Source organism: Protomyctophum bolini (assembly GCF_963924005.1).
Source record: "Protomyctophum bolini genome assembly, chromosome: 23".
NCBI classification, from domain to species: domain Eukaryota; kingdom Metazoa; phylum Chordata; class Actinopteri; order Myctophiformes; family Myctophidae; genus Protomyctophum; species Protomyctophum bolini.
Window position 1 is genome coordinate 19860712 of NC_137884.1, and position 72089 is coordinate 19932800.

A 72089-nucleotide genomic window follows, 5' to 3' on the forward strand; every position below is an offset into this window, starting at 1 on the left:
AGTGACACCAAACTCTATTTTCGTGCTCTGACGGACGGACCCAGCCAGCCAGCCAGGGACACACACAGCTCCGCAGCGAATGGATGATACACAACATAGCCAAGGCTTGTTTTCATTGTGTTCTAAACATTCCCGCAGGAATGCCATCAGTGGACACAAACAGTCCGGACATACCTGGACTATGCAGGCGACATCAGCCTGCTCTACAACCAGGTAGATTAGAACAAGCAAGGTATACTGCTCTGATGGAAGTTAAGGACTTAAAATACTATACCTGGGCTCATGGGTCAACTCAACTGAGCAAGATCTGAAAGTGAGGAAGGCACTTGCATGGAGGGCCCTGAGCGGCATGGCCAGTGTATGGACCTCCAACCTCCCCCAGCAAATCAAACTCGTCTTCTTCTATGCAACAGTAGAGTCTGTTTTCCTACAGCGAATGCTGGACCCTGAAGCCAACCCTGCAGAAGTCTCAAGACGGGTGCTCCACCAGAATGCTGCATACATACTTAACATCAGCAAGAGTGAACATGTTATTATTACCAACAAGAATATGTATGAGAGAATACCAAAGGTGAGCGAGCAGCCAGGAGAATGACACTATAGCGGGACACTGCCAATGACACCAAGAACGGCCAGCCAAGAAAATTGGTGCTGTGGGAACCAACGCACGGGCGCTGGTGTAGCACACTCCTGAACAGTGTTTCTGCCAACTTCGGTAAGGATTGGAGCATTGCAAGTCTGGATGTCACGTTTGTGATGTCCACCAGTCCGCTCACCATTGACTCACCCTGTCTATTTTAATAACGGATACTGAAGCATATTTTAACAACAAGCCTTGTTGCTGCCCTGAAGGCAATTCAAAGTTCTTTACACCAAGCATTAAGCATTAAGACATTAAAACATAGAAAAAACACTAAATGTCAACCAAAAAAGCCACTAAATGTCAGCCTTTATCTTTGATTTAAAAGAACATGCATGCAGGCCCGTAGCAGCTGACCTGCAATTTTCTCAGATTTTGTAGCAGATAATATTGTGTATAAAAACTGGATGCTTTAGCTACTGATAGCGAGTGCTTCCAAACTCTGACACTTGGAAAAATAATCATCTGCAAGGAATTTCTTGACAGGAAGTTGCTCGACATAACGGTAATGTACAAGTTTCTCAAAATCGGCCTCAGGTCTGAATGGGTTAAGTTGCTATTTTTGCTTTCAGACTAACAGTAGCCCTGTTGCCATCAGTACTAGTTTGTTTGTACAGTATTCTTGTTGTATGCTGCTCAAAACAAAGTGTCCCTAGTGAGATAAATAAAGTTGGTTTAATTGAGTTGAAAGAATTGAATTAGTACGGTATACCATCTGGCAGGTTTACGAAATGGGTTATGCATTGAATTTGAATATAGGAATACCTTTCCTTCTTCGGCAAAATATTTGCCACCTTGATATAATAGGCTATGCATTATACTGCACAAAATGGTCAAAAAGGTATTTGTAGTGCTATTAAATCAAAGAATGTTGGAGGACAGAATGTGATCAACTGGAAGCCACTTGAAAGCGTTTGAAAGGTTAGGTAAGGTACGGTAATTTGAAAGTCATAGTTCCGTCACTTCCATAAAAAAATAAACATTTCCAAATTCCATTGCATTATTCAAGTAGTAATTTAAAAGCAATTTCAAGCAGTAAATGTTCAGCATCACCAAAAAAACATGGAAAGCGAATGGCAGAAGAATGATGGGTCTCAGCTGACGGGGGTGGGCTTGACGGGAGACAGCGGATGGGGGACTTGGCGCGGAGCGGGACAGGAAATAATGCCTAAAATGACGCGCGTGTGCGTGCGTGAGAGACATGGAAGAGTACACCCTCTAATTCATTGGTGTGTTTTGGCCTTGCCGTAACAGCCCACCATCACCACCAACACCACCACCACCACCATTATTATTTGTGTCTTCTCCCTTACTCCATCCTAACCTTTAAATCCATGTGTTCCCCCTCCCTTCTGGATGAATGGATGCTGCCCTAAAGGTTAATAGATTTCCCACCCCATTGTGCAGTATATACACTCTGAGCAGATCTGATGAGGATGTGAACTAGATGCACTTATTGCCTAGCATTCATTCACACCTGCACTACAAGACAGACAGTGAGGTGTTGATCGTTTGTGTGCAGTGGCTGCATTTTGATAACACCTTTCTCCAAGGATGTTGAAGTTTCATGACAATAGAATCACTTCAGAGGAGATGGTAGTCTACTGTATAGGTGAAAAAATATAAAAAAGTATGAACGTTTCCACACAGGAACTTTTTTTTTTACATTTTGTGGGCTCTGGACATTTCCTGAATGGAGCCATATTGCGAAAACACCTTGTGGCGGCCCTTTCACTTCATGCCATAAACACATTATGTATTTTGGAAGATGTCTCCTGAAACAAACATGATAACACAAACTAGTGATGTTGTATACTGGCCAAAATGGGCAATGATACCATTATGCAACATGATAAAGTGTTCAGGAGAGAGATTTGGGCCATATTTTAGAGAAATATATATATATGGCCGGCCGGGTCTTTTGGATTTCGCCCTTGCTGGAAATGTGTCTGACAAAAGCACCACCTTCCGTAATTATTTACATTATGTATAATTATGAAATTGACAGTGACCGGTTCAGTACAATGAGTCACTAGAGGGGAAACCAGACTACCAGAAGGAAAATGCATTGGCTGGAAAACCAATTGACTGATAATTGTTGTGAGGCTTGCTTGATGGTGGAGAAAGTATTCAACCCCAGTAGCCTACTTGAGTCAAAGTAGAGATACTCCTGGTCCAATGTTACTCAACTACAAGTGAAAGTTGCCTTGTAGTGAAAGTTGTCTTTGTAATTGACTCAGCGTCATGTGGCATTGAAGGAGTTTAAGGTACAAAGGTACAAATTGGTACAACTTAAAAAGCAAATTTTTCTTTTCACACTTCTGGATTGGCTAATTTCACTATTTGAAATATGGCTCAAGACAAATGGTTGATTCATAATGTACTTCTCTCCTTCCTAAAAATGTTATGGAATGGACTACGATTTTTCTGATCGAGAGCCATTATGCCATTTTTAATTAGATCTTGTTTAATGTCATAAAAAAACGGGTTGCACTGAGCAAAGACACACGCAGACAGACACGATTGCGCACTCCCATGCACACACAGACACATTAACACCTCGGATTTATTCCACCTGACCTGTGCTTTGCCAAATCACCCCATTAACAGCTGGCAGTGTGCAGTAGTAGAGTAGTTGATGCACGCACGTCACAGACACACAGCCATGCGCACACAGCCATGCGCACGCACGCACGCACGCACACACACAATGTTTGTCGCTGGGGTGGTGTTGCACTCTGAAAATAGCCCGTCTACATGTTGTTGTGTTACGGTTGTTCATGTAATTTGTTCATGTGTTCATTTCATGTGAATTCTCTTTTTCTTCTAATTTCTTTTATCACACGATTTTGTAACCCATTTCTCACCCCTGTGTCAATTATCTAATGTGATCCTGGGCTTTACACACCCTCCGCCAACCTAGTCCCCATATATGGGGGACATGGGGAGAGCAACGGACTTGAACTCATGCTTCCTTCATGCCTGAGTGTCCAAGTTGCTCCTTTACACCTGTAACAAATACAAATACAGGAAGTGGGCTTCAGTTTTGTCATGTGACACACTCATGCGACTTTCTTTCAAGAAGTGCACTATAGTTTTCATTGCAAAGTCTTCTCCAAGTCGTAGCACCGTTGTTTTTCACTTCTGACTGTCAATAAACCTGATGACCGCGGGGGGGAAAAGAAATGGATGAAATGTTTGCCTATGAGGACATGCCCAAAATAGGGACGCCAGATTATGTGGTTCCCATGGTGATGGTGTAGAAAATATATATTCTATAAAAATGTCTGTCTGTAGGAGACAATAAACCCGATGACCAAAGGGAGAATGGTCTCCACAGAGTACTGATGGAAGCAAGGTGTTTATACTGCCAATCCACATTACACTTACACAACGGATATTTTCTGCATGTAACCGCAAGTGTAAAATCAGGGATCAGGAGATTCAGAAGAACACATCTTGGCCCATGCACTCACGCTGATGTGCAACGTGTGCTGCATGCTGTAAAGCATGCGTCCCGTGGTTTTTTCATTGTCACATCGCGAGTGACAAAACAGATTTACGGGACAAAACAGATGCAACGATTCAGGCTGGAACCCACGGCCAAGCTTAAGTGTGCTTGCTGCTGTGTGAGGCTATGGTCGTTGAAGTGGAGAGGCTATACACAAAGGAACACCATGTTCACATTGCACTGTGATGATGGTGATGCACTGCACGCTCCTCACATCAAATGCTTGCTATAACAATGAATCATTGTACTTTCAGATCTCAGCCTTCTGTACGACGTCGGAAACATCTTGAGGCCTCGAGGACACTCGAGGACACTATCTGGATTGGAACACAGGTAAGTGCGAGAATATGGTGTAATTGCTGTGTGTACTGTACTGTACAAGCGGCCTTGTACAAGTGTACGTGCGTGCGTGCACTACTGAATACTTGAATACTGTACCTAAGTACATCTTTTGAAAATGTGTGCCTTTAGGGAGCTTGTCAATACCAGTGGTTCCCAAAGTGGGGTCCGGGGACCCCTAGGGGTTCCAGGGGGTACCTATAGCTCAATTAGAGATACTTAGGAACCAAATGGACCCTTATATGGGTCTGTAACTCTGAGAGTGTACAAATGGAACCAAGTGGGTCCACGCAGACTGCTTATGCCAGTGGCCGACCCCCTTGGCTGTATGCCAAACACACAGAGGATACAGCAGAGAATCACTGGGCCGTAATATATTGTAGACACAGCAGGAGGCTATGCGGTTATCTCAGGACATAGTCCCCATGTGCTTCATTTACAGTGTGTTGACTCTGTGGACATGTTTTGAAATATTTCGGCAATTAAGCTGTCCACCCACAGTTCTGTATGTGGTCTACTGGTCACTGTGGTCAGTATCATTACTGCCGTTCACTCCGTAGTCTGTCTGTACAAGGACACCCATTAGAGCTGATATCGTGCATAGAGCCTCATTCACAATAATGCAAGCTCACTAAGCCCTATTTCTTTTTTTTTCTCAATTTTTTTTTTATCCGACGATTTTGTAACCCATTTTTCACCCCTGTGTCAAATAATGTAATAATGTAATAACATTAGTCTTCTATAGACTGAATTATCGAGAATAAGAATGAAAACTAAATCTCATCAGATTTGTCATACACTCTATCTGACCTTGAAATATCCAATTCTGACCGTTCTCATGGCACCATCTCTACCATTTATAGTCGGAACAATAGATCTAGTTTGGTGTTTAAAGCCTGCACACCGACATGATTCGTTTAAGTGTTGAATTTTTTTTAAATGCTGTCATGTCCCCAGGAAATGCCAATGGCTCCTGTCATGGCAAACACTGTGTCGCTTTACCTTTCAACAGAGCAGCTCTTGTCTGTGTCTGCTCCTGATGGCATCATAGATTTAATCGCAAACAAACTGAAAACGTCGGACTACCTTTTACACAGTCAGCCAGCCAGTCAGTCATTCAGTCAGCCAGCCAGCCAGCCAGCCACCAGCCAGTCAGCCACCCAGCCAGTCAGAATAGAAGTAGGTTACCTATTGCAGGTGAGATTTATACAAAATTCAATGGATCTGAGCGTGTTAGAGAATAGGTTATACTAGATGAGACTGTCTGCTCCATTGTGTCTTGACAATGGAGCAGCCAGTCTCATCTGTATGCTGCTTCCTATGCATTGTGTTTGAAATTACAGCTATTTCCACACGGACAGGGTCCTTTCATGTGTTTTTTTTATGTTTTATGTATGGTTGTTGCAAAATGTATTTACGTCCTTTCAGAAATGCCATCTACCATGCTGAACATGAGTGCTATTTTGTAGAATTGGGATGGATTTTGATTGAAACGGGAGGACACAGGTGACGTGCTGCTGGTAAAAACATTGCCTTATATTTCCGCATGTCCAAGAGACCTCTGTGATATTTTGACATGGCGCAGCTAGTGTCTAAAAATGACAACCGCGTCATCAGTAGGAAGATAACAATGGCAATTGTGCATGATATGGTTGATATGGTTTAGTATGTAAATATCGGATGCTGACCCTTGTATGTTAGAGAATAAACTAAACTAAACTAATCAATGATAGCTATTCCCAAAACAGGGACCGTCAGCCAGGTTGAAAGTAGTTAATTGTGCCCCCATATAGTTACTGAGAGCTGGGAGGTCTTATTTTTCTGAGATTTAAGGTTCAGCTGGTTCTGGCCCCTGGAAGTATATCACTGACCTTTTCATACCCTATCGGAGCCAGAACTCGGCCTAGGAAGGGCTTGTTTGGTTGTTCCAAACGAGTTATTTGAATACAGAAGGATATTGGGCATTTTCCATCATGGCCCGAGGGTTTTGGAGCAACCAGCCTTGGGAGAATAGGCTGGCAAAACGGTGAGATCGTGTAATCATTTTCCACATCATCACACTCATAGTTATTAAAACGGGTTGTCATTTTTGATTAAAATATCAATCGTTAGTAGAGGGTTCATACTGCCCGGCTAATGCCAAATCAATTTGTATTTGTTCTCATCTCTTTCCTCCTTGGGAGAACTGTTTTTCTGAATTCCTGTCACACTCCTGTCACACTGTTCTTCTTCAGATCTGGCATGGGTATTCTCATTGATATCTCAGCAATTATCAAATCAAATGGAACTTTGTATAGCACATTTCCAACAATCAAGGTCGAACCAAAGTGCTTCACAGAGCATAATAACAATACAGACAGGCCAAAAAAAGGAGAAAGAGAATTAAGAGAAAAAAGAGAAACCCTGAAAATAAATCATATAAATTATATGCAGCACGTCAAAGTTAGGCCATGAGGGCCAGGGTGAACCAATTATCATGCTAATGAAGCTGTCTGTGTGCTGGGATTCAGTGGTGCAAAGTAACCCTACAGTATATACATTTCGGCCATTTGAAAATAGCAGATTTACAAGCTCACAATGCACCACGATGCAACATTCCCATAATGCTTTGGTCCACTGCTCCTCCTTGTGGATAGGGGGAGGGCTGTCTTACTGAGACAACATGTAGTCCAGGAAATAAGTGAGTCCATGACATCATTGGAGCCCATGGACACTTAATACTGAAATATCTAAAAACACAAATTACCCAAATAAAAACCCCAGGAAAGTGTTTCTTGTCTCCCAAACATCATTAAAATAAGATCTGGTTGCAAAAGGGGTGACGTGGCCTGTTGTGAGTGCTTCTTCCATTACTGGCATCACTCTGAATGTGGCCGTGAACAGAAATAATAAGCCAAATCCGAGAGAGGTAGAGGTGACATTGTGACAGACAGAAAGACATGTATAGATTGGCACACAGAGTGTTATTTGGTTGTTACGTTTTTAAGATTATTAGATAGTATAGAGTGTAGCCTCGACGACCTTGCAATCATATGCAAAGGCTAAAATATGTAATTTAGATAGCATGTCATGTAGACAGGTCATTATTGAACTGGCATCCTATAGTGTTTATACTCTCAACTTACGAATATTCTACTGTCAGTTAGACGGATAGGTTCTTAGTTTACTTATGATCTTGGATGACTATTTCTATGCATTTGATGTATTACCTTGTTCTTGCTTATTTGAAAATCGCTCTCGATTAAGAGCGTCTGCTAAATACCTAAATTGTAAATTGTAGTAAGTAGAGAGACAGGAAAGCGAGTTCAGGGCGTATGGGAGACATGCCAGACGGAAGATGGTTTCAAACTGTGGTCCTATCTCGACTCACAAGGAACATAGTGGTGCATGCACTATGGCTGAGCCGCCAGGCTTAGTTGATGCAGTTTGCCTTCTGTGCATGAGTGTTGTTTGAGATTACTAGTTAGCTGTGAAAGCCCTGTAAATGATTGTTGTGGTCAAGGGTTAATTAGTACATGCACAGCTATGGCACAATCCTATTAACCGACCCGAGGCCTGCATATGCGTGTGGACACATCTGAGATTATAGGTACGGACAAGTCGGACATGTTTATCTTCTGGATTTTAACGCATGCAAGCATAAGCCACTGCAAATGAATACGGTATGAACAACACAATTATACAGTATAAACACACTTGGCAGAGTGACTGTATGAGTGAGTGACTGTAACAAGTGCCTGTCCCTGGAAGAACCAGGGATTAGATTGACCAGAGGGGGGAACTGAATCCAGCATTTGATAAGACTGAATACATTGATAATTATGAATAAAATATTATCGGCGGTGGATCAGGGGGTAGAGTGGCTGGATGGTAACCGCAAGGTTGCCAGTTTGAACCCGGGCTCCGCCAGAGTTAGTGTCGAAGTGTCCTTGAGCATTTATGAGCAAGACTCTGAACCCCTAATTGCTTATACCTTGCATGGTTTCTGCCGCCATCGGTGTATGAATGTGTGTGTGAAACTGTGAATGGGTGAATGTAATGAACAATCTATGTAAAGCGCCTTGGATACAGGCGCTATATACAGTAAATGCACCATCTTATCTTTAGCATCCCAGTAGAGTCACCCCAGGATGATCAGACCATTTGCACTCAGTTGCGCCTGCATGGGGGGGCCAAGTGGAAATCGTGGTGTGGCACACTTGGACCACTTGAAACCCTATAGTGTCCCTGTTCTGGTCATGCCATAATAGGAGAGCATTCAGTGAAAATAGCAGATCTATACAAGCTCACAGCAGCACATATAGCAATGTGAGGTGTACAGGTACAATAGCCAGCAATGTCATATAGGTGCAGGTTTCTTGTGTTTTCATGCGTGTGTGTGTTTGTGTGTGACGTGCGTACGTACGTGTGCGTGTGTATATGTGCGTGCGTCACTGGATATTCTTTGTAGTATATTGACTTTAGCTAAGGGGATAAGTCAGACGGGGAGGGTATTGAATGATATGGGAGCTGAACTTCAAATGTGTCCACAGGGTGTCCATGCAATCAACGTGCAGGACACTGCTTATCATTCAAGACTTTCTCATTCGACATAGACAATATGAGAGAGGGGGCTCAGCTGGCTCTTCGGAAAGGGTGGTATATGCGCACAGGTAGATTTGAGCGAATCAAACAAAGGAAATGACAGACACATAACAACCTCAGGAGTCAATTATGTGTTGTGTTGTGTCACCTATAGATGTATCGACCAATTATTTATTTATTGATGTTTGTATTGATGTTTTTAATTAGTACTGTGTTGCCTAGATATATTCACCAACATGTGCATCATTTATTTATAGATTTTTGTATTGATGTTTTGCGATTGTTGCGATTGTAAGTGTGTGAGTGATACAAGGGTGAGAGCTCAGCTGTATGGACTCTCTGTGAAGTATTTAACTAATAGAGAGTTCAGTCTCTGCTAATAGGACACGTTGACACTGAGCCAGGAGGAGCGGAGGAAAACTAGGAACTTTAGGTGTTCCAAATGGCCTTCTACAGCTGCCATAGTTTAAAAAATATATTATATAAAAAAAGAACGTTGGATATCATATAACCTTATTTCCAGCCTTCCTCACGAGCAAGGCGCGCTGTTCCCGTGTTAATAAGGTGGGAGTATCTGGCATACAGTAGCCTACTCTGATTGGTCTGTCAAGTTATCGGTCAAAAATTGTCAACAGGAAGTGGGGAATGTGAACACAAGAGCATGAGGAGGAAACGGAAAACCATTAACGCCACCAAAACTGTTCTTAAATTAGTTCCATTTATCCAAGCAAATCAAGGACCTCGGTCAAGCCTACTTCCTACAATTATATCAACTTTGTTTTTAACCAATCACATAGAAAGAGCAGCTCTTTTACGGTCAGAGATTATATTAGTTGTGTGTGTGTCCAAATGACCATTTACATAATTTATTTATTTATGTAATGTTATACTGAAGACGGCGTGTTTACTTTACTTGAATCCCTCGTCTCATTCAGACATGCTTTACATAATCTGCAGCATGTGTTCATGAAAGCATTACTAATGCTAACATTTAGGCCGCCCACACACAGGTTTATTTTGCCTAGTACCTCAGAGGACTCAATCAATGACTCAATCAATGAATCATATAATTAAGCATGCATGCACACACACACACATGCACTGTACTGTCACACCCGAAATCATCATATATATAGTTATGTGTGTGTGCGTTAGGCTGCGCAACAGTGATACTTGTTTGTGAAAACCAACCAAACGCTATTTTTGTGCTCAGACCCTGCAGCCAGGGACGGACACAGCCAGCCAGCCAGCCAGTCACCCACAGACACACAAAGCTGCATAAGGAAGTGGTTGCACCACTTAAAAAGACAAGAAAAACGCAATAAGTGCTACAAAGTAAATACAGGTCAATACCATGACATCAAATAGGAGGAGATTAGATTTTGTGTGTATTGTTCTCTTTGATTGTCTGCACTTGTTATGGATGCCTGAAGGGGTGAAGGAATGACTTCCTCCTGTGTTGAAAAGATGCACAATCAAGTAGTGATTCATACCATAAGACTTGTCTTGTTTCACGTTGGACACACAAAGTAAACACACACACACACACACACACACACACACACACACACACACACACACACACACACACACACACACACACACACACACACACACACACACACGTGTCATACACTCACCCTCAGATTTAAGCCTATTTAGTTTGAAGGAGAACAAACCTTGCCAAATGAAGGAGTAATGCGATCCCCTATCATCTGGCAGGATAGTGGAGGCTCCATATATACATAATTGCATTTATGATAGAAACACGCCGCAACTCGTCCGTTGGCGGAGAGGACAGAGTGGGTCTGATCCATTTTGTTTGTCTAGAGAGTAGAGTAAGGCTATCACATCACCCACTAATATCATTTAGGCTACAGCTAATTGGATGAAATCAAGAAGGCTCAAACCACACACTCTATTCCATATCTACCTACTCGAATACTCATTCATAATTAATGAAATACCTCTCACATTTGAGCTGTTTGATATTAAATGTTTTGTTCCCTTTGGACAGATTTTCACATCTCCGATCTCTTGGTATTCATTTTCTGTGGACAGTTGTGGGGGTTACATTTCAGTAGACTTGGAGGATTCCAAAATATCTGCCCCTTGTGCAGCTTCTAATTATGTTTCATTAATTAAATGTAATCCTAAATCAGAAACTTCTATATACGACCTGTTGTGTCTTTAGACTGAGGATTAATGACATTGCGGCAGAGACGTAGAGTTCTTATAATTGTCAAGGGGCACGTTGCACCAGAGTACATTTCCAAAGTAAACTCATATTGATTCATCGGCCACTTGCAATTATGTTATTTTCATCTGACAAATAACATTTAATAATATTCACTAAATCCCTTCGCCAATATCCATCTATTTTTCATCCCCACTGGGGGAGCTGGGAGAGAGAGAGAGAGAGAGGTCATATGATCAGTCTGACCAACACATTTGTCCAGAGTAGGACAGGCCTATCTTTAAAGCTACAGACTGGCCGTATTGTCATAGAGTTTGGGCACTGTTTTTCTGGCAAATCTAAGCTAGCAAATTTAAGACGATCTCTTCAAAATAGGAGTACCCTCTAGAGTATTGAAAAAAATATTAATTTGCACATTAAAACTATAAATTGAGCATTTAAACGATGCTATAAGACACACATTATGTAAAAATAAGTAATAAGTAATGTTTCTGTGAAAAGGATAAGTAATTAAAACGTTATCTAAATGGATAAATGCTATTCACTGGAGTGCATGGACTTTATAAAGCGGACGCTGGACAAAAATCCCTGCTATGTTTCGACTAGTGTGACATACGCACGCGTCCAGGGAGACCTCCTCTACAACACCACACCCTCCGCTAACTAGCAGAGGTGTAAAAAAGAAATTGGCACCAGGTCAGAGGTCAAAGAACATCACATTTCCTAGAGTTTTCTAGAGTTTGCAGTGCACCTTCATGCTCCCCAGAGGATTAACTCTTAACCCTGAGGCCAAAAGGCACTTTATGATACTCTACACTCTACACTTTAAGCCTCCTTTAAATGCGTGACTCTGTCCATCCACGTGTGTGTCTGTAGTAGTTCACATGTTACCAGAACTGTCTGGTTCGGTCGATTTCAAACTCGCTGTGTGCATCGTTGAGTGCCGAAAGAATGCATGAGTGCCAAGCACAAGTCGTTCAAAGCACTTGGATCCATAGTTGAAGGCCCTTTTAGTCTTTGGATTATTTTCTGAATCTGAGTTGTTTTGTTTTTACTGATCAATAACTGACCATACTGCACTGAGATTCATCACAAACCGTCCCATGCCCTCCATGTTTGTAACTGTCGCCTCTTGGCCCTGTTCTTTCTCGCAAAAGAGATCGACTGGAAATCTGGTATTGCGCTCTGTCAGCAAGGAATTATATGGAAAACTGTTATGCTTTGAACGGTAGACAAAATAATTGCATTTTTGGTTTTACGGCATAAAGGACACAGATTATCAGTATTAGTTGACAATAGCATGTACGCCAACAGATTCAAACACAAAGCCATGCGGCTTTCCACACATTTTCCCATGTGCTGTTTGTTCAAACATGCATCCACCCACGCTCTGTCATAGAGAATTAGTTCAATATAGGACATTGTCATATATATATTGCCACATATTTTAGCATGTTTCCAAAATGTGATTTATCAAGTGTTTATCATTCGTTGAAAAAGAAAGAAAGAATATAGAATAACGCGTGCGTGTGTGCGTGCGGATATGTGGTTCCAGAATAGGACTTTGTTGACCACTGCCACACTCATCACAGCATAAGGAAGCTCTGACCGTCATCTTCGACATTTATGCACTGCCAGAAGAAGAAGTGTGTGTGCGTGCGTGCGTGCGTGCGTGTGTGCGCGTGCGTGCGTGTGTGTGTGCGTGCGTTTGTACGAGCAGGCATGCGTGCACCTCAGCAATCTGGTGTGCAATGCAAGGGCTCTCTCTGGAACAGCCTGTTGCTAGGTGTCTTTGCGCGGTAGCTACCTCACTGAACATAATTCAAGCGGATGCTTCCCTGCTGCAAGTAACTGGCACACGATATTCATAATGGATCGAATTGAAACTGGCTGGGGGCACCGACCAATACTCGGGAACGATGCAAGTTGGGAATCACTGTATCTGTCTGTCTTTGTCCACCGCATGGTTTCACTGTGTATAGGCCAGTAAATAAAATAAGTAAATAATAGCACTAAATTGTTCGTATCACACATTTCATGCATTGCATGCAGATGATAGAGCCTAGTCCTATAGAGCTATACCCTCTGGAAGGGAAACAAAAATGAGACAGAACTGTGGCTTTAATGTGTCCACGTGTCCCCAGGATGCGCTGCTTCTCCCTAGACTGGCTCCCTGCTGCGTGGTCACCGTCCAGTCCAGTTTATTACCAGTCCTCTGACAATGAAAGAATAATTACGGGATGTCAGGAGGCCTTCTTCCATGCGTGGCTGAGGGACACTTATACACACAAGCACGCGCACACACACACACGCACACACACGCACACGCACAACAAAGTGTAAAATCAGGCATTACGACGCCCATCATAAAATATGACTAAAACTAAATTTAATTTAATTTAAAAGACTATGACTAAAACTAAATGTAATTTCCTGTCCAAAATCAACACTGACACACACACACACACACACACACACACACACACACACACATATAGCCTACACACACACACACACACAAAGGCGTTGTGAGATCAGATGGGCTATTTTCTGCACGCGCCCACCGTCGTACGACAGAGCATATATTAGACCATGACTGCCACCAGCACACACAGTCAGGAATAATAGAAAGCGGGCGGGGGGAGATGAGCTATAAACGCCTGGCTGTAGCCAGCGGCGACAGTTGCTTGTGTCTTGTCACAGTATGTAAATCAGTTGTCACCGTACATTACAATCCCCCACATGGGAAGATTGCATGACCCTGCAGTGTACACTGGGTATGTTGTGTAATATGAATTGATAAATCCTCATAGAAGACAAAAGTGGAAGATTCAACCACTACAGAGGGAGAGATTCATGCCTGTGAGGAGGATTGAAGCCCCCTCCCCCCCCCCAGGATCCCTGCCATCTCGGCTCTCGTGATTAATTATGACCCTGTCAGGTGTGTTACATAAGAAATAAAGAAATAACAAAGGAAAATGATCACTCTGACGGTCTGACCAGCTGGGGAGCTGAATGACTAAATGAAACCGGTGGCAGTTCTCCAATCGGATCAGTGTCGATTTTGTCAACTCAAACCATGACGAAGAATGTTGGTTTACTTGATTGATTGATTGAAGTAACAGATTGGAGAATTACAGTAGGCCTACATTTCAAGCACAACTCAATACAAAACTGTTAAAACTGTGGACGACACCATAAAGCATTACACTAGGGTCCCGTTTACAATAGGGTCCACCATGTTCAATTCATCATAATAACATTTAACATATAACATTTAAAGACGTACAAATATTCTATAGCCAAAAACAGGAAATCATCAGGAGGTAAAAATGGGGCCAGTTTTGAATTGCAGCCGTCCGTAGGTGCCCTTTGAGAGCGGTTTTGAAGGAGTCAAGGGATTTGCATGTCTTAATGACTGTTGGTAGGGCGTTCCACATCTTGGTGGTGTATCGAATCTTGTGTTCCGTTCACCTCCACCATCTGTTCTCTCCCCTCCAGGTAGGATTGCATCCAGCTCACTGATGTGCTATCAAAACCAATTGCTTTTAGCCTGTTAACCAGTATGGAGTGGTTCACGGTGTCAAAAGCCTTTTGGAGGTCCAGCATGACCATGCCGTAGTATTTGCCAGCATCCACCTCGTGTTTGATGTGGTCACTCAAATAGAGGAGGCATGTGTCAGTGGAGTGGGATGTTCTGAAGCCGGATTTCCATCACTTTCGAGATCGAGCTAAGAATAGAAATAGGGCGGTAGTAGCCGGGGTCTAATTTGCTCCCTTTCTTGTGCAGGGGGATTACTTTGGCCAGTTTTAAATCTTGGGGGACCTGTCTCTGTTTGATGCAGAGGTTTATTATGTGGGTGATGATTGAAGCTATAATGATGGCCGAGTCTCTAAGGAATTTGGATGGAATACTGTCATGGCCAGTGGCCTTGTGGGGTTGAAGGGCACTCCGTTTTTAAGTACCTCCTCAGTTGTTACCATTGCCAGTTTAAAATCATCTTTACAAACACCTATAGTTTTTGTATAAGGCTTTACTATACCGGAAACTAAATGAAAACTAAATAAAAAACGAAGCTATAATGACTAAATATATTGACAATTTCGTCAACAAATAAAAACTAGACTAAAATGATAGGGACTAGTGGAGAACTGGTGGTCCCTGGGCCAGATCCGGCACCTGGGAAGCTTTCTTGTCACCCCATTCCATTCTAGACTCCAATGTAAATATTTTCGTATTATTTTAGCACTCGCAAGAGGGCACCATGCAAGCTATACAGAACGTACAAATTAGCAATACCCCAGAGTTTCCACAGAGGAGGGGAGGAGAGAGACTCGTTAGGACAGATTCAACGGCAACGACAGTGACACAGATGCAGAGAAGGCAAAAAAAGGAAAAAAGTGTGGACAAGAACGGATGCATGCACACCGCACAGACTTATAGTCTGGTGACAGTGCACGTAGGTGGACCCTAGGCAGGACGCAAACCACAGTCCTAGAGACCTCTAAGTGCCTGCAATCCCCCAAGAACCATAGAGAAAGGACAATGGCTGGAATCCTGGATGAGAGGGCCAGTGATTTGGCCAATTACTGCTGACCCGCCAGCTGGAGAGTGTTGTGGTTAACGGTCGAAACACTCTTAAGAACGTTGGGGACCACCTGATGACCTCCAGGCCAAGGCTTTATCCATTATAGATGGATTATAATCGCATCTTTGACGTATTTAGAAACTAAACGTACTGTAGTACTTTTTTGGTGCAACAATATACTGTCCAGCCGCCATGTAACCAAGTTGCAACAACTATACTTCATGATTTCTGCCCAAATTTGCCTTACACGTTAAACACTGAAGCACAATTGAATGCCACACTTGGGTAAAAGTGCAGATACAGTATCTCACAGATATATTTTCACGCCAGTAAAAGTTAATTCAAGTATCAAAAGTAAATGTACAGTATAAAGACCTTTTAATTGTACAAAGAACATCCAGAAATGCTGTTTACTTCTACTACTTTGGTCAAGAGGTGCACGCACATCCACACATTTCAACGGGTGCAGGATCCAAAAGAATAACTAAGAAAGGAAAGAGGAGATGTGCACACCGTTTTAAAAACTCCCAAAACAATTTACTGTAGTGACAACAGAGCGGAAAACAATACAAAACGTTTCGGCCTTCGGCAGGTACCTGACGAAGGCCCCTGAGGCGGAAACGTTGTATATACTACTTCACTTCAATACGTTTTTTTGTATTTAATTTGTAAAATATAATATAAGTATTTCAATTAAATATGCTTTAGGGACCGTGGCCTTTATAGCCTAACCATGTACAGTACTATGTACCCATGCACATATGTACTGCTTATTGTTTTTTTACATTTTGATTTAATGCTATTCCTTCCTTTTTGCATTTATCTATCTTCTTATCCTCTTTTTTTGCCTCTATGTACAGTATGTTTGCCTGTGATGTGAAGCACTTTGGTCCGTTCGACTTCGACCTCGGGCGTTAAAAATGTGCTCTACAAATACAGTTTGTTTTGATTTGATTTGCTTTCATCATAAACAGCGTCCATGGGCTGAAAGACGGTAGAGCTCTCAAGAGCCTGCAGCTTTTATCAGCCAGTAGAGACCTTGTAGATCTCCAGTTTTCAAAAGATGTTTGAACACTTGAAATGGGACATTCTGCACAATGAGTACTTTCTACTTTTGGTACCTAAAGTACATTTTGATACCAATACTTGTATTACCAATAATGTATTTTACTCAAGTCCATTTTTTATTCCAGACTTTTACTTGTACCATAGTAGTTCTACATGAATGCAGTATTTTTCCACCACCACTTAAGTAATGGACCACACACAGTTTTCAGCACCGCTTTTCAGACGGCTGAAGTGGTCCTTCGATCAGTTGCTGTTATTAAAAGTGTCAGATGTGCTGACTGAGGACTTCATGTTTCAGACTGCTGAGTGCCTCACACACAGCTATTCAGTTAAGATGCTCTGACCTCTGATGCTGTTTTTCTGGTGTGGAAGAACAAATCTCAACTCTTGACAAAGAAGAGTGTTACTTTTCGGCGAGGCCGACGAATGGGCCCAAATGTATAATTGGCCCGACTCCACATCGCCTGAGTAATCTGGAAATTATCCAGAATTACTTGGCATACAGTAAATGTAAATGGCATTTTCTAGTTCAATGGTTCTCAAAGTGGGGTCTGAGGACCCCCAGTGGTCCTTGAAGGGGTTCCCCAGCAAAATTAGTTAACAGTATCACACTTCAACCGTGTTTTATATTTTGGCTTATCAAAAATACGGCTCTACAAGCTTACGTTGCACTGTAAGCTTGAAGATTTATGAAAAGAACAGACAGACAAAGAACAAAAAAACCCACTAATTTTCTATCCAATCAATATCAATTTGGGGTTCCTTGACATGAAAATGTTAAAACCACTGCAGTATAGACAGTGCATTACAGATCAGCCAGAAACGTACAGTAACTATTTTAAGAACTCCAGCTCCACCTGCTGGTGGACCTGTTATGAATGTAAGTTCCTCTGTTTTATGTAAAAGGCCCCTTAACGAAAATGAAAGCCTGGATACAGAGGCTAAATAATTAAGGGACCTCGACATGTTATGGTTTAAAGGCCTCATGCAGTCATTCTTGTCTGTGTAACGTGTATTCTTTTGGGCACATTGCCACTAATCCACTGCTATTACTTCTAGGGAAACACATTTATCTGTCTGCCAAACTGTTTTAAATGTTTACCCCTGAAACTAATAGGATTTGGTGGTGCTAGTTTAGTTATTACACACAAATTAAGTGAATAAAATACATATATTTTCAAATTGTTAGTCTTGTATATCTGAGAATGCAGTTTAATAATTCACAACTTTTTCATAGGCTACCACTTCATACACACCAGACTATTGTAGGAAACGAAATTGGTATTGTATGCAGCACTATATACATTAAATACCCAGTAGAGGTCTCCAAACATTTCATAATAGAATTATGTATTTGTTTCCATTCTTATTAATAGCTTCAGAGAATAGTGCAACAGTCCCAGGAGAAGATGGAACGGAGACTGCAGATGTATCTGTATTGATTATGGGAACCAACCATGAAGTGCCTGAATTTAATTGAATTTTGCTCAAATAAGCTATATCTGAGACTTTGTCCTATAGATCCCTTCGTTCAAATAAACTGAGTAAGTGGAATACCAGTAAGACGGTGAGAAGCGACCTGTAATGAATTATCTACTGGCCATATATGGAGCGTGTCTTGAGTGTACAGGGTTTGATGAGGTTAGATCAACTCAATATATGGAATGAGATCTAAGGGTTTACGGTCAGATGCTCCATATGCAGATCTAGGTGATAATAAATAATGAATTGTATTTTTATAGCGCTTTTCCAAGTGCTCAAACAAGTGCTTTACAATGGTTCATTCATTCATACATTGGGAGGTGAAGCGGCGAACAGTCGACGCCAGCGCCCTCAGTTCCCACATTCACACACCAATGGTGGCAAACTCACACCGACTCATTGGAAGCGACATGCTCTACCTCCTGAGCCACAGCCGCCCATCATGATCCAGTTTCTCCATGTATGGTTATCCAGGGTTAGATGAGGTCAGTGTTGTGATCTTCATATATGGAGATGGCCATTGCGTGACGTGTCACGAGGTGTGCTATCACGAGGCGTGACCATATATGGAAGCGTGATGTCACGAGGCGTGACCATATATGGAGGTGTGACGTGACACACGGAAATACAGGTTTTCATAGTAAAAAGTGGAAAAGCAATGAGTCATTGTGGCCTCCTAGCTAATAGTAATTACTTGTTTAAATTGAGTCACATCATGTTCTGCTAACTTCTGCTTATCTTAGATAGTAGGCTATTAAACAATCATTGAACATCAATTGAACCTACTCCTATACTAAGTTTAGGCCAACATGAATCATGATTAACCAGTGTCAACACTTGGACAGACGGCTACTCTTGATGCCCCTTTGCTTTCTGGCACATGAAATGATCTTTTTTCCCCAGTGGAAAGCAGTTTCCACCGAAAATAGCAAGTAGGCCCATTAAGTCTTTGAGTTTAAAGTAATGCATATACAAAATCTGTCTATCAATGATCAACTGTGCTCACACCGGGGCATTTAATTCTAGCCCCAGGCCCATTCTAGTGACCGACCACAGCCGCAACGAAGCATGGTTAATTAAAAAGGACAAACAAAAGTTAATTGCACAGAATGCACACACAGCGGCTTAATGACTCCTACAAATCGCTGCAAAACGAGCCGGCTTGAACCTGGCTGCGCGACTGATTGGATTGGTGTGCCGTCCTAAAATAGCCGATCTCCAAGACGACCGCGTTGAGTTTGTAGCTCGCATATTTTCGGCGAGCGACACCGACACAGACCTAAGCACAGACCGTACTAGTGCTTCCAATCCACACGCTGGACAATCAGGGTTGCCATGTCCGCTTACTATAAGCGATTTTGAGATTGTTTTTCTGTTGCTATATTTATATTGGTAGTTATATTTATATTGTTTCTAAAAGTGTAGTTGATCATTTAGGCGTGCTTTTTAATGTTAATTTTTAAACCAGTGGTTCAAACATTTTCAGAGTCACAGGGATCCCCACACCAGATTTTTAAAATGTTGATACTAATTCTCCATATTTTTTCAAATTTCTTCAAGTTGTTTTGAGAAGAATCTAGAAGGTTTTAGATTGGTTAGGTATATACAATCAATCAATCAATAGGGCGAAGGGCTCACGACTCGCTTCTTTTAGGCTTCTGATTACTCGTCTAAGGTGCCCAGTAATCTAGAAAATATGGTGCCCGGCCCCAGACTGCCCACTGCCCAGATGTCCTAGACCTAGTGCCCACCTGTCTTGCAATCGTTTTCATTGACCTGGTTGCGTTCTCTCACACACAACCTGGCAACTCTGTGAACAATCCCAGTATTCCAGTGAAGTTTGAGAAGGAGGTAACACAGAAAAAGTGAGTTCAGTCACTCACTAATGTATGAAAGTCAATGGAAAGGTGTAGTGTGATGAAGGTAGCTACAACAACTTAAGAACCAGCACGGAAAACAAGTGAACATTTTGGAAATAGAGGAATACTGCTGGAAAAGGCTGCGACCGAGTCCGCTCCGTTGGTTTACATTCTTTGTTTGAAAACGGTAAGTTTGCCGTCATTTCTGTAAGTTTTATTTTAGTTTGTGTGTGAGCAAACTGAGCACTGCTGCTGCTGTTTATTTAGTTATTGCAGTACGTGCAGGGTTCGTTAGTTTGCCGAATCCTACAGCTTATACAAACTTATTGTGCAGTGCAATTTCGAAAGTTTAAGAGCATACTGTTTGTTCAAATGTCCACGATATGTTTCCCATCGTCAAAACAATTAAGAGTTTTCAGTTGGTTCATTGTCAAACGATGTATATATGATGCTTAGGTAAATTGCCTTTAAAGTACTGCACCCGACCGAGCGATTTGGAAGGAGAAGGGGGGGGGGGGGGGGGGGGGGAGCATAGCAAAGGCTGGGTGGCGTGAAATGCTTCTGTAAAGTCGAGACGTTCAACTTTATGTCAACTTTCTTTTATTGTCACCATACCCCCGGCTGCAGGCTTTGTTTGGGTAAACTGTACTATAAAGTTGGTCAGGAAAGCCCTCCCTGCGGAGGCATTGTCTGCCCTGGCAGCATTCCAGATTCCACACGAGAAATTAAATGAATCTCAGTACAACAAACTGCAATATCTGACTGCACACAGTCGAATCGAATGCACTTGCAAATAACATTATTGTATTATTATCAATAGGAAGAATTGTGCATGTTACCTTATTTTATTTAGTTATTTATTTTCAAACCTAAGAAACCCCTCAAAATGTTTTTACTCTGGAAACAAAATATTATTTGTTGGGTCACTTGGGTGTTTGTTTCGGGCAAAGAAGCGCCGCCAGAGGCAAAGTCCATTGATAGGACGCACGGTTTGTACTGCAGACTTGAACTACACACTGTACAATAATTCAGCACACTCAAAAGTTATATTGAGCAGACTTTGTGTGCGTGTGTGCTCGCCTCCTGTTGTGGAAATAAAATCAGACCCGTCTGAAGTGAGTGGTACTGACTGTACTGTACTGTACTACTGTACTGTACAAGCCCTCCTCCCTGGCCTGTGTGTTAGGCTGTGCGACAGTGACACTTGGTGGTGAACAAACGCTATAACGCTATTTTCGTGCTCGGACACAGCCAGGGACAGACCCAGGGACACCAATACAAAGATGGCTTGTGTTATTAGAAAGCCTATTTTCCTTAGTGGACACACTCTTGAGTCCCCCACCACCCCGCCAGAAAGGGATTTTATATTCACCGGGAAAAAAATACTTTTAGTTACTCCACTGCGCCCTCTACCGATATTGTCAAGAGAAAATCTCATAGACAAGATTTCTCATTCCGGTGAAGAGAAATCTCTTTCTGGCCCAAAAGTGCATTTTATACGTGTGGTGGTGTGGCTCAGAGTGCGTCCACTAATAATAACACAAGCCACCTTTTGAATCGGTGAGTAGGCAAAACGTTATTTTTATTTCCTCAACAGAGTAGAGGCTGGTCTGCGTTTCCTGTGAGCCAGGAAGAGAAGACTAGCAGAGCTCTAACAAAGGCATTAGGGCTATGGATCAGAGATATGTCTGCTGGGTGTTTACATTCCATACTGTACATCCTCATGATGTGTTTTATATTGTGACGCTGAGGTGCTTTTGCATGGAGTTGATGTGATGGGTCAGTGGACATGCCAAATTTGAGTGCATACATTTGTATAATTTGTTTCAACATCAGTAGTACACATTGTTCCTGAAATTATTGAGTTTTTGGTTACTCAAAATCCTTTTCTTTCTGTGAAGAAAGGAAGGAAGAAAGACATGTTTGGTCATTTTCTGCAGTCATTGCGTTCAGACTCGGATTGTAAGCAGTGTGAGGGGAAATGGGCACATAATGACTTAAAAAGGAAGACATTTTTCAAGCATCTTCCAGGAAATGCTTCCTGACAAAACAAAGAGAGCTAGGGGTCATCTTCTTGACTGGGGAAGTGGTTGCCTGTTTCAGCTCTATTGAAAGGTCTTTACATTCACAACCGATTCTAGCCAAACTTAAAAATGTATTTCTCATATGCTGATATACCGTACTGTAGCTTAACTTTACAGTGGCAAAAAACGGAGGTAGACTCTTGCTTGATTGGTTCTCTCTTCAGGACCCTAGAGGAAGACCAAAGAGAAGTTGTATGGATGTAGTGAAAGAGGACATTAGTTAGTTGGTGTGAGAGAAGAGGAGGCAGAGGACAGGGTGAGATGGAGACCGATGATTCGCTGTGGCGACCCCGGAAGGAAAAGGCTGAAATGAAAAGAAGAAGACCGTTTTCCGCTGGCTAGATGTGCTGTGCCTGTTACTCAATTCTTCCAGTCCCCTTTTCATCATAAAATCCCCCCCCTCCACCCACAGCTCTCTCACTCTAATGTGTTTTTGGCCATGATTTTGTTGGGGCCACGTGGAAGGAAAAAAAAAAAGAAAAAACGGCAGTACCTTGGGATCAGTAACCATTTACTACCATGTGACTATAAAGAACAAAGAGTTGTTTGTGTTTGGAGTCCGAGTGGGGCAGCTGGGGCTACGACTACTGCAGTGGGAAATGGCCTACTAGTTTTTAGTCTAGTTGGCTGATGTCTCACTCAAAGCAGAGCAGAGCAGCCTGACCTGGCTCCAGCCATGAACGAAACGTCATCTTGGCCATCCTTCGGGGGGGGGGGGGGGGGGGGGGGGCAAGTGTAAACAAAAGCATCTCGTGTGAGAGGTTGGTTGGTTTCCAGATGGGATTGATTTGCAAAAGTCTCATTGGCCCCAGTCCTCACCCCTGCTGTGTTCAACTTTTGTTCCATGGGCTAATTATTGTTCTAATTTATGTATTTAGTTACTACCTAGTGAACCTACAGTATATTTTTGCGGGCTCGCCATGCTTTGTGTGTGCCTCCCGTGACGTCATATGGCAGCCAAGTCTACGGACGTTTTATGTTTGCCTTTGTGCGTGACCTCATCATCATGCATGATAAAAAGGCACCATCACTTCGCATGACTGTGATTTTGCGTAACGAGTAACATGATGTACTATAGTCTGTATTGTCTCCCTACAATATCTCTTGAATGAGAGACAAGTGTGTCGGCCAGTGCACTTTGCCAGCCACATCTGTACCACAGCTGGACTGTGTGTGTGTCAGACAACACAGGCCTATTTTCTTTTCGAGTGAGTGTCCCACCCCCCTCCATACCTCTACATCAGCTAGAGGTCAAGGAAAACTTCAACCCTGGGCCAACTCACTGCAGAAGTGAAGCTTACAGCCCAAGTTATACTCTGTCACATGACACTAACCATGTTAGCCTTAAAATGTGTTATTTTCAGGCCAAAGGGGCGATTTCTCTTTCTCATATAATTGGCCTGTATAAAAATATGTATTCTGCCAACAGTGTTTAATAAATGTGCCATGGTTATTCTCAGTAACATGCTGCACTGTTTGATGTTTTGATGTGACGGCGAGGCTATATATATATGGCTTTATAGATGTGTTCTTAACTTTATTAATTCGTTTTTTTTATTACTTGGGGTATTTCCCTCTGCATTACTTGCCTTAATAACCTTAATATCTCTGGATAATCAAACCACTAAAACACTGGACAAGAACTGTACAGAAGACACGTAATTCTAAATCTAAATCCAAAACGAGCATGCCCCCAATGTTTGATTTAATTTGTAGCGGGGAAGCGATCTAGCTTTGTATTACCGTTTAACTCGACACAATTGCATGAATACATTTTGACCCTGTAGCATACAGTCATTTTACTCATTTACAATGAAAAATGTTGGCATTTTAGCAGGCATCCTTATTATTATTATTTCTGAGCGGCTCACCAAGTGCAAGATCTGAATAAGTGACATGACTGGCATGTTTAAATCTGAATGTCAGATTGGTTGATGAATGTGCGTCCAGTACTTGGGACTTGAAGCTGGGAGGGAACGGAAGGGAGTATAGCAGGGTCACAGGGGTCAGGGAGATGCCAGTTCCTGGCACCACTGTGAGGTCTGTGAGGGAGAGAGAACCTGCCCAGGAATGTCTGTAGGACTAGTCTACAGGGCTGGGCAGTTAACCGGAAATCGAAAGTTAGAACCCAACGTTTAGAACCTCTCACTGACCTAATGTCGGTGTGGAATTATCATATCAGTCAATCGAACAAGCGTTTTATATATATATATATATATTTTTTTCTTTCTTCTATTTCTTATTATAGCAATGAATCAATATGAACTAACTCGATTACCGGTAGTCCGATTATCCACTTAAGCCCTACTGTATATTATACTGTTGTACAACAGTGGCGCGTAAACTAGAGAATCGTCAACAAGCTCGCAATGCGACTGGGTAGATCTACTAGTATTTTTACTACACCTGCAGTGTTTCCCCTAGCCAGAGGCTGATGGTGCGCTTTCACGCACGTGTGCATGCGTCAGACCCGTGCCCACGCACGTGTACATTTTTCTATTGCAGCCTTTTGCGGTAATTAGCCTTTTTTGGGGGGCCAATTGGCGGGTGCCTACTAAAACTCATACTGTGTTGGCTGGTCATGATTGTGTGGTGGCCCGCCACACAATAAGGCATCTAGGGGAAACGCAGTGATGTAAATAGGTTTTCAATGTAGTATGAGTCCTGGGATGCAGGGATGGTCTTTTAGATGAGTCCATCTTTTGATGAGTCCCACTTCAGCGACGTTAAGAGTCATATTTTTGTCATCTTTACAAATTGCAGCATTTAACTCTCATTTCATTTGATATGGTTATGATGTGGTTATATTCATGTATAAAACAGAAGAAGAAATTATTATTACTAAAGCTAGTGTGTGTATTATTTTTACTGTACATGTACAGTAGTGCATCCCATGGATGCAGACTTGCAGAGGTCCTTGTTTTATTCCGTCCATTAACTATAAACTGCGTTTTGGGATGCAAAATGCACCCTATTTTAATCTCTGAAACACTGACCTGTAAATTGTATTACAGCACACTACTTGTCTGAGAACTATGAGGGCAGTCTAAAAAGTGTGTACAATAATAGTTCATTCATTGTTCACAAAAGTTTGAAAATAATCGTGATGTTGATTTTGAAGTCATATCGCCCAGCTCTAGCCTACACTAACTGGTATTGTCACTGCAGACAGTGCTCAGCATTCTATAGGCTTTTCAATGCAAACGGTGGTCAGAAATCTGTCCCTGGAGGATATGTTAAGTCTGTCATTGATGGGAAATTAAGTGGGGAATGTCTTTAGTCTACTTGAACAAGGTTTTGTGTGTCGGAAAGAGAACTATAAAAAGTGCCCCTCGGGGCACAGGTCTCCACCACTGCAGGTCAGGTTGTGGCCTCCTGGTGGCGCTATAATAGGCCAATGTGAAAAGGGTGCCATTTGTTCTTATGCCTTAAATGGCAATTGGATGATTTGAGGCATTTTGTTCAAAAATAATGTTTTGCAAAAATCCACCTGTTGGTGGCGCTATAACAGGCCAATGTGAAAAGGGTGCGATATATTCCTCGGCCTAGTAGGAAAGTGTGTGAAAGATTTCACGTAAATTGCATGCTGCATTCATGATTTGAGGCTTTTTGTTCAAAACGAGGCCAGTCCTGCAAACTTGAAAGCCAATGTTAGCCAATCGGGATGGAATATGAAATATCGGACAGATCCTTCTTGAACAAATGACTATAGAGATAGTGACTGTAACGATTTGCGCGATTTTTGGACGCAATCTGGAGGAGTAATGGCAAAAAATGTGTTTTACAAAAGTCGGTCTCCTGGTGGCGCTATAACAGGCCGTTCAGGAAAATTTGGGGCAGAGGTTAATCGTTGGCATCTAGGGAGTGTGTGCATGGATCGGGCCAACGGTGCCGGAGATTAGCTGGTAACGCACACACGCACGTGCGGGAGGACGGACACACACACACACGGACCGACGGAGTGCAAAAAAAAACTCTCTCCCCATGCCTTCGGCCTGGTGGAGACAACAAGAATAACATTCCTGTGTTGTCATCATTTTATTGCCCCTCTGATTTCATTAGTTGGTCTTATTTGAAGAGAACAATATGGCACATTGCAAATTGAATTTTCAACGAATTCCCGATCACATGATGACTATTAAGATTTCATTTTATGAAAGCCGAAAACTCACATGAGACTTATTATCCTCCTGCTTAATGTCACTTTGTAGTGCTGCTCCCCAGGCCAGGGCCCCCTCATGAAAGATGCTTTGTATCTCAATGGGACTCACCTGTATAAACACAGGTCAAATAAATAGAAATAAAAAACTTGAATCACATGATAGGATGGGACGATGGGGGCAATGAAAAAAATGATAGTTTTACGTAGGGATGCACCGAATGGAAACTTTTTGGCCGAAACCGAATACTCAATAGCCCTAATATGATTCATATTATTATATCCTTTTTTTCTTTTATTTCTTTGTACCAATGCTGTCATGGCTGTGCCTTTGTTTTAGAACTACATAAATGTACATGATTTGCATTTTGATCATGTCAAAAGGTAACCCCGGTTTCTTTGACTGTTCAGGTTTAGGCTCTGAAATCAACTAAACCAAATACAGAATATGCATTATTTTGGCACTATTCGGTCGAATATTTCCGGTTGGCCGAATATTCGGTGCATCCCTAATTCTACGCATTATGATCTGCTGGAATTGTCATCCCTGTAACAAATATGGAGGGAAAAAAGCCCGTTTTAGTAGGAACCCTCAGGTTATCGTTATCGCGGCATAAACAATGCCGCGAGGCTGAGAGAATGGCCTTCTGTGTACTACAGTACACAGAAGACAGTATTGTCTTGGTGATATGTTTTTCTGTGTGTACTAAATGGGTTTGTGGGTTTTTTTCGTCAGTGTTGAACAGTCTTGTGAAGAAGCATATTATTATTACAAAAATGTAAAAAATGTTACAAAACCCCTACATAGCCCTAGGCTTCATACATTGCATGTGCGGACAAATGCACACCAAATGTGCATGCTTACAGTATGCGCATGAAATTACCTCCGGGGTTAGGTTGGGGTCGCGAGTCGATGGCCCCGACATCACTACTGATCATTTTAAAGTAGTGGTAGTGACTAATACTAGTCTAATAGTAGTATTCACATGGGAAGAGGTTGAATGTTTACGTTCTTTAAACGAAAATCTGTTGCTTTTATGGAGTAGCCAAGAGTTGGGTTTCTCCCACAGTCTGAGACGGGCAGCTGACCAAATACATCTCCTACTACCCTGGTGTGTAAGTGAACGATAGCTTGCTGTCATACTACGGAAATACCTTCTGAAAGAAAATGTATTGGTAATTAATATCCCTGTGGCCCTGCTCCACCCTAAATCTTTGTGCCAGCTGCTAAACGGAGCAAAGTGTCTTACGTTCAAGCGTCATAGATAGGCTAATTTCTGGAATGTTCATTGAACAATCGTTTTTGTGTTATTTTTTTGTAAAGGGCACGATTTCCATTTTAGTGCTGTGGAGTAGTGAGCCCCATAATGGAGGGATTGTTTCATGTGCTGATGCATAACTTTGGATGCAATTCTTGGTTGTTCCAATAAATGACAGGTTTATGGGGTAGTGCCAATTACATGGAAATGTAAAGTGTGACTGTGTTTTGGTGGAAACCTGATCCAGTGTTACTCTGTGTCTACAATTGAAATGGGGCAACTGGGCACTCAAAGCCCCTTGTGTTGTCAAGAGACCCCCCTCCCACTGAGATGGAGGGGGGGGGATCATTTTGACTCTTTGGGGCGTAACGCTGGCCCAGAGGGGGGAGTCCATTTGTATACTCGCTGAGTCAAACCCTCTGGTAAACTAACACTTAGTTGATCAGGGTCGGCGTTCTTGGGCCTGCTCTCTTTGGGCGCTCTACAAGCTTACAATGTGCTGCGTTGCGACGCGCTGTGAGCTTGAGGATTGGCTATTTTCGGCAAACGTTCTCCCCCAGAATACGCATTTCATCCAAGTCCCAGTCCCTGCCCCAGATACCATGAGACCTGAATCTATGGACAATTAGAGTGTGTGTGTCTAATGGCTACTAACAGATTTTATTTATTTATTTGTTCTCCTGTAGACCAAGCAAGACCTTAAAAAGAAAAAAAGATTATGTGTATGTATGTATAGATAATCAATCTATCTCTCTCATACCGGATCTTATTTTGAGGTGATGTGTGGTCAATTTAGGTATGCCTAAATGAGAGAGCACATGATTATATCTGCTGCTGTTCAGGTTTGTTCTGGAAGTTTTGAGATTCCAAGCATGCCAGTGCTACAAGTCCCGAGACCCCTGGGAGAATAGTGCCATTATTGCAGATGGGAGCCCACCCTCCACCACCCTTTGAGTGACCGCGTGGCCCCTCCGGAAGTAAGCCCTGGGGGCTGGAGCTGCAGTTGTAGAAATTAGGCAACCTCTCTCAAATGGCCGGTGTCTTTGACTGGAAGAAAAATAAATATGAACTTGTAATTAGCAAAACACAATTATCATCATCTCCTTTTGAACAGCTTATTGTTTACGTATTACTTATTTATACAGCACTGTAAAGTGAGACAGTTTTTCCAACGTCGGGATTGGGGTGGGACCACAAGGGGTCCAAATTGACCCTTACAGGCCTTTTAACTCAGTGTACAAAATATTCTTTTTTATTTTGCTCTCCTTTCCCTCTCCGAGTTAAATAAACACTCAGTGAGAATGTTAGTGTAGACTACTGTCCTGAATTAAAAACAAACTAAATAGAATGGGGTGCGTGGCCAAATGATTATGAAATCAGAATCAACGAAAGTAAGCTGAAGGAAGACTAATGTAAATTGTGAAGTACTGACCTAGATTTCCTCTAGGAATAGCCCGGTAATGGGCCATGACTTAATAACGTCGTCAATAAAGCTTCTGTGGTCTTTGGTAGACATTTTATTAGAAGCCTGAGATGGGGCTGATGATGTTGTTTACTCTTTGGGTTGTTGAGTCGAGGGCTTTAGGTTGGCGGAGCGGAGCGGCATTTAAAAACGTCTTACAACTATACAAGCCGGGTATCATGCTGTTTTGTGGACCCCGCAAAACCTTTTGATCAAAGCCTTCTTAGAATGAAACAGATGGAGCAAAGTAAATTGTATTTACTGTGCTTGCCGTGGATTTTAATTACAGCTGATTATGCACAGCATGGAGTTGCAATGTCTCACCTTACAATGGACAATAGAGCACCAAAGTCTGACGTCGATATCGGTACGCAAATCCACGGGTTCATGTACTTTTTATTTGCATTGTAATCCCCATAGGGGGATTTTAGACGGCCTCATATAAGAACTGTGTTTGAAAAATAAACAAATCATCCAGGCCGCTGCACTCATATGGATATGAAGAATCAACTGACTGAGAGAAAACACTATTGTTACGGCTACTGAATTAGTTACATTTTCGCTAGAAAAAGACTCCCTGACAATAACGCAGAGACAGCTTATATGAAACGATATTAAGATCACCCCATGTTATTCTCCATAGAGAATTTTTTTCCGTTAACCAGGGGAATCGAGGGGACGAGCGAGTGACGTCGGGACTTCGGCGCTCTATAAAAGCTCAACTTATGTATCTTAGATAGCATTTTATGTAGACTTATAGCATCTTTATGTAAACATAGCTCTATATAGTATATATATGCATAGTTTCATTATATAGATATTCCACTATTACATTCTTACCTTACGTATGATTCATGATAACTACTTTGTATGTTATGTATTTATAATAATAATAATGAATTGCATTTTTATGGCGCTTTTCTATGCACTACGTGCCTACTCAAAGCGCTTACAATGGTTCATTCATTCATACATTGGGAGGTGAAGCGGCGAACAGTCGACGCCAGCGTCCTCACTTCCCGTTTGATTTATTGCCATGCTTTTCTGTTCCTGCTTCACACACGATTGCCCGGGGTTATTTAATCCATTAAATCATAGCGCCCAATCGATTTATAGCAACGGAGCACTTTTACCGACAGACAACGGAAGGCATGATTAACCCATTCTGACCTGAGATCAGATTCATACGAGGTTTCCACTGGACACACACTGGTCTGATGAACCCATTCTGACCTGAGATCAGATTTTTAAAAAAAGTCAGTCGTTCTTCGATTCTTCAAAAACATTTTCGATGACGTCCCACTGTTGCGCAACATCGAGGATTGCGCAACAGGCGCTCCTAGGCTGTGGAGCGATGTGATCGGTTTTCATATCAATAAACTTCGTCTTTTGGATAAAACGAATAGAAAGGACGGTGAACTTTGTCCTGGACGATTGGGGTGTTATTGTAAATCGCTCTGGATTAAGACTAAGGGCCGATTCATACTCCTATTTTAGAGCCGAATAAAAGTCCGTTCGGCTCTGTAGAGCCTACAATGTGACGTCATTTGAGGTCCAGGGGGTGGCGGGTACCGTCCTAAAGTCGGTTCTTCGGTGCTACTGAAAATTTCTGACGAGCCGAAATCATTTCGGCACTACAGCGCCGAAACAGTGGTAAAATATGAGTATGGCCCTAAGAGCGTCTGCTAAATGCCTAAATTGTACATGAGCATTTGTATTCTGATTGAGCAGTCATTCTGAATACAAGTGGAATATATATGTAAACGCAGCCACGCACAGAGTTTTACTTAAATCTTGATTTATATATGCTCAAGTCTATGTATATTCTCATTTGACCCTCAAGGATTGTCATTCCGGCAGTCTCTAGAACTGGTCAAGGAGATTGTGGTCTTGTGCTTTCCTTCTCCTCCCCTGCTGTTCGCTAAACTACTTTTTTTGTTTTATTCTTTCAGATCCGTTGAGAAGATGATGTCTGATGCCAGCGAAATGTTGGCAGCTGCTTTGGAACAAATGGACGGCATCATCGCAGGTAACTGTACACTCTTGCTTTGGCATCACATCCAGCCTATAGCATTATTTAAGTGGACACGGCATACCATATATGGGGTTTAGCGAGTCACATCTGGAAAGCATTGCATTAGAAGGAGCCAATGAGAAGTATCAACAATTTGTCCTTAGTTCACACAGCTTCACCACTTTCAATCTGGCGTCCCAATTTTGATCATTTGTTTATCAGACTTTCAAAAGATTTGTGAATTTTTCTTTTCCAAGGCAGGCTCACAATGGGTAGGCGCTGTGAGCCTGTGTAGATAGTCTATGTATTTGTGCTATTTTTGAAAATGGGGCCTAAGTGGTTAATGCAGTTCTCTTGAAGATGCACAGTACCGCAGCATTATGGAATAATACTTGTGCAAGTTGTGCTCAAATGGTGCTGACGTGCTCAGAGAGCATTCCTCTGCCATGAGAAATAGTGAGTTTTCCATTGTCCCAGCAGTGTAGCAAACTAATGATTATTCAAGCTCTCTGTATAAGGATTTTGAAATATAACACACACACACACACACACACACACACACACACACACACACACACACACAAAACGCTTTGGGTCAGACGCCATGCTTTGCAGATGAGCCGAACAGGCCATTTGTCTTGATTGTCCCCACTTTTCCGCTGATGTGTGTAATTATAGCGTTGACCTTTCCAATGGGAAAGAGATGGCCGATCACATGACGTCCTCCTGATCACATGACGCCCCCTCCCATTAAGTCCGACTTCTCCATGCACTCTCCTTGCAACACTTAGATTACATTTCCGTAGCTCTCTTTTCATTATTGTTGGACATTGTCATATGAGGGCTGACATTTAAAAAGCTGTCAGACAGCTGGTAGCCTAGGAGATTATAGACAGCTACACAGTGGAACTTACGGTGGTTGAGAACCACTGTTAAATCATTGATTCTCAAACGTTTTTGACTCGGGGCACCCCTTCAAATAACTTTAATCCACTGCACCACTAAATTACACTTTTACTTGTTTGAATCTTATGTCATATTTCGGTATGTAAATATGCAAATATTTCCCCCTAAGATACAGTATAAGGCAGACTGAAAATGATGAAGTGATGTTCATTTAATTCCAAATATTATCAAAGTATTCTGCGGCACCCTTGGACTTGTGCCACGGCAGTGACGGCACCCACTTTGAGAAACTTTGAGTTATAAGCTATATCTGTTCCACATACGAGCACACGGCATCTCTTCCAATGATCCGTGGATCGGCGCCGGTGGTTTGAATCCCGGCTCCTCCTTTACTTTACTTTATATATTGATTTGGACAGGACAATGCAAATAAATAAATACACCTAAAATAATCATAAATGTTTGCAGCTTTGGTTTTCAAGCAACCATTTTTTCAGATTGTATTTAAAAGAGGGAAATGAGGGAAATGTAGCACAGTCCCTTATACGCAGAGGAAGGCCATTCCATGCTACACAACCCTGTACTGAGAGGACATTTTGGCCGAATGTTGTTTGCCGGTGTGGCACTTCGCAGTCTCCTCGAGTTGTTGCTCTGGTACTGATTCCCGTATCGGGTTTTCGTTTAATGAATTCACTCAGGGGGGGCACAGACCATGTAGGGTCGTAGGGTCTTGTATATGCTTGAAAATTTTAAAGTTATCAAAGCTAAAAGAAACTAGCCTGTCCAGTGTCCACATGTCGAAGCGTCCTTGGGCAAGACACTAAACCCTACATTGCCTCCAATGAGTCGGTCGGTGCGAGCTCGCCACCATTGGCGTGTGAATGTGGGAAGTGAGGACGCTGGCGTCGACCGTTCGCCACTTCACCTCCCAATGTGAATGAGCCATTGTAAAGCGCTCTGAGCCACTTAGAAAAGTGCTATAATTTTCTTTTCAATTCAATCATTATTCTAATGCCCTCAGGCTCCAAGGCCATGGACTACTCCAACGGGCTGTTTGACTGCCAGTCCCCCACCTCCCCGTTCCTGGGCAGCCTGCGGGCGCTGCACCTTCTGGAGGACCTGCGGGCCGCTCTGGAGCTGATGGACGGCGAGGAGAGAGACAACCTGCGCTGTCAGATCCCTGACTCCACCGCCGAGGGCCTGGCAGAGTGGCTGCAGGGAGGAATGGTAAGAGAGGCAACTCTCTGAGAAGTGCACTATTGTACTGTGTGTGTGTGTGTGTGTGTGTGTGTAGTGTTGAGGTGCAATAGAATGTAGGTGAAATTCGTCCTCTGCATTTACCAAAAGAACATCAACCAGCAACTACCAATAATTTATTTGCAAGTGACTTTACAGAAAAAAACAAGTCAAGGACAAGGTTGCTTATAATAAGAAGACATGGCAACACGGCCCGAAGGAAGCAAAGCACACACATAAGGAGCCCCAGTACCTTGGCGGGGAAAAACGTGGATAACGACTAGACTAGGAGCCATTGGATTCTACGGCGGGGGGGGGGGGGGGGATTAGCGGGTTTAGAGTCTTGCTCAGGGACGCGCATGGACACATTGCTGACATGGCCTGGAAACAAATATGGGACAACCAGGGCCTCTGGCTCCCCAGGCGGGGCTCACTAACCAACCAACCACTCGGATATGGCCTATATTGTTGACCTTATGGCCACCCTACAATAAGAATGTGTCGACGATATATTGTTGACCTATGAAATGGTTTGTTGATTCAGTCATGTTAGCTCCGGATATTTAAAGATGTCATTCTGAGAGTGTAATGAAAAGGACTTTTTTATTTTATTTTTTGGTTTGTTTATTTTTTTTGCTGTGTAGTCAAAATGTTTCTCTGTTATTATAGAGCCCCTCCCCCACATCATCCTATTGTCCTTTTTGCTTTGAGACCCACTTGGGCCGACGCACGGTGATGTGATCTGCTTTGCCTCATCTCGTACTATACTGACCCCGGTTACTGATACCTCCACTGTGTTTATTGTAAGAGCATTGTTATGACGTGCAATATGAGCGATGGAGACTTTCTGCAGGAGCCCTGCTGCTGGAAGAGCAGTTTCCATCCTCGGAGCAAAAGTTGACTCGGTCTGTGTTTTTCTTGCCCTCCTCACTCGCGCGGCCCTCGTGTTCCATGTGTGAAATGTGAGAGAGGAGTTTGCTTTTGATTCAAATGCCAAATCGATTACATGTGAGAGTACTATTGACCCTTCACATACTTCTCCATACTGCTGCTTTCACTTACTCCTTACTCAGGGAAAAACCATATGGTTTAATTGTCGAGCATTGATTGATTGAGTACTACAGTCAAAACATTATAAAAGGATAAAACAAAGAAGTTCCAGGGGCTTGTTTCCACAGTGGGGGTGGGTTAGGGCACCAGTTTTCTCAGACGGGTGGCTGGCATCTCCCTTAGAGTGAGAAGCTCAGTCACGTGAGAGAGAGACTCTGAGTAGAGCCGACTGTTCGCTTGGAAAGGAGCTAGCTTAGGTGGTTCGGGCATCTGGTAAGGATGCCTCTCGAGCAGTCTCCCATAGGGAGGTCCTTGATACATGTCCCACTGGAAGAAAAGGTGATCCCGGGCAGACCAAGGATCAGATGGAGCGATTACATCTCAAATGGTCTGGGAACCCCTCAGGTTACCCCAGAAGGAAGTTACTAATGTGGAGAAGCAAGTCTGGAGCTCTCTAGTGGAGCTGTTGCCTCCGTGACCCGACTACGGATAAGTGGTAGGGCATTAAGCAACTAGTCGACTATTCAACTAGTCGACTAGTAAATCCACTAGTCGACCTTGTTGGTACTAGTTGATAAGAAAAAAAGTGTTTTTTTTGTTATAGTCACCAATGTACACAGTTTTTTAAATGTACAAATATTTATTAAAAATATATAGGTAGTTAAACAACTAGTAAACTAGGCAAGACTAGAAGTGAATGCCCTAAAGTGGTAGAAGATGGATGGATGGATGGGTAAGAGTGGGCTATGATGACACTTCAGACTTGGACTATACTAGTGTGTGTAGCCAGACCAGCGTCTCAACAGTACAGTCAAGAGCTCTCCTCTCCTCTCCTCTCTCTTGGACTGCCAGATCTATTTCTAATCCAAAGCGACATTCAGTAGAATGTCTTATGCTTCCAGTCGGTTACAGCTGCTGACATCAGGGCAGGTACATTATGTGCATGTGCAAATGCCATGGCAAAACGATGACATGCAGCTAAGCCTTCTGACGAGGCCAGTCTTGGTTGTCATTTCAGACAAATGGACATGGAGTGAGCACTGAAGCGGTCTATCTGGACCGTCTCTCCCGGCTCGAAAGTGACAAGGAGTGTCTCGTTCTCCAGGTGTGTTTGTGACTTTGTGAGTGAGCGGCCCTACCTCACACCTTACAGCAATTAAGTGTAAATTGGTGTTCATGTAGATGGCGCTGTACTGCGCTTGCTCAGGGCTGTCACATTTAGGTTGACGATTCATTGTCACACAAATATTTGTGATTAACAATTTAATTGTGTTTTTACTTTTTGCCATTGAACACTGGAACATATGAATATAGGGATCGACCGATATGTTTTTTTTGTCATGGCCGATACTGATACCGTTTAGTAAAAACTTGTAAAAAAGTCAAAGAGACTGATAGCCTCTATAAACTGAATTATAAATAAAACATGACAAAACAGTTAGCTAAAATTAAATTGAAAATAGCGGAAATAGCTACAATGTGATCTTGTAGATCTGCTATTTCTGCGATTTAGGGAAAATGTTTGAACATAAAAACGATTATGACAATTTATCTAAATGTTTGCAATTGAGCAATTGTTATAATTGTGACAGGCCTATGCTTGCTTGAAACTCCATAGTGATTTTTCTGGTGCGGGTAATCTATTAATGACCATGTCTCATCATGGCTAATTTATACTGTGTCGCCATGTAGTTAATTTCAAAACTATGGACTTTCGACTGAAAGAAAAAGACCCTTTTTGGTTTTGGGTGACAACATAATATGAACGAAGCCTTTACTATGTTCCAGGTAAGTGTTCTAACCGACCAGGTGGAGGTGCAAGGGGAAAAGATCCGGGACTTGGACATGTGCCTTGAGGAACACCGGGAGAAGTTGAGCGTCACTGAGGATCTGCTCCAGCAGGTGAGGCCCCCTCTCAGCAGCATATCACTGGTGGTGGGAAAGGCACTTCTTCTTAAGTAAAAGTATCAACACTGCAGTGCAATGTAGATGTGCTCTGTTACAAGTAAAAGTTTCGGAATTCAAAATGTACTTGAGTAAACGTACAAAGTATTGGCTTCAAAATGTACTTAAAGTACCAAAAGGAAAAGTCCAGAATGTTCTCATGCAGAACGTCCCATTTCGAGTTTTCAAATGTGTAAACTTCTTTTGAAAATGGCAGATCTACAAGTTCACTGCGATGCATTGAGAGTGAAGATCGGCAATTTCAAACAAAGTAACAATCAGATCAAAATCTACAAAGTAACATAGTAACTAAAGTTTTCAAATTATTGTATTGTAAATAATTCTATTATTGAGTAAAGTACTTGAGTAAATGCACTTTAGTTACTTTCCACCACTGCCACTGTGCGACTTGATCGAGTGTGCCGTGTCTGTGGTTTCACAGGAGCTGTTGAACAGGACCACACTGGAAACTCAGAAACTGGAACTGATGACGGAGGTGTCCAGTCTGAAACTGAAGCTCTGCACCGTGGCGAGAGATCACAAGGAGGTCGAGGTAGACACACATTTTAGGCCTGACGTCGAAATGAAATAAAAAAAGTCTTCTGAAAGAATATTATATTCAAAGATTTGTGCCACATTTTCACGATTTTTCAAAAAATAGCAGACCTACAAGCTCATAGCGCGCCACTCTGTGGCACTCGGTGGTAGTTAAAACACCAAAAGGGTTCCCGGCTCCGCCCAAGCATACACACACGCACGTGCACACACACACACACCTCCTCACATGGGAAACCTCTGAATATTTCCCAGAACGTTGGGACGTTGCAATGGCTGCTATACCTTTTTTTGCTTTGATCTGCATGATGATCCTGAAGTCCTGGCAGCCACCCAGTCATTGTTTAAACAAAGACAGTGAATCGGGGCCAGGGGTCTGTCGCACTCGTCTTTTGTGGTTCTGGCTGAGCTGTCATACGGTATAAGGGAGCAAAACACCAACCCCCCCCCCACCAACCCCCCCCCCCCCCCTGCTCCAGCAGCTGTTTCCTCCTATAAACTCTCCCTTGTCCTCTCCCCACTGAGGGGCTACGGGAGAACGGTGAGAGTTATATTTTCCATGCACCCTTCACCAGCTCTTGGACATAAATTTGGAGGATATTATTTGTGTGTAGTAGGTTTCAGACTCTCATTACCCACGGGGACTACTAGACGGAGCAGCCGAACTGCATTATATTCACTCCCCTTGCTCTTTCTGTCTCTTGTTCCCATATACCGATAGCTACAAATCAAGGCCCCCGGCTCAGAACGTTCCATTTATTCCCCCATGTCGTCGCCGTCGCTGATATGCGCTGTGGTTTGTGTTATTCGTCTGGAGACGAACGTGAGACCGACTCCTCACTGACGACGCATCTTTCACAAATTCTCCTCTGTGTACTCGTAATTGCTCCAAGCTGCGGCGCAGCTCTCTTGCAGTATCGCTGATTGGAGTGAAGGCAGTTGTGCGCTAATTGGCTGTGACGTTTCCTTCTCGTCAGTGAATTGTGTCCATGTGCGCTGTTCTGGCTCTCCGGCGGGGGACTTTTATCTGAAAGTATTGGACAGGAATGCTACCTCGGTGGTGGTGGTGATGAGGAGGAGAAGGATGATGATAATAATAATTACCTGTTGCCTCAACTGTAACTAATATCACACGGTCGTGCCAACGGCTGATTCGGTCTGGCTTTAGCCAGACTACCTCAACTGGCTACTAGTGCGTCACCATTGATTCCCAATGGAAACGGCTCTGCTGTATTGTCACTGTATTGTCCAATTTCCCCATCCTGTATCTGTTGTTTCAAGCCTAAATCATAAAATGATAATACGCTCTCCCCACACACACACTGTGAAATTCCCCAGTGAGAAGTTACTCTGATGAAGTTGCTTAATCGCATGAGCTCTGACAACTCTTCCCATTCTGGGCACGTTTTTAATGGATGTATTAAAAAAAAGTAAGAAAATACACTGGGTGAACATTTGGCAAAAAATAGCAAATCTACAAGGTCAACACGTACGTTTATTTATTTATTTATTTGCTATTCATGCGTAATGAAGTGAATCGGGTTAACCCATTCTGACCGGGAACCCATTTTGGTGTTAGCATCATGTTATGCTTTAGCTATTGAAAAATAGCAGATCTACAAGCTCATAGCGTGCCACCGAGTGGCACGCTAAGAGCTTTTAGGTCTGCTATTTTAGAAAAATCGAAGAACGACTGACATTTTTAGAATCTGATCTCCGGTCAGAATGGGTTAATCAGACCAGTGTGTGTCCAGTGAAAACCTCGTATGAATCTGATCTCGGGTCAGAATGGGGTTAAAGGGGGTCTTTTTTTCCCTCCCCAGGGCTTATATGAGGAATTGACAGACCTGCGGTTCAAGGTGACCGATATGGAGACCGAAAGGCTAGAGTGCGAGAAGAAACTCAGAGATTCTCAAGTGAGTGTGCAGTCCACTGGTTAAGCTACATACTGTAGTTACAGTATGCCACGTTTCACTAGTGACCAAGCATGACAAGAGTACAGAGACATAACTTTTGCAAACAGACGACACAACAACGAACGTGTTTCGGGCTTCACACCGAAACGCGTATGTTCTTGTGCTGTCTGTTTGCAGCATACCGTACCTACCTATAATGAAACAATAAAGTGCCTTTTAAAGGACAGTTCCGTGAGTGCTGGTATTGTCTGATTTTAAAAGTGTCTTCCCCGAACGTGCACCCGGTAAAATGATCAAAGAGATGGAGACGAATTGGATTCGTGCGTGCTTCCTTCCTTTTAGCGACATAACTTTTCAACATGCCTTGCTAGTACAGGATGGTTAATTGTTCAGTTTCCCTTGTGCTTACACTCTGGTTTCTTTACTTATTCCTGCCTCCTCCTTTTTGTACCTTTCCATTCCACCTTGTCCCTCTCTTCTGACGGGCATGTCTTTCACCAAGCTAACCTGTTAAGCATTCAAAGTGGAAACACTCTCACAGCTGGTTCACTGGAGACGAGGAGGTGATGGAAGTTTGCCCTGCTCCTCTCTTCCCTAATGGCCTTCTAAAAACCTCCTCTCTGTCTGCTGCTGCACACTGCTTTTCCTGACTTTCACCACGTTTCCTGTAAGTGCTTCCACCGTCCTCCTACGGCCGTTCCGAATTTCAGATAATCTCATGCACTTGTTAACGCAGAGGTTCTCAACCTTTTTGGCTGGGGACCCACGGAAATGCTGTGGCCATGTCTCGCGACCCCCTCCCCGCGACCTAGGGGTCGCGACCCAAGGGTTGAGAACCCCTGTGTTAACGTATGTGTCGACCCGTTACTGTGGAATTGTCTCTGTGTAAGGCTGAAGCAAAGGATGGCTATTATATATTGATATATATATATATACTTACAGGTTGATATATTTTGTTATTGTCTCCGGAGCATGCCTGTTTCTCTGCTTCAGCGCTTTCACTTGTATGAGTGACAAACCTTGAATCATTGTAAACAGTAAGTGTGCCTTGTTTAAGATGCAAGCTCTGGCCTTTAGATACTTTCATACTTTCTTTAACTATACAAAATGGCACCTTGTTTATCAGAAAAGATACTGAGCAGTTACTGTAGTAGTAGTCGTAAAAGGCATCTTGCATTGTTTAAACTTGAACACATGTAGGTTACCTTGCTACTATTCATCATGTTGAACAAACTGGAGTTAGTTTAGCGTATCAAAATGGTTCATTCACATCCTCCCCCTCTCCCTAGGCTGATTTAAAAGTCTTGGTGAGACGTTGTGACTCACTGTCTTCTTTTTCTCCCTCACAGGAAGAACTGCAGCTTCTGCAGAGGCATTTGGGGGAGAGGGAGAGGGAGGTGAGCAGGCTAAAAGATGAGACCAGACTCGGGGGCGAGCGCCAAGACACGGAAGAGAGAGGTGGGAGACGTTCTTTAATGGTTGCTCTGGAATCCTCATCTATCCAGGCGGGGGAGTCGAATTCTAATATTTCAGTAGGGTTTATAAGGATTAGCCTAAAAGAGACTTCACATTCCAACAACTGGTAGTCCCCCCCTTCCTTAAGGGTCCTTTCTGAAGTAATTATCCCGACTGCACTTTCAACCCGACCTAAAGAGATGGAACTTCCCCTAAAAATATTTTTCCCTTCATGCTGTCATGCGCTGTAGTAATGAGCTGAAGAGGAGCTTCTTCCCCTCTGCTCAGTTCTTTAATTGTCTGAACAACACGATAAAATCCTTAGTGTTATTCTGAGTTAAATTGACACTTAGAACTACTGTGTATAGGTCTCATACCACGCATGTTTGAACAGGATCATGTGCTCTTTCAAAGCACTGCTGACTTTCCCTTATCTACGTTGTTAGCAGAGGAATGCCATTTATTTAGAGTACATGCATACATATTTAGAGTGGCATACATGCTGCAATTCTCAAGATACCACTACAAACATTATAGAGATGATCCCACATTATCTAAATGTTTTCCGAGACCCCACCCTATGTACGCTTCTTGCACGGATAGACACAGTCACACAAGGCCTCTGGAAGCTGAACCAGACTGCAAAAACAGATGATTTACGAATGCATTTGGGCTTCACATGGCTCTCATTTATTCTGCAGTGAACCCATGACCGAATTATCAGTAGTGTGGGGAAAAGAAATCGGGATTTTATTTGCCTCCGCACTTACAACTTTGATGACATGAATAACCGATGCGCACATTGAGACTAGACTCGTATAAATAACTTGATAATGTTACTCTGCCCTGTAACACACTTACGGAGCATCGTCATATTGCCCTTTGTGCACGCTGCCTTCTGGAAAATTAGCTTTTAGCAGTTTTGCAGCTTCGGTTTCCACAGGGTTGGAGACGGAGTCATCTGTTGGAGACGGCGTGCACACATACTGTACAACCATGACGAACCCAAGGGACTTAATTACTGGAAGTAGTTCCAATGCACTGCTTTCTGACTCAGTGGGAGGCATAGATTGTGTGTAAACTCGTACTGTGTGCTTCCACATGTTGTACGAGTGTTGTGCAAAAGAAGTGTTGCATCGACCAACATTCTTCTGTCTGGGTTTTATGAATATTGAACCAATGAAAAGTAACACTTTGTGTGCCCACGCAACACTTTCAAAAAAGCACTTTCACCTAGAAACTCCATTCACACTTTTTATAATTCAGCTAACTGCTGACATGCTGGAACTTTTTACTTTGAAATGTTTTATAGTTTCTGAGTTATTTAACTTAAACGCCCAATGCATTCTCAATGGCAATAGCACAAACTTTGGCACCACGTTTTACATTCATTTTTTTGACATTTATTTTTTATATATTCTTTTTATTAAAAAAGAACGTCCGCAGACATCTTGGGCACACAATGTGTTTTAACAAGAGCTTGTAACTAAATGATAACTCACTGGATCCATTTTCTGAAAAGTAACTGACATAATATACAAGGTTTCTTTTTAGATGCAGAAATGTTGAAGATGAAGATGGCATTGCAGAACCTAATGTCCGCCAACAATGAGAAGGTACAGTTACGGTGCTGTGACGCTGTTGCTCTCCTAAGATGCTGTTCGGTTTCCACTTGTACATTCTAGAGTGCTCAAATTCTGCCCGAACCCGACCCAAGACTGACGTTTTTGGGCCGGGCCCAAAATGTAAGCTAATTAATCGGGCCACGCCGAGCTTCGGGTTCTGTGAAAATAAAATAACACACTTTGTTTATGATAATAAAAAGCACAACAACGCTCACTTGAAGTGAGCGTGAGCCTTTCATCACAATGATGACGTCTGATGTTGTTCAAACGGACATTCCGTGCTCAAACGGACAGGCAAACGTACACACAAAGCTGTGAATAGGAGAGGCTGCACCGCTCAAAAATCATCTACCCCTGAAAAAAAGTTCACTCAAAGTGAACTTTACTCGCCTTCATAGCCCGTGTTATTGAAGAAAAACGGGCGACAATGGCCAAAACTCAATCGAAAATCTGCGTGTGTGGAAGTGGCCATTCCCTCTGGAGCGGACGGGTCCAAATATGCTCCGTTCAAAGCTTGTTGGAGGCATGACTTTGAGGACATTAAGCGACACCTTTTCGTGTTTTGGGGCCAAAATTGTAAAAAGAACCACCGCTCATGCGCTGAAAAAACGTAAGTGAGGTGCTGGTGCCACAAAGGGAACATGAGAAAAAGAAAGGGAAGCAACGCACACTCAGATCTGTTGCACAATCAATGTATTTATTTAGCAAGCTTTCGCTCTACTGACCTTCAGGCGTGTTTTTGGGCCTAGAAGTATGATAATTGTTCGGACCGAGCCTCGGGGCGGCCCCGTAGGGCCCAGTTAGAGTCGGGCCTTAATAGAGGGTATGCGCACGCATAAAGTGAATGGCAGATCGAGTGGCAAAGTGAATTTAATGTTTAAATTAATTTATTGCAATCAAATAGGACTTTTCTGTTTGGATGTATGGGCTGACAAGGCCAGAAAGTCGTTTTTTTGGTCACTCAGTAGGCGTTCCCGCATAACTTCCGGGTATGATGATGATGTCACGCGCATACCCTCTATTTTCAGGCTTGTTGAGAACTCTATTAGATACGCTTAGAAGGATTTACCATGGGAATGTGTTGGTTAGGGACCCGTCTCTGATTTGAACTGAAAGAATCCTTTTACATACAGGAGCAGAGGATAGAAGAGCTTCAGAGAACTCTCACACAGTACAGGAATGTTCAAGAGTTGGTGAAAGGTGAGGCTCCACATACTAACATATCAAGATTTAATCCATTTTACAATGTTAAATGAACACTGAGGACTTCAGTGCCATTCCTGTGGAGTCGAGCAAACGGCACATTTGTCACAGATGTCACGACTTTCCGTTCACAGAGAAGCTGAACGAAGACGACTACGACGATATCCCAGATGATCCCTCGAGTCCCGTCTCTGTGTCCACGGACAAAGCCACCCTGTCATTGGACGAGGACGAGGAGGAGGAGGAGGGGACAGGAAGGAGCTCTGGCGAGGTAAACAAGCACCTCTGTCAAAACAATCCACACACAGGATGGACCCCAGACTGCAGACTTCCTATTAGAAAACACTGCTTTAGCCTCCCACTCGGCTCCCAGGAACCCAGAGGTCAGCGGGCCTGTTTAGGCTATTACTCCAGCAGAAAGCTATTAAAGGAGCAATAGACACAATATTCACATGGCGGCCATGTTGGCATTTTGCATTGAAAAAGCATGGTGGAAATGGGGTGGCATTTCGTTAACCTAATGGCAAGATGGTGGCCATGTGAATATGGTCTATATAGGCTCTATGCACACAGAATAACTTCCTACTTGCTGGCCCCTTCCTATTTCCTTCACAGGTGTTACCGATGATACTAATGAAGGCTCTGTTCCATTTAGTGTACAGTGGTTCTCAAACTATTTTATTTCAAGGACCACCATAACTCTAGAGCGTGTATAAATTAAACCGTAATGGTCCATTTGGTTCCATTTATACATTCTCAGAGTTACACGCGGGGCCATTTGGAACACGCTCAAGGACACTTTGAGACCCACTGGTGTAGCAGTAGTGTTTCCAGTGAGCCAACATGAACAATAGCACCACCCTGGCCAGAATGGAACAGAGCCTTCATTAGTATCATCGGTGAGTTATTCTTTGTGCATGGAGACTATTCACCTATTTGCAACCTCACTTTCATGTAATTTTGTCTTCATTCATGCAAATTGTAAGCTGGCACCTGTTTGTCTACTCGCTCTGTGTCTCTGAGGTGTAATACATATATGGGCTCTGGGCAGTTTAGAGAAACCTGGCCGACTACGAATGACACCATTGTATTGATGGAGATTCTATCAATACTACGTTTGAGATTGTACTTAACGTCACCAGTAGAGGAAACCCATGATGTCAATAGGCTAAGGTTTCGGAACTGTGTACGGCCCACCTCTGAGGTGCAAGTAGACAGAAATGATACCATCTTGATTCTTAAGGATGCACCGATATGACAATTATTGGCCAATACCGATACCAATGATTAAAATATACATTTAGCCGATAACGATACCGATATTTCAGCCTTTGGTGCCAAGGAAATATACACCTTCATTATAAGAATTAACTGTTCAGAATCTACAGCTTGGTAGGCTGCAGATAACCAACACACCAACCTAGCCAGCGCAAAGTGTATATGCTTATATCAACAATAGATAAAATCTCGGGTACTGCCATCGGTTAATGCCAGCTTTATTTGCCGATACCGGTATTGACGGTTAACGGCCAAAAAAGTTAAAATGGGGCGGCCACTTATATGAAGGTGAGGTTGAAAATGTTGTGAAGTGCTCCTTTTAACCCATTCGGGGGCGGGAACCCCTTTTGGTGTTTTAAGCATTATGTTATACTTTAGCTATTGAAAAATAGCAGATCTACAAGCAAATGTTTGAGAAAGATTGACGTAGAAAACTGTTTTTTAGAAGGCATTTGTAGAATCTGGGTTAAATTGGTATAAGCTGTGTTTTGCTGTTGAGCCAAAGTGTCCACAAGCTATAATGCTCTTGTCCCTGGCACTCTGCCTTGTCCCAGTCTATTCCATGCATAGCGGTGCTCTCTGAAATGAACGAACTGGACAGGGAGAGACGGCTCCAGGCAGCAGAAAGGTAACACTCGCCAGTGCTGGACACTAGTGGAAAAAGTACATTCACTTATTAGTACTGTATTAAGTACACTTTTGAGTATCTGTACTTTACTTGAGTGTTTGTATTCTTGGATAGATTGTTGAGTGGTTTACTTGAGTATCTGTGTTCTTGGATACGTTCCCTTTCCCTCCACTACATATCAAAGACAAATATTGCACTTTAGTTTTGACCCCACTACAATTCTAGGAAGGAAGGATAACATTATTGTGAATACCGGTATATTAATTCATACTACTTTATTTAATTACCGTAACCATATAGTATCTCTGAACAAAGAATAGTACACACTGTCAGAAACTTGCAAAAAAATGTTGCTCTTTATTTCAACATTTTGGTCGTTAGACATTCATCAGAAATAAAGCTATTTTTTGCTATAATTTGTTAATCAGAGATCCCCTTTGGATTATATGGACTTTTCCCTCCTTTTGAGGTGTGTTTCAGCCTTAAAAAGATCTACAAGCTCATTTTACCAGGAGTATTTAAACTTTGACTCACCAACTGACACTCACCCACACAGGTTTCTATATATTTCAGATATCTGTCTTATCAAACACATGTTGACGGCTGTCATTCACTTTACATTTACATCACAGTTCCCCAGATGCCTCGGGTCACATGACCATCAGCACTGACCAGGTGAGAACACAAACACACACTCTCCCCTTACCACTTATGCCTAAACGTTTTAGACTTTTTTTTTTTTTTTTTTTAAATTTAGAATTTACAACTCTATGTAAGTCGCCGGTAGACCGGCCGGATGGGAACCCTGAGGTTCTCAGTTCGACTCCCCCAGAGTCCTTGAGCAAGACTCTGAATTGCTCCCGAATCCGATGTGCAGGTTGGTGCCTTGCATGGTTTCCGCCGCCATCTGTGTATGAATGTGTGTGAATGGGTGAATGTAATGCATAATCCATGTAAAGCGCTTTGGATAAAAGCGTTATAAAAATGCACCTTTTTAAAATAGTTCAAATAGCCCGATTTACAAGCTCACAACGTGTCGATGTAGTTTGGCATAAGGGGTAAGGCGGCAAGATAGGTCTCTCTCTCTCTCTCTCTCTGTTTTACATAAGCCTAGCACGCAAACTGCAAAGACATTAAGCTTGCAGCAAAAATGACCAAACGGACTTGAAATAATCACATCACTTCCAGCAGTTTGAACACCGTACTACCAGCATGTCACGTTTCTTGCACCTTTGACCTCTCAATGTGGGAAAGTTATGAAAAGCAACGATGCAAGACTCGTCCACACACATGTACCGCTGCTTACACATAACAAACCACATGCACAGTCCAGTGATGCAGAAGGCCAGTCATCCTCTTATCTCTCTCGGCCCAGTGGCTTTCCCCCGGTTCTGAATGGATGACTGTCGGAGGGGATCAGCTTGCTTGGGTGAATGTCGAGGGGACTCAGAGGTCTTGTATGGAGGCTGTTGAGGTGTGCCACCTAGTGGTTTAAAAGCACAAATGCATGTGTTTTATTTTTGCATCCATGCTGGCTTGTGAAAAACAAATATTTTTTGCCACAGACATACAAAATGAGTATTACGAGAAACGCATAGGCTAAAGAGATCGCCCTGAATGACTAACAGGTTTGTAACTTAGTGTTATGGGGGTCCTTGCAAATAAAAGGTTTGAGAACCACTAGTACTAGTGGACTCCTAGCCTGAGCTAACGTGTTAAGTTTCTGGTCTATAGGGGCGGGTCGCGGCTGAGATTTGCGCACGCCCTGATTGGATCTCACCGATCTGTCCGTCAGACTTGGCCACTCCTCTCCCACCTAGTGTAGCGCTACGTCACATAATTTGGAGCGACACCCACCCGGAAGCGTTGACTCCCACTTCTAGACCAAGGCAGCCAATGCGTTCCTTCAGGCTTTCATTTTTCGCGCAGACGAAATGAAAGCCTGGGTATCGAGGCTAGTGGACTCCTAATATGCCAGTGTGTCATAGTAAATATTAATTTATATATACAAGTGTCACACATATTCTGAAGAAAGCCTGGAGACTTGGACATTCAGTAATTGTGATCAAAATCAGGACATTATAATTGTGTGTAAAACAAAATCTAGACTGCCACGGACGAGGTCAAGTCTTTGCCACGGGACACATTTGTCCGTGTACGGATATACAGTACAGATGACCCCCCTGACCTTTATTGTTTTTTTTTCAATACTATGATGTTCTTTTCATTTCATAGACCAAATTCAAAGAGGGATCCAAAGCTCAAGAGAGCTTTGGTACCAAGAAGGCTCGCTCCTCCTTTGGCCGTGGGTTCTTCAAGATACGCGGAGGAGGCAAGCGCACAGGCAGCACCCCGAACCTGGGTGAGTCTGGACATCAGTGTGGTTTTTGGCAGCAAATTTCTATTTTTTTTGTTTAGTCAGTCTTTGGAATTAAACTTTGTTTAGTTTTTAGTCACATTTTAGTCAGCCGATATAAAACGAAGTTATCCCTGCTCTCTCTCTCTAGTAAACTCTAAACGCCATCTGATTGAACTGTCTGCGCACATGTCTTTGATTCTAGATAGCCATGTTTATTGATTTCCCTATTTTACATTTCAAGCAGTTTAAACCCTAAATACTTCGTTGTACATCAAGTCGCAAGATTAGCAGCTCTACCAGCTCCAATTATGTGGGCTTATTGATCTGCTCTAGTGGCTAAATATTTGCCTATTTTCACAATAGACACCACATCATGGAATGTTTGCCTGTTATGCCCAAAATAGGGAAGCTATGGATCATGTTCTCTTACGACGTTTTATGCATTCAAAATACATGTTAAATGTTCTACTATTACACCATATATAATTACACCATATAACACCATAAACTCAAGTAATGCAACAATCTGCATTATCTATTCTGTTTGGTATCACCGTTCTTTGCAGTCGCTGCCAATATGGTACCAAATGCACTGAATATGCCCAATATAATATCGGTCAGTCTATATACCAACTATCACTACTAAGGACGGGACATAAATCTCACCGTTGTAGAGATTTCAATGGTTCGTTACAGTCGTTGTGTGTGTTGACATGTGTGTGTGTGTTCTGTCTTACTGCCGCTTTATCTCCCATGGCTGTCTGTAAATTGTGAAGATCGCAGCCGGAGTGCGAGTGCGCCCACGTTAGGTACAGTACTGAAACCCGAGGTCAGGCCTGCAGTATGGCTGGCTGCCCTCTCTGGATGATACAGCTGGATATGTGCTCTCTGTGTGTGTGTGTGTGTGTGTGCGTGCAGGGGTCCTACGGACACAACAGTGTGATCATCTACCTTCCATCAACTTCATAACAGCATTTCTTAACCACTTAAAGTTGAACCTTAACGTCCTAGAGAGGGTATGCACGTGACATCATCGTACCCAGAGGTTATGCGGGAACGCCTACTGAGTGGCAAAAAACGACTTTCTGGCCTTGACAGCCCATACTGTACATATCTGAAAGCATTAAACAACGTTAAACTCGACCAACATTGCTCTACGGAAAGCTTGAATTATCCTCCCTCTTACTATAGTTTTTTTTGTCATATGTTATGAGCTACTTTCTGTCAAGAAATGCCCGCCCGCTGCCTGAGAGCGTGTCGTGTGTTTGAGTCCCGTTCATGGCGACCTTTGCTGCATGTCTCTTCCCTTCTCTCTCGCCCTCTTTCCTGTCTGTCTTCACTTGATACTATAAAGGCAGAAAAAAAACCGAATCTTAAAATGCCCTACATTTCATTATTATTCGAAGTGTCAGAGTTTGGAAGTGCTTGTTTTCAATAACGCAACATCTTGCTGCATCCTGAATTGTGTGACATACTGACATTTAGAAACGGGTGGTACGCAGGACCGTTGAGGGATTTCCAACGAGCGCTTCCAAACTCCCAACGCTCCATGCTGCTACATTTTTGCCACTCAGTCTAGATGAAGGGGGCGTGTCCTGATGGAAAGATCATGCATGTGTATACTCTCTATTCTGGGCATGTCATAAAATGTGGTGTGGAGGGGCCCTGGAGGACCCTGGTCAATGAAGGTTTAAGTGGATACATCCATATGCAACCCAATTACATATATCTTTGTAAAGTTAACCCATTTGGTGGCGGGAACCCCTTTTGGTGTTTTAAACATTGTTATAATTTAGCTATTGGAAAATGCCAGATCTACAAGCTCATAGAGCTATGAGCTTGTAGGTCTGCTATTTTTTTTAAATCTTGAAAATGTGGCTCAAATCTTTGAATGTATATTCTTTCAGAGTGAACGTTTTTAACTCAAATCTTTGCTTACGGTATTTTATAATTATTTTTATATTATTTTCAGATGGGGGTCGGTGGCCAATTAATGTTGGGGGTCCTTGACATGAAATATTGAGCACCACTGATACAGAAACATGAGGTTTTTCCAGAAAATTGTCACCATTTAGAAGACATTTTTAAATGTCGACGTCGGGTCTAAATGGGTTGAAAGATGGTAAATGATCACATTGTTGCGTTAGCTATCCTGTAATGGATGTAATAACTACTTAAATCCCTTTCTCTCTGGGTGTTTAAGGTGCGTGTCTGTGTTTCGCCCCCAAAGGGGTGTGGTGTTTATGTCCATATTTCCATAATATCCAGTTGTCCCTTATCCACGACGAGACACCATCTGCAATGAAGACAGCTTCCTGAACCCTTCCCCTAGTGGTCTTTCGAGCCCTTGTCGTCTACAAGTCAACTAGTCCCATTGCATGTCGTCACCTCCTTAAACTAATGGCCTAAGTCAGCTCCTCGTGACACTGGCCACGCTGGTCAAATCACCAGGTTCTAATTGAAAAGGATCATGCTGATCCCGCCCCTTTTAGTAAAATGGACTACCGGTATATCAAGATTGTGACTTAGGCCGAAATAGATCATTATCTGGCCTAAGTCACATGGTTTTGTGACTTGAGCCAAAACTAAATTGTAAGTCGGTAAAGTAAATTGACCTAAGGCAGGTTTATGTTACACAACTGACAGTGTTATTTTGATGTTAATAGTCAAATTGTTATAAATGTTTTAGAAATGTATAGGTTTTTTTTATATAATCTTTATTAAAAAAAAAAAATATATATATATATATACTTAATTAGTTTAAGAAGGTGACGATGTGAAGACTGAGTTGGGTTGCTGTGTAATTCTTTCAGTTTTGATACAATTGGGTTTTAGTGGTGCTTATTTAGTAGATGTGTAGTCTCAAGGCAGATGATCTCTTCCACAATCTTTGAACGCTACATAGTCTGCAATTCCGCCGTAACAGTAAATTGTCTTCAGGCCGGAAGGGTATTCGACCAATCATGACGTGGTGTTCATAAACTAATATTGTGTTATAAAATGTCTTTCAAAGATCTTTGTAAAATTTTACTTCTGCTAAACAGCGAGCTACAGTAGATGGCCTTTGACTAATTTGTTTTCCAATTCCAGTTGGATTCATTGACGCAACTGCAAAGGGGAATTCAGACCTTACAAAGTATGGACACATATAGAAGTATTTGAAAATTGTGGAAGCAAACATGTCTTGTCTTGAGAGATGAGTTGCTTTGTAGTGCATAGAGACTATCATCGCTGTCTTTGAGTGTTGGGCTAGCGGTAACCGAAGTCTTGTTTGCCATGGGTTTGCGGTGTTGTCCCAAGCATGTGTGCTGCCATCATGCTAAATGGATACATAACGTATTTACAGCCGAGACAGAAGGCCAGGGCACAGAGCACCTGGACTTGGCCGTGGTCCCTCAACGTACATCTCCTGATGAAGCCACTCTGCCGTCAGGGGTTAAAAAGAAGTCTAAAGGTTTCAAGAAATTCTTTGGCAGGTAAGACTATTTTTATTTCAGGGTTAATGTTTCATTTCCTCTTGTGTTGACTGGACATAAAACAGGGTGTTGCTGGTTATTTATTTATGCTGGTATTGATTGATTTCATCTACTAAAACTATGACGAACATTTTTCGACTACCTTTTAGGAAAACTAAATAAAAACTAAGCTACAGTATGATGACTAAAACTATGACTATGATAGATATACTGAAAATGTCATAAAAAATAAAAAATAGACTGAAATGAGTTACTATAGTGGAGAAGATATCCAGTAGAAGTAAAAGACGGGTCATTTTACACTCTTTTAGTCAACTAAATAAACTGTAGATTTACTAAAACTAGACTTGACACTAACACATATAAGGTAACTAACATCACGTGACTAAAACTAAATGAAAATGTATTCAAAAGACCCAAACTAAATAAAAAAAATGTCTCCATCAAAACCGCCACTGGCTGCAGACTAAAGAGGAGTCACTCCACCTCCTTCAACCTGGACCAGGACTCGGAGGTGGAGTTCAGGAGGGGAGGAGTCAGGTCCACGGCCGGCCCCCGCCTGGGATGGTCACGTGACGCAAAGCACGACGCCAAGTAGGTACCGGGCAGCGGCGCTGGACGGTCAGTACACACAAGTACATTTACTGAGGTAGTACAATCCTGAGGTATCTGTACTTTAACCCATTTAGGCTTGACCTCAAAATTAAAAGAAATTATTCTAAATCCTCCAGTTTTTAAATATTTTCACGATTTTTCAAAAATAGCAGACCTACAAGCTCGTAGCGCGCCAATCGGTGGCGCGCTATGAGCTTGTAGATCTGCTATTTTTCAATAGCTAAATTATAACGATGTTTAAAACACCAAAAGGGGTTCCCGCCTAGAATGGGTTAACTTGAGTATTTCCAATATGTTCCACTACATTTATTTTGAAAACTTAAGTTAGTAGTTACTGTAGATTTTGATTATCATTACAAAACATACACTGACCCTACTACATACAATACATACTGTACATAGACAGACTAGCATGCTACATTTCTGTCATTTGAAAAGACAGACAAGCTCACAATGTGTCAACGATGTGGCGCATTGTGAGCTTGTAGGTCTGTTTTATTTGAAAACTTGAACTGGGACATTCTTCAACGAGTACTTTTACTTTTGGTACCTTACATACATTTTGAAACCAATACTTTTGTACTTTGTTTCAAAATGTATGTAATTAGTTTTTAATTCTAAGCTTTTACTTAGTATTAGTATTTGATACTTTTACAAAAAGTAAAAAAATATAATGCGAGTACTACTTCCACCACTGGGTATCAACCAGTCTCAGAGTCGACCTCCACTTCGGGCTTCTCCTTTGCAACACAAACTGAATTGTAGTTACTGTTGGCGTTCTGTTAGCTCTGGTCCATAGCCTTCTAAGCAGTAGAATTCAGTATATTCAGAGTGCGTCCACTAAGGAAAGTAGGGTTGTGTCATTCGAAAGCCTTGTTTTGGTGAGTAGCAAAAACGTTCTTTTTATTTACGCTAAAGAGGAGAGGCTGGTTTGATTTCGATTTGAGATTCAAAAACCGAAAGTCCCATAGCCTCATACTGAAGCAGTATAAGGCTATGGACCAGAGCTATAGCGTTCTGTATTCCTTTGTCAATCTTGTCCTTTTCTCTCTCTTGTCACTCTTTTTTAAAGCGCTATGGATGTTCCATTCGCCCAGTGGAGTAAGGAGCAGGTGTGTGTGTGGCTCCAGGAGCAGGGCCTCGGTGTGTACGCCAACCAAGGCCAGGGCTGGATCCGTTCTGGTCAAACGCTGCTGCGCGCCTCACAGCACGAGATGGAGAAGGTACAATAATCATGTCCTGTATGATTTAGGTGTGCGTGTGTGTAACCGCAAGGTTTCCAGTTCGAACCCGGGCTCCCCTCAGAGTTAGTGTCGGAAGTGTCCTTGAGCAAGACTCTGAACCCCTAATTGCTCCCGATGTGCAGGTTGGTGCCTTGCATGGTTTCCTCCGCCATGGGCGTATGAATGAATGAATGTGTGTGTGAATGGGTGAATGTAATGCACAATCTGTGTAAAGCGCTTTGGATAAAAAGCGTTCTATAAATGCACCATTTTACCATTTTCACCAGGAGTTGGGGATCAGACATGCTCTCCACAGGAAGAAGCTGCAGCTGGCCCTGCAGGCGTTAGGCTCCGCCTCCGATGATGACGTCATGGGAAGACTAGACCACAACTGGGTGAACAGTGAGTGAAGGAACCACAGTCACATGTTGTACCCCCAATACACCACAATGTTGAAATGAGTAACAGAGTAACAAAATTTACTTCAGTAAAAGTACCCCAATACCACAACCACAATGTTGAAAAAAAGTCCACTATTAAAAGTTTACTTCAGTAAAAGTACCAATACCACAATGTTGAAATAAGTAAAAAGTCCACTATTAAAAGTTTACTTCAGTAAAAGTACCAATACCGCAATGTTGAAATAAGTAAAAAGTCCACTATTAAAAGTTTACTTCAGTAAAAGTATGTTGAAATAAGTAAAAAGTCGGGTAAAAAAATTCACTGCGTAGATATTAGTCTGGAACTTCGGTGTGGAAGATTTATTTCCAAGTGGCGGTTACAAACAGATTACAATGTCCCAGAAATAAAAGTCGCACTTTGAATAGTGGGGCTCTGATTGGTCACCCACAACTCTGGGGTGAGCGAAATGTCATTCAAACTAAGGAGAAACACAGGTTGAGAACCTCTGTTCTACCTACATGACATGGATGGATGGATGTTCTGAGAAGACAATGATTTGTTTTCCTGTCAGGATGGCTGGATGACATCGGCCTGCCACAGTACAAGAGTCAATTTGACGAGGGGCGCGTCGACGGGCGCATGCTACATTACATGACAGTGGTGAGTTCTCCTTTCATCTTGAACTGGTGCTGTTAAAAAAGTTAGATGAAAACAAGCCAATTCTCTCCTGTTGTGTGGAGTACTGGCTATCTCATCAGATTGTCTACCAGTTGAGGAGCTTTTACTCCAGGCTAGCCCACTTATCTAATCATCATCATCATCATCATCATACTATAATTCAGTCAATGTCTGTCTGAATGTCTGTGTGTCACTGTGACTGCCGTAGCTCCTCACTGCCTGCACCAATCACTCCCACTTTTCACACAGGCATTGACCATAATAATATAGAGGTCTTAACGAAGCCCTTTTCCCAATTTAAATTAATAATGAATTTATTAGTGAATCAAAAAGGGCGCAGTACCCCCAGCGCAGTACTCAGGTAAGGGCTAGTTAATTTAATGATGGAATTTTCAGTTTTTCATGGAATCCTCACTTATATATAGAAACATTATTTAAACGATGTTTCTGTGCAATCCAACCTTCATCAGGTTGTCAGTTTTAGATGGGCTGAAGTTTTGTGTAAAACCAATCCAAAACTTATCAGCTAAAATGAGAAAAATGATGCAAAAAAAACTATCTAAATCTAACTATAATGAAGGAGAGTTACATGTAATCTCAGTTTTAGCATTTAGTTTGTTAGTTGGTTTATTAAGCCGTTTGTCATGTCTGGTGTATGTGGTCCAGGCCTCGCTGCCATACATCAGGGTATACAACTGGTATGATATCATTTTTGTGACGAATGGATGTTTTTGTGGTTTGTTTCAGGAGGACCTGCTGTCCATGAAGGTGGGCAGTGTTCTCCATCACCTCAGCTTCAAGAGGGCCGTCCAGGTCCTGCGGCTCAACTCCTACGACGCCAGCTGTCTCCGGCGACGCCCCTCTGACGAGGTATGCACGACGAAAAAAACTCACCAATCACCGTCTGCTATGCGCAGCTATGTGTGTCGGAGTATGGCAATGTATGTGCAGTATGCATGTCTGAGTATGGATTCTTTTTTATTTTGTTTTGCGTTACATCCAGAGGTCGAACATTCTTCAAGTAAACGGCTGTGCTTTACTTTGAAGCCACCGCTCACTTCACATTCGTGTGATTTATTTTTTTAACACACGCCTGCATATGAGACCTGGCCTTAATGTTCACATCGCCACGTCTCTTTGTCCAGAACAACATCACGCCAGCGGAGATCTCCCAGTGGACCAACCACAGAGTAATGGAGTGGTTGCGGTCGGCGGACCTGGCCGAGTACGCCCCCAATCTGAGGGGCAGTGGTGTGCACGGAGGGCTCATGGTGAGTAGCCCTGTCACTTATTATTACCTATTGGCAATTATTTTTCATCTATTGAGATTTTTTTGCTATTTTTGGCAATTTCTTTGCAATTTTGCTGCATTCTTTTGCAGTGTTTTTGCAAAAAAAAAATGCAATTTTTCAACTTTGCAATTCACCCTTTGTCAGCCTTCCCAGCTCAGCCAGGGCAAAGTGACACAACTTTGCAATTCACCCTTTGCAATTTTTTTTGCAATTTTTCAACTTTAATAATAATAATATATACGATTTATATAGCGCTTTTCTAGGTACCCAAAGTCGCTTTACAGAAAGAGTACAGACATATTTATTAGAAAACTATTTAAAAAGGTTTAAAAGGTTAAAAACTAGAAATCAAAATCAAAAGAGGGACAAACAAGAAGGGGTGTGTCAATGTGTGTGTGGGGGGGGGGTTATGTAGGGAAAGCCAGTTTGAAAAGGTGGGTTTTGAGTGTGCTTTTGAACATTTCGAGGGTGGGGGCAGCTCTGATGTGAGTTGGGAGTGAGTTCCAGAGAGAAGGGGCAGCCACTGCAAAGGCCCGGTCTCCCCATGTCCGTTTGTTAGATTTGTGGGGTTCCAGTTGTTTGGCAGTGCTTGACCTGAGGGAGCGGGAGGGGACATGGCGGTTGATGAGTTCAGAGAGGTAGAGGGGGGCCTGGTTGTTGAGGGTTTTGTAGGTGATGGTGAGTATTTTAAATTCAATTCTGGACTTGACTGGGAGCCAGTGGAGTTCACGGAGGATGGGTGTGATGTGGTCCCTGGATCTGGTTCTGGTGAGCAGGCGGGCGGCGGAATTTTGGACATATTGAAGTTTTTTGAGGACCTTGGTGGTGACGCCATACAGGAGGCTATTGCAGTAGTCGAGTCTGGATGTAATGAAGGAAATTCAAGGAATGAATGAGTGTTTCGGCGGCAGTGTGGGATAACATGGGACGAAGGCGGGCAATGTTACGGAGGTGGAAAAAGGCGGTTTTGGTGATCTGGTTGACATGGGGCTGGAAGGAGAGGGTGGGGTCAAGGATGACACCAAGGTTGCGGACTCGGGTGGAGGGGGTGACAGTGGAGCCATCAATGGTGAGGGAGAAGTCATGGGAGGAGCGGGTGAGGGAGTCGGGGCCAATGATGAGGATTTCGGATTTATTGCAGTTGAGTTTGAGAAAGTTTGTTTGCATCCATGTTTTTATGTCAGTCAGGCAGGAGGTCAGGGTGGAGTGGGTGATGGCGGTGATGGTTTTGGCGGGGAGATATAGTTGAGTGTCGTCGGCATAACAGTGGAAGCGGAGACCATGAGTGCGGAGTATCTGACCAAGGGGGAGCATGTACAGGATGAAGAGGAGGGGACCAAGTACTGAACCTTGGGGGACGCCGTGGGTGACAGGTGATGTGAGTGATTGGCAGTTGTTAATGGAAATAAAATGCTGTCTGTCAGTGAGATATGATTGAAACCAGGAGAGGGCAGTGTCAGTGATTCCAAGGGTGGATTTGAGGCGTGAGATGAGTATGGAGTGGTGAATGGTGTCGAAGGCGGCACTGAGGTCAAGGAGGATGAGGATGTTGAGTGAACCGGTGTCAGCAGATAGCAGGAGGTCATTGGTGACTCTGAGGAGGGCAGTTTCAGTGCTGTGTTTGGTGCGGAAGCCGGATTGAAATTGTTCATAGAGATGGTTTGTTTCCAGGTATGCAGTGATTTGGTTTGCGACGACTCGTTCCAGAATTTTTGACAGAAATGGGAGGTTTGAGATGGGCCGGTAGTTATTGGGGGAGTCAGGGTCGAGGCTGGGTTTTTTTAGGATCGGTGTAATGGAGGCAAGTTTTAGGGAAGGGGGAACGGAACCAGAGGAAAGGGAGGAGTTTATTATTTTAGTGATGAGTGGTGAGAGAGTGGGAAGACAGTCCTTGAGGAGGTAGGTGGGGAGGGGGTCCAGGGAGCAGGTTGAGGATTTCATGCGTGCAATGACAGTTGACAGCTCAGATGGTGAGATGTCAGTGAATGAGGAGAAGGAGTGTGGAGTGGGTATGGTAGGCTCAGGTTCAGGTCCGGGGGGGAGGGTGGCCAGCTGGCTGTGAATATTGTTGATTTTCTCATGAAAGAAGGTTAGGAAGTTATTGCAACTTTGCAATTCACCCTTTGTCAGCCTTCCCAGCTCTCTCCCCCCCTCTTACTTGTTAAAACTGTGATGTGACGATAAAGAGGACTCTGATTCTGCACCCCACCAGGTGCTGGAGCCTCGGTTCAACGTGGAGACCCTGGCGCTGCTGCTCAACATCCCTCCCAACAAGACCCTGCTGAGACGCCACCTGGCCACGCACTTCCACCTGCTCGTGGGCAGCGAGGCCCAGCGCCTCAAACAGGACTGTCTGGAGAACCCCGACTACACCGTGCTCACGGCCACCGCCAAAGTCAAGGCACGTAACTATGGGTGGAACAGTTAAATCAAACTACTTGGTTAAAAAACAAACTATCTATCTATCTATCTATCTATCTATCTATCTATCTATCTATCTATCTATCTATCTATCTATCTATCTATCTATCTATCTATCTATCTATCTATCGTGCGTAGAATGCGAGAGAGGGTTTCATGGCTCCGTTTCTCAAGACATTCCATTGAATTTGCGTTGTTCCTCTTGCGTTCTCCAGCCCAGAAGGCTCTCCTTCGGTGGCTTCGGAAGCCTGAGGAGGAAGCCGCGCCAGGAGGACAGCGAGGAGTATGTGTGCCCCATGAACGTGGAGATGCCCAAGAGCAGCAGCTTCCAGAGGGCTCTCCAGATCTACGACCATAACCTTGATCGACTGGAACAGGTATACAGGCGGTAGTAGTGCTGCACAATTCATCGAAAAACTTAAAAAAATGACACTTATGCAATCTCATTTTCTGAAGAATCGTGCAGCACTCGTTGGCTGTCCAATTCATTTTAGTTACCAGTTGTTTTTTTTGTACCAAAAGTAGAAAGTTGTGCAGAATGTCCCATTTCATGTTTTCAAATGTATTAAAATCTTTTGAAAATAGGCGATCTACTAAAAGTACAGTACTAAATGTAGCCTACTTAGTTACTTTCCATCCACCACTGAAGCGAATGATCCGGGTACCATCTGGGGAATGTTAACCCATTCTGACCTGAGATCAGATTCTAAAAATGTCTTCTACATCCTGACAGTTTTCTTTAAAAGCTATGTTTCTATGTCAGTCGTTCTTCGATTTTTCAAAAATAGCAGACCTACAAACTCGTAGCGCGCCACTCGGTGGCACGCTATGAGCTTGTAGATCTGCTATTTTTCAATAGCTAAAACATAACATAATGCTAACACCAAAAGGGGTTAAATTTAAAGGATGACTTCACCCATTTTCAACATATCTTCACATAATTGGTCCTCACTAATGCTCGTTGTAATCTGGTACCATTTTGGCACTGAAGTCTGTGTGTGTTCCTGACTGTGTAGATGGAAGACTCGGAGGGGACTGTTAGACAGATAGGCGCTTTCTCCGAGGGTATCAACAATCTGACGGTAAAATATATCCTAAAAATGCTCTCGCATATACAGTACACACACACACACACACACACACACACACACACACACACACAGCACTTAACACATGCATGTAAGTGTCAGGGTGGTTTTTATTTTTTTTAGATGAAGTCTGAGTTGCTGCTATGTATTGCAGAGCATGCTGGAAGATGACCAGTTTTTTCGGGAGACCCTCGCCTGCCCACCTGAGGTTAGCGCGGTACAGGATGCCTGCAAAGTGTGAAGGACAGACTGAGCTACAGTTGCTACATGCTAAGCTACCGTTGTGAAACTGTGCCAAAAACCATTCCCCCAAACCCTTCTGCCTATTTGGTGACTTTTATTATTTTTCAAGAACCTTTGAGACCTCTGCTAATTATAATTTCTCTCCTGCTGTTGTGTAGCGTTCTCCTAAACAAACCATAGCCATATGACCATTTATATTTATTGAAGCTGTCAGAAGTTGTACTGCATGAACTTAAAACCCAGCATCCAATACATTTATGTATGATGTCTTTGCGCATTGATTTTAATTATGACTTGAGTGTTTTTTCTTTTTATATATATATATACATTCACATACAAGTTATTTTTGCATCGTCCCCATTTAGGACTTAATTTTACTACTCGATGACAAATTCACCCTCAGTATTGTGCCTGTGACAATATCAGTGTTCGCGTTCAAATGTATTGGACAAATTATTTTCATGTGTCCTAGGCACATATGATTATGATTTCTGGTACTCAAGTTGCCCTGCGTTATTGCAGAAATGTGATGATTTTGAGTAGGGTTTTCTTACTCTCTATTATAGACCAAAGGTATTCTTAATGTAAGCCATATAGCCATATCATAAAAGACTATGTACGGTTCTATTTTTTAATTTTTTGTTAATAAAATTTTGAAAATGCATATTTACTGTTGATCTGCCCATTACTTCCAGACCAGTAGTATACAGTAGTTGGGAAGTGTTAAGAACTTCTTGTTTCGTTTGTTTGATAAACTGCTGTTTTACAGGTTAACCAATAACTGTTATGTTTTTGCTTTTAGATTTCTAATCCTGCCATTTCTGCTGAAATACACCAGAAATGGCCACAGCAACAAAGAAACAATCTCTTCAGACTTCGCTTTGGCTTCACTTAAGTTGTTCAATGGCGTCATTAGTATATCTGAACTGAAGTTTGCATGTTCTCGCCGTGTCCCCTAGGGCAGGGGTTCCCAAACTTTTTTGGACCAGGTACCCCTTTTGGGGTAGATATTTTTCCAGGTACCCCCTCATCCTCGCAACACGGATAACAAATAAATGTATACGTCTAAATGTAGACGTTTAAATGTAGACGTCTAAATGTAGACGTCTAAATGTATACAGACGTCTAAATGTAGACGTCTAAATGTGTACGTCTAAATGTAGACGCTAAATGTGTACGTCTAAATGTAGACGTCTAAATGTAGACGTCTAAATGTATACGTCTTCTCTTATGGGCGTCCCTGGCATATCTTTTCAAATGGGGGTCCACGGGCTAAGTAGTGTCAATTTGGGGGTCCTTGACATGAAAAATTTTGGGAACCACTGCTTTAAACACTTTAGCACTTTATGAACATGAACAAAATAGATGGGTCCCCCCTGGAACTCCCTCAGGTACCCCTGGGGGTCCCCGGACCCCACTTTGGGAACCACTGGGTTATAGCCCATGTTTTTTGAAATTTTGAAAAAAAAAGTTAGCCTCGTTTCTCATCATTTTGGACCGTGGGCTATAGCCCATATCGTACGGCATACTATAGCGCGCCGTTTTTCATCATTTTTGAGGATTTGAAAAAAATGACGAAATGACAAAAACGATGGGTTATAGCCCATGTTTTTTGAAATTTTGAAAAAAAAAGTTAGCCTTGTTTCTCATCATTTTGGACCGTGGGCTATAGCCCATATCGTACGGCATACTATAGCGTGCCGCTTTTCATCATTTTTGAGGATTTGAAAAAAATGACGAAATGACAAAAACGATGGGTTATAGCCCATGTTTTTTGAAATTTTGAAAAAAAAAGTTAGCCTCGTTTCTCATCATTTTGGACCGTGGGCTATAGCCCATATCGTACGGCATACTATAGCGCGCCGTTTTTCATCATTTTTGAGGATTTGAAAAAAATGACGAAATGACAAACGATGGGTTATAGCCCATGTTTTTTTAAATTTTGAAAAAAAAAGTTAGCCTCGTTTCTCATCATTTTGGACCGTGGGCTATAGCCCATATCGTACGGCATACTATAGCGCGCCGTTTTTCATCATTTTTGAGGATTTGAAAAAAATGACGAAATGACAAAAACGATGGGTTATAGCCCATGTTTTTTTAAATTTTGAAAAAAAAAGTTAGCCTCGTTTCTCATCATTTTGGACCGTGGGCTATAGCCCATATCGTACGGCATGGGTGTCAAAGTCAAGGCCCGCGGGCCAAATGTGGCCCGCCATGTCATTTAATGACATTTTTTTATAGCCAAAATATAGGCTTATAAGTAAGGCTGCATGATATATCGAACATGTACCTTCATCAGAGTGGAGAATATAAGTATAAATCAAGTTGAGCAAAGCCACTCTTCTCTGCCCCTCTCTCTAACAGACACAGTTAACGATTGCTTGTTAAGTGCCTGCCAGACAGACAATCAGATGAAATGAAGGCAGGTGTAGAGTAGAGTGTAGACTAGTGAACTGAACATGTTCTCTTTATATCAAGTACTTCATACCAGCCCCTTATGAAACTACTTCTCCCCAAATACAAATGGATTTCATTTTCCATCCTGAATGGCAGTAACTAGCATACAATGAGAACTGAGAAGATCTCCACAAAGGTTTACTCATCAAAACTGATTATATAACTGTAACCATCAAAGCATGCACTCAACATAATGGTTACCGGTATGTGACCATGGCATGTGCATAATATAAAATCTTATACGTTTTATCTGATATTGATTAATATGGGGGGTGGGTTCAATTAATCGATTATTAATCGGCAGAGCTGTCGACTATTCAATTTGGCTGATGTTCACTTTGTGGCATCCTTACAAGTTACAACAAGTGAGTAAGTGACTATCTCTCTTCCATACTGGTGTGTGGCGTCTCTTGCGTGATATGATGAAGTAGAACGGTGCCGTGCACATTATAGGGACAAAGTCGTGTGTGTGTGTGTGTGTGTGTGTGTGTGTGAATGTGTGAAGACCCATCTTCTCTTTCTGTCATAGTGACATTGTCCTGCATCAGATCATGTCCAAATCAGGTTCTCCAATCTCCAGTAGCCTCTTCAGTTTTTTGAAGATTTTTTGAGTGGTGCAACCACTCCCTTACGGAGCTGTGTGTGGCTGGCTAGGTCTGAGCACTATGTGTCGACTGATTCAGTGGCTGATGAGGGGGTTGCAGAGGAGAGGTGATGAAGGTCCAGGGCTATGGCGTCCGGGTTGATGTTTTTGATGTTTCTGAAGTGAATTTGGCGTTTTGGCTTGTTGTGGGGGGAGGGGAATAGCAGCTCCATAGAAATGACTCTGTGGTCAGACACACCCATCTCATACACCTGCAGGTTGCTGATCAGGCCAGAGTCACAGATGACCAGATCAAGCGTATGTCCCCTGTCATGTGTTGGGACGTGCACGTGCTGTGTGAGGTGGAGGCAGTCCAGTAGTTGTAATAGCTCAGCTGCGGGGGGGGGAGGTGGGGGTGTCCATGTGGATATTCAGATCGCCTAGAATTAAGGTGTTAGTGGATGTAATACAGAGTGTTGTGAGGAGATCATGCAGTTCTGAAATAAAAAGTGAGTTTGGTTTTGGTGGCCGGTAAATAAGTATTACTGTCATAGTGGAGGGGGGTTTGCATTTAAAACCGAGATATTCAAAAGAAGAGAATGCTGGCAGAGGGAGGGGAGACTGGTCCAGGTGACTTTTGTGCAGGATGGCTAAGCCACCACCTTTACCACCGGTGCTGCGTGCTTTCTCCAGGTATTTGTAACCGGGAGGGCAGGCTTTGTTGAGGGATGAAAAAACCCCTGGCTGGTGCCAGGTCTCAACAAGGCACATGATGTCTAATTGTTTTTCCAGAATGTGGGTATAAATGAGAGAGGATTTTTCTTTGAGGGTTTGTAGGTTGAAAAGTTCAATTTTGACTGTTGATGGAGTAGTGAATTTCTGCAGTGGCCGGAGTAAGGTGGAATCCACTCCACGTTTTCCAGGCTGCTGCTTGGTCCGCAGTGCGCTCGCGGTGTTTCCAATGCTACAGACTCCAGAGGCGACAGTGCTCTGATGACGTAGCAGAGTTGCGACGGGACGTACAGCTGAACAGATGGTTTTGATGTTGTGAGCAGGAGAGGAGTAAACAAACTGTCGATGGGTGCTTCTGTGAATGTAACGTGATCGGCGGAGAAGTCCAAGTTTTTTGATGACAGAAACACACGCTGGAATGGTGTGATTGTTGAGCTGTAGCAGCCGTGAGAGGGAATATGTCGTCATTTAGCCGGTCAGGAAGATGTACAATCCTGTGCCACGCCGTGGAGGAAGCGGTCTCAGGCAATGAAGGCCTCCGCTCCAGGGCTGAGGGGCGACCCTGGGGAAATCCTCACCGCGGCGCCGGGCAGAGCCGACGACTGTAGGCTGTGGTGGAAGCAATCCGGTGGCTCTGCGCTGTAGGCGGGGAATGCGGTATCAGGCAACGAAGGCCTCCGCTCCTCCCGGGCTGAGGGGCAACCTGGGGAAAATCCTCGCCCACAGCAGCACTGGACAGGTACAGGGAAACCCGAGCAGTGCGGCCACGGAGAAAACAGGTAGGAAAACGCACCGAGACTCTAAAAAGAGGTCCAGCTTGTAGACAGATTAAAATGTCGGCTACCTGTCCTGAGAGGGGTAGCTTGCTGGTAGGCGTGAAGTTTCCAAGATGTTGCTAAAAAGATTAAAACGCACAATTTAAAAAGGAGAACCAACCTTAAAACTATCCTAAGAAAAATAAAATAACAACTGACTCTAGACTAGCTCCGGTGGAGAAGCGGCGATCATTCAGCGCCAGCGTCCTCTCTCACCGTGCGACCTTCAAGCCAGGTCTGTATAAACGATGGGTTATAGCCCATGTTTTTTTAAATTAAAAAAAAAAAAGTTAGCCTCGTTTCTCATCATTTTGGACCATGGGCTATAGCCCATATCGTACGGCATACTATAGCGCGCCGTTTTTCATCATTTTTGAGGATTTGAAAAAAAAACGAAAAAAAAAAAACGATGGGTTATAGCCCATGTTTTTTTTAATTAAAAAAAAAAAAGTTAGCCTCGTTTCTCATCATTTTGGACCATGGGCTATAGCCCATATCGTACGGCATACTATAGCGCGCCGTTTTTCATCATTTTTGAGGATTTGAAAAAAAAACGAAAAAAAAAAAAACGATGGGTTATAGCCCATGTTTTTTTTAATTAAAAAAAAAAAAGTTAGCCTCTTTTCTCATCATTTTGGACCATGGGCTATAGCCCATATCGTACGGCATACTATAGCGCGCCGTTTTTCATCATTTTTGAGGATTCGAAAAAAATGACGAAATGACAAAAACGATGGGTTATAGCCCATGTTTTTTGAAATTTGGAAAAAAAAAGTTAGCCTCGTTTCTCATCATTTTGGACCATGGGCTATAGCCCATATCGTACGGCATACTATAGCGCGCCGTTTTTCATCATTTTTGAGGATTTGAAAAAAATGACGAAATGACAAAAACGATGGGTTATAGCCCATGTTTTTTTAAATTTGGAAAAAAAAAGTTAGCCTCGTTTCTCATCATTTTGGACCATGGGCTATAGCCCATATCGTACGGCATACTATAGCGCGCCGTTTTTCATCATTTTTGAGGATTTTTTTAAAAAAACGAAAAAAAAAAAACGATGGGTTATATCCCATGTTTTTTTTAATTAAAATAAAAAAAGTTAGCCTCGTTTCTCATCATTTTGGACCATGGGCTATAGCCCATATCGTACGGCATACTATAGCGAGCCGTTTTTCATCATTTTTGAGGATTTGAAAAAAAAACGAAAAAAAAAAAACGATGGGTTATAGCCCATGTTTTTTTTAATTAAAAAAAAAAAAGTTAGCCTCGTTTCTCATCATTTTGGACCATGGGCTATAGCCCATATCGTACGGCATACTATAGCGCGCCGTTTTTCATCATTTTTGAGGATTCGAAAAAAATGACGAAATGACAAAAACGATGGGTTATAGCCCATGTTTTTTGAAATTTTGAAAAAAAAAGTTAGCCTCGTTTCTCATCATTTTGGACCATGGGCTATAGCCCATATCGTACGGCATACTATAGCGCGCCGTTTTTCATCATTTTTGAGGATTAAAAAAAAAAAAAAAAAAAACGATGGGTTATAGCCCATGTTTTTTGAAAAAAAAAAAAAAAAAGTTAGCCTCGTTTCTCATCATTTTGGACCATGGGCTATAGCCCATATCGTACGGCATACTATAGCGCGCCGTTTTTCATCATTTTTGAGGATTTGAAAAAAATGACGAAATGACAAAAACGATGGGTTATAGCCCATGTTTTTTGGAAAAAAAAAAAAAAAGTTAGCCTCGTTTCTCATCATTTTGGACCGTGGGCTATAGCCCATATCGTACGGCATACTATAGCGCGCCGTTTTTCATCATTTTTGAGGATTTGAAAAAAAAAAAAAAACGATGGGTTATAGCCCATGTTTTTTGAAATTAAAAAAAAAAAAGTTAGCCTCGTTTCTCATCATTTTGGACCATGGGCTATAGCCCATATCGTACGGCATACTATAGCGCGCCGTTTTTCATCATTTTTGAGGATTTGAAAAAAAAACGAAAAAAAAAAAACGATGGGTTATAGCCCATGTTTTTTTTAATTAAAAAAAAAAAAGTTAGCCTCGTTTCTCATCATTTTGGACCATGGGCTATAGCCCATATCGTACGGCATACTATAGCGCGCCGTTTTTCATCATTTTTGAGGATTCGAAAAAAATGACGAAATGACAAAAACGATGGGTTATAGCCCATGTTTTTTGAAATTTGGAAAAAAAAAGTTAGCCTCGTTTCTCATCATTTTGGACCATGGGCTATAGCCCATATCGTACGGCATACTATAGCGCGCCGTTTTTCATCATTTTTGAGGATTTGAAAAAAATGACGAAATGACAAAAACGATGGGTTATAGCCCATGTTTTTTGAAATTTGGAAAAAAAAAGTTAGCCTCGTTTCTCATCATTTTGGACCATGGGCTATAGCCCATATCGTACGGCATACTATAGCGCGCCGTTTTTCATCATTTTTGAGGATTTGAAAAAAAAAAGAAAAAAAAAAAACGATGGGTTATAGCCCATGTTTTTTTTAATTAAAAAAAAAAAAGTTAGCCTCGTTTCTCATCATTTTGGACCATGGGCTATAGCCCATATCGTACGGCATACTATAGCGCGCCGTTTTTCATCATTTTTGAGGATTCGAAAAAAATGACGAAATGACAAAAACGATGGGTTATAGCCCATGTTTTTTGAAATTTGGAAAAAAAAAGTTAGCCTCGTTTCTCATCATTTTGGACCATGGGCTATAGCCCATATCGTACGGCATACTATAGCGCGCCGTTTTTCATCATTTTTGAGGATTTGAAAAAAATGACGAAATGACAAAAACGATGGGTTATAGCCCATGTTTTTTGAAATTTGGAAAAAAAAAGTTAGCCTCGTTTCTCATCATTTTGGACCATGGGCTATAGCCCATATCGTACGGCATACTATAGCGCGCCGTTTTTCATCATTTTTGAGGATTTTTTTAAAAAAACGAAAAAAAAAAAACGATGGGTTATATCCCATGTTTTTTTTAATTAAAATAAAAAAAGTTAGCCTCATTTCTCATCATTTTGGACCATGGGCTATAGCCCATATCGTACGGCATACTATAGCGCGCCGTTTTTCATCATTTTTGAGGATTCGAAAAAAATGACGAAATGACAAAAACGATGGGTTATAGCCCATGTTTTTTGAAATTTGGAAAAAAAAAGTTAGCCTCGTTTCTCATCATTTTGGACCGTGGGCTATAGCCCATATCGTACGGCATACTATAGCGCGCCGTTTTTCATCATTTTTGAGGATTTGAAAAAAATGACGAAATGACAAAAACGATGGGTTATAGCCCATGTTTTTTGAAATTTTGAAAAAATGAGTTAGCCTCGTTTCTCATCATTTTGGACCGTGGGCTATAGCCCATATCGTACGGCATACTATAGCGCGCCGTTTTTCATCATTTTTGAGGATTTGAAAAAAATGACGAAATGACAAAAACGATGGGTTATAGCCCATGTTTTTTGAAAAAAAAAAAAAAAAAGTTAGCCTCGTTTCTCATCATTTTGGACCATGGGCTATAGCCCATATCGTACGGCATACTATAGCGCGTCGTTTTTCATCATTTTTGAGGATTTGAAAAAAATGACGAAATGACAAAAACGATGGGTTATAGCCCATGTTTTTTGGAAAAAAAAAAAAAAAGTTAGCCTCGTTTCTCATCATTTTGGACCGTGGGCTATAGCCCATATCGTACGGCATACTATAGCGCGCCGTTTTTCATCATTTTTGAGGATTTGAAAAAAAAAAAAAAACGATGGGTTATAGCCCATGTTTTTTGAAATTAAAAAAAAAAAAGTTAGCCTCGTTTCTCATCATTTTGGACCATGGGCTATAGCCCATATCGTACGGCATACTATAGCGCGCCGTTTTTCATCATTTTTGAGGATTTGAAAAAAATGACGAAATGACAAAAACGATGGGTTATAGCCCATGTTTTTTGAAATTTGGAAAAAAAAAGTTAGCCTCGTTTCTCATCATTTTGGACCATGGGCTATAGCCCATATCGTACGGCATACTATAGCGCGCCGTTTTTCATCATTTTTGAGGATTTGAAAAAAAAACGAAAAAAAAAAAACGATGGGTTATAGCCCATGTTTTTTTTAATTAAAAAAAAAAAAGTTAGCCTCGTTTCTCATCATTTTGGACCATGGGCTATAGCCCATATCGTACGGCATACTATAGCGCGCCGTTTTTCATCATTTTTGAGGATTCGAAAAAAATGACGAAATGACAAAAACGATGGGTTATAGCCCATGTTTTTTGAAATTTGGAAAAAAAAAGTTAGCCTCGTTTCTCATCATTTTGGACCATGGGCTATAGCCCATATCGTACGGCATACTATAGCGCGCCGTTTTTCATCATTTTTGAGGATTTGAAAAAAATGACGAAATGACAAAAACGATGGGTTATAGCCCATGTTTTTTGAAATTTGGAAAAAAAAAGTTAGCCTCGTTTCTCATCATTTTGGACCATGGGCTATAGCCCATATCGTACGGCATACTATAGCGCGCCGTTTTTCATCATTTTTGAGGATTTTTTTAAAAAAACGAAAAAAAAAAAACGATGGGTTATATCCCATGTTTTTTTTAATTAAAATAAAAAAAGTTAGCCTCGTTTCTCATCATTTTGGACCATGGGCTATAGCCCATATCGTACGGCATACTATAGCGCGCCGTTTTTCATCATTTTTGAGGATTCGAAAAAAATGACGAAATGACAAAAACGATGGGTTATAGCCCATGTTTTTTGAAATTTGGAAAAAAAAAGTTAGCCTCGTTTCTCATCATTTTGGACCATGGGCTATAGCCCATATCGTACGGCATACTATAGCGCGCCGTTTTTCATCATTTTTGAGGATTTGAAAAAAATGACGAAATGACAAAAACGATGGGTTATAGCCCATGTTTTTTGGGGAAAAAAAAAAAAAGTTAGCCTCGTTTCTCATCATTTTGGACCGTGGGCTATAGCCCATATCGTACGCCATACTATAGCGCGCCGTTTTTTATCATTTTTGAGGATTTTAAAAAAATGACGAAATGACAAAAACGATGGGTTATAGCCCATGTTTTTTGAAATTTTGAAAAAAAAAGTTAGCCTCGTTTCTCATCATTTTGGACCGTGGGCTATAGCCCATATCGTACGGCATACTATAGCGCGCCGTTTTTCATCATTTTTGAGGATTTGAAAAAAATGACGAAATGACAAAAACGATGGGTTATAGCCCATGTTTTTTGAAATTTTGAAAAAATGAGTTAGCCTCGTTTCTCATCATTTTGGACCGTGGGCTATAGCCCATATCGTACGGCATACTATAGCGCGCCGTTTTTCATCATTTTTGAGGATTTTAAAAAAATGACGAAATGACAAAAACGATGGGTTATAGCCCATGTTTTTGTAAATTTTGAAAAAAAAAGTTAGCCTCGTTTCTCATCATTTTGGACCGTGGGCTATAGCCCATATCGTACGACATACTATAGCGCGCCGTTTTTCATCATTTTTGAGGATTTGAAAAAAATGACGAAATGACAAAAACGATGGGTTATAGCCCATGTTTTTTGAAATTTTGAAAAAAAAAGTTAGCCTCGTTTCTCATCATTTTGGACCGTGGGCTATAGCCCATATCGTACGCCATACTATAGCGCGCCGTTTTTTATCATTTTTGAGGATTTTAAAAAAATGACGAAATTACAAAAACGATGGGTTATAGCCCATGTTTTTTGAAATTTTGAAAAAAAAAGTTAGCCTCGTTTCTCATCATTTTGGACCGTGGGCTCTAGCCCATATCGTACGGCATACTATAGCGCGCCGTTTTTCATCATTTTTGAGGATTTGAAAAAAATGACGAAATGACAAAAACGATGGGTTATAGCCCATGTTTTTTGAAATTTTGAAAAAAAAAGTTAGCCTCGTTTCTCATCATTTTGGACCGTGGGCTATAGCCCATATCGTACGGCATACTATAGCGCGCCGTTTTTCATCATTTTTGAGGATTTGAAAAAAATGACGAAATGACAAAAACGATGGGTTATAGCCCATGTTTTTTGAAATTTTGAAAAAATGAGTTAGCCTCGTTTCTCATCATTTTGGACCGTGGGCTATAGCCCATATCGTACGGCATACTATAGCGCGCCGTTTTTCATCATTTTTGAGGATTTTAAAAAAATGACGAAATGACAAAAACGATGGGTTATAGCCCATGTTTTTGTAAATTTTGAAAAAAAAAGTTAGCCTCGTTTCTCATCATTTTGGACCGTGGGCTATAGCCCATATCGTACGACATACTATAGCGCGCCGTTTTTCATCATTTTTGAGGATTTGAAAAAAATGACGAAATGACAAAAACGATGGGTTATAGCCCATGTTTTTTGAAATTTTGAAAAAAAAAGTTAGCCTCGTTTCTCATCATTTTGGACCGTGGGCTATAGCCCATATCGTACGCCATACTATAGCGCGCCGTTTTTTATCATTTTTGAGGATTTTAAAAAAATGACGAAATTACAAAAACGATGGGTTATAGCCCATGTTTTTTGAAATTTTGAAAAAAAAAGTTAGCCTCGTTTCTCATCATTTTGGACCGTGGGCTCTAGCCCATATCGTACGGCATACTATAGCGCGCCGTTTTTCATCATTTTTGAGGATTTGAAAAAAATGACGAAATGACAAAAACGATGGGTTATAGCCCATGTTTTTTGAAAAAAAAAGTTAGCCTCGTTTCTCATCATTTTGGACCGTGGGCTATAGCCCATATCGTACGGCATACTATAGCGCGCCGTTTTTCATCATTTTTGAGGATAAAAAAAAAAAAAAAAAAACGATGGGTTATAGCCCATGTTTTTTTAAATTAAAAAAAAAAAAGTTAGCCTCGTTTCTCATCATTTTGGACCATGGGCTATAGCCCATATCGTACGGCATACCATAGCGCGCCGTTTTTCATCATTTTTGAGGATTTGAAAAAAAAACGAAAAAAAAAAAACGATGGGTTATAGCCCATGTTTTTTTAAATTAAAAAAAAAAAAGTTAGCCTCGTTTCTCATCATTTTGGACCATGGGCTATAGCCCATATCGTACGGCATACTATAGCGCGCCGTTTTTCATCATTTTTGAGGATTCGAAAAAAATGACGAAATGACAAAAACGATGGGTTATAGCCCATGTTTTTTGAAATTTGGAAAAAAAAAGTTAGCCTCGTTTCTCATCATTTTGGACCATGGGCTATAGCCCATATCGTACGGCATACTATAGCGCGCCGTTTTTCATCATTTTTGAGGATTTGAAAAAAATGACGAAATGACAAAAACGATGGGTTATAGCCCATGTTTTTTGAAATTTGGAAAAAAAAAGTTAGCCTCGTTTCTCATCATTTTGGACCATGGGCTATAGCCCATATCGTACGGCATACTATAGCGCGCCGTTTTTCATCATTTTTGAGGATTTTTTTAAAAAAACGAAAAAAAAAAAACGATGGGTTATATCCCATGTTTTTTTTAATTAAAATAAAAAAAGTTAGCCTCGTTTCTCATCATTTTGGACCATGGGCTATAGCCCATATCGTACGGCATACTATAGCGAGCCGTTTTTCATCATTTTTGAGGATTTGAAAAAAAAACGAAAAAAAAAAAACGATGGGTTATAGCCCATGTTTTTTTTTATTAAAAAAAAAAAAGTTAGCCTCGTTTCTCATCATTTTGGACCATGGGCTATAGCCCATATCGTACGGCATACTATAGCGCGCCGTTTTTCATCATTTTTGAGGATTCGAAAAAAATGACGAAATGACAAAAACGATGGGTTATAGCCCATGTTTTTTTAAATTTTGAAAAAAAAAGTTAGCCTCGTTTCTCATCATTTTGGACCATGGGCTATAGCCCATATCGTACGGCATACTATAGCGCGCCGTTTTTCATCATTTTTGAGGATTAAAAAAAAAAAAAAAAAAAACGATGGGTTATAGCCCATGTTTTTTGAAAAAAAAAAAAAAAAGTTAGCCTCGTTTCTCATCATTTTGGACCATGGGCTATAGCCCATATCGTACGGCATACTATAGCGCGCCGTTTTTCATCATTTTTGAGGATTTGAAAAAAATGACGAAATGACAAAAACGATGGGTTATAGCCCATGTTTTTTGGAAAAAAAAAAAAAAAGTTAGCCTCGTTTCTCATCATTTTGGACCGTGGGCTATAGCCCATATCGTACGGCATACTATAGCGCGCCGTTTTTCATCATTTTTGAGGATTTGAAAAAAAAAAAAAAAACGATGGGTTATAGCCCATGTTTTTTTAAATTAAAAAAAAAAAAGTTAGCCTCGTTTCTCATCATTTTGGACCATGGGCTATAGCCCATATCGTACGGCATACTATAGCGCGCCGTTTTTCATCATTTTTGAGGATTTGAAAAAAAAAAAAAAAAAAAAAACGATGGGTTATAGCCCATGTTTTTTTTAATTAAAAAAAAAAAAGTTAGCCTCGTTTCTCATCATTTTGGACCATGGGCTATAGCCCATATCGTACGGCATACTATAGCGCGCCGTTTTTCATCATTTTTGAGGATTCGAAAAAAATGACGAAATGACAAAAACGATGGGTTATAGCCCATGTTTTTTGAAATTTGGAAAAAAAAAGTTAGCCTCGTTTCTCA

The 72089-nt window shown here is 42.0% G+C and overlaps 1 protein-coding gene across 3 annotated transcripts; it reads left to right on the plus strand.

The window, feature by feature from the left end:
• The first annotated feature begins 20254 nt into the window (after nt 1–20254).
• LOC308310955 (liprin-beta-1-like) lies at nt 20255–59504 on the plus strand. Of its 3 annotated transcripts, XM_080757435.1 has the most exons (26): nt 20255–20456; nt 31186–31262; nt 33175–33380; nt 35458–35544; nt 36228–36341; nt 36826–36936; nt 38762–38854; nt 40204–40312; nt 41864–41925; nt 43068–43134; nt 43272–43408; nt 44970–45043; nt 45676–45718; nt 47279–47405; nt 48179–48211; nt 50749–50878; nt 51344–51472; nt 52566–52716; nt 53004–53118; nt 53690–53778; nt 54544–54666; nt 54942–55067; nt 57301–57489; nt 57725–57886; nt 58526–58591; nt 58752–59504. In XM_080757435.1, exons 2-26 carry the CDS (start codon nt 31199–31201, stop codon nt 58836–58838), a joined length of 2694 nt encoding a protein of 897 aa, XP_080613561.1. In that variant the 5' UTR covers nt 20255–20456; nt 31186–31198; the 3' UTR covers nt 58839–59504. The 3 variants fall into 3 exon arrangements, with proteins under 3 accessions (XP_080613561.1, XP_080613562.1, XP_080613563.1); XM_080757436.1 differs by lacking the exon at nt 48179–48211; XM_080757437.1 differs by lacking the exon at nt 38762–38854.
• The last annotated feature ends 12585 nt before the right edge of the window (nt 59505–72089 follow it).

Bases quoted from the DNA above. Each gene is read 5' to 3' on its own strand.
- LOC308310955 (XM_080757435.1), top strand. From the start codon at position 31,199: ATGATGTCTGATGCCAGCGAAATGTTGGCAGCTGCTTTGGAACAAATG. The intron at 52,717-53,003 runs GTACAATAATCA...CATTTTCACCAG, and splicing joins CACAGCACGAGATGGAGAAG to GAGTTGGGGATCAGACATGC. The intron at 57,887-58,525 runs GTATACAGGCGG...CTGACTGTGTAG, and splicing joins ACCTTGATCGACTGGAACAG to ATGGAAGACTCGGAGGGGAC.